The following is a 72,089-nucleotide window of genomic DNA, read 5'->3' as shown; positions in this document are numbered from 1 at the left end:
GAATTCAGTAAAGTTGCAGGATACAAAATTAACATACAGAAAACTGTTGCATTTCTATACACTAATAAAGAAATAGCAGAAAGGGAAATGAAGGAAACAATTCCATTTACCATTGCTCAAAAAAAAATAAATAAATAAAATACTTAGGATAAACCTACCTAAGGTGGTGAAAGACCAGTACTCAGAAAACTGTAAGACACTGATGAGAGAAATTGAAGACAAAATAAACAGCTGGAAAGATAAACCATGTTCTTGGATTGGAAGAATTAATATTGTTAAAATGACCATACCCAAGGCAATCTTCAGTCTATCAAAATACCAATGGCATTTTTCCCAGAACTATAATAAATAGTTTAAAAATTTTTATGGAAACACAAAAGACCCCAAATAGCCAAAACAATCTTGAGAAAAGAAGAGTAGAGCTGGAGGAATCATGATTCCTGACTTCAGACTATTCTACAAAGCTATGGTGATAAAACAGTATAGTACTCTCACAAAACTAGACCCATAGATCAATGGAACAGAATAAAAAACACCATAAGCACTTATGGTCAATTAATCTATGACAAATGAGGCAAAAATATACAATGAAGAAAAAGTCTCTTTGGTAAGGTGTGCTGGGAAAACTGGACAGCTACATGTAAAAGGATGAAATTAGAACATTCTCTAACTCCATGTACAAAAATAAAATGGATGAAACACCTAAATGTGAGACCAGAAACCATAAAACTTTTACAGGAAAAAATAGGCAGAACACTCTTTGACATAAATTACAGCAATATTTTTTTGGATCTGTCTCCTAAAGCAAAGTAAATAAAAGCAAAAATAAACAAATTGGATCTAATTAAACTTAAAAGCTTTTGTACAGCAAGGAAAACACTCGACAAAATGAAAAAAGAGCCTACTGAATGCGAGAAAATATTTGTGAATTTGTGACGGGTTTAGATGCTTTAAAAATCATAAAGATAAATGTTGGACACCGTTATAGGAAGCATCAACAGAAATAAAATGAATAATAATCCTTCAAGAAATATGAATTTTAATAAAACTTCCATTTTAGCACCACAATCCATATCAAGTCAGGTTCACAATTAACATATTGACCAGGAGATTTTTGCAGAAACTAAATAATGCCTGTGACCATAATATGTCTCCGGTCAAAAACATGTTAATAGTCAAATTTGTTTCCTTGTCCATTCAAAATATATTTGTATGTTTATCATGACAGATATTTATTTAACACTTAGGCCACTCTAACTGTTGTCCACATGTCTTCTCTTTTATAACTGTGGTTTGTTTTAACCATGTGCCACATGAAAGGAAGGAAAAATATAAGTGGTCAACCCAATTTTAAAAATTCACTGTTGCTTTTTTTTTTTTTTTGGTCTTCGTGCAAATTGTAACTTGATTGTATATGAGATTTTATTTGAGCACATTACTTTGAATATAATAAATAATAATGAAATCAGGAACAATTCCCATTTGGGTGAAATGTTGTTGTTGTTACTTTTGCCATATATTTAAAGTACTAACTTAAAAACAGACATTTCTTATCATAGAATATAAGATGTTATAAATAAATGAGAGATAAAAATAAAAATAAAGTATGTAAAGTAGTGAAAATAAAATACCTGGAAGTAATCTCCTATCACTTCCAAAGGCAAAAGTCAGAAACCACATAAGTAATATTATAGAATGTTTGTCACAAACCTACTCAAAAGTCAAAGTTAAAAATAACCACAATCTGTAGTCTTAATGTAATCATTGTTACATAATATATAGTTCAGTAAAAGTAATTTTAAAACATATAATTTAATTACAGAGCATCCCTGGTCCCAAATTAAGACAAGCAAAATCTATGTGTGAGGTCATAATAGGTTCCAGATGGCCTTATTAACTGAAAAAAATATTAACCGAATGAAGGATAATAACTGTAATAAGGAGCTAGATTCTAACTTCAGATTAAATTTCTCTTGGATGTTCAATCTTCCCTGTGGTTTTCTACTTGGAAGTCACAATTAGTTTATTATTGCTTAACAGCAGGAAGCCTTCTGAAGTGTTTTGTGAAAGGTCTGAAATTTTGTGAAGGTCTGAAATTCTTTGATTCTCCTCTAGGATTATTTTATAAAACTTTGAGTTTTAATATTTTTAACTCATGTAGCTTTACAAATTAAACTACATATTAAGTGTACTAAGAAAGTGCTATATTTAAGCAACTCTTCACAAGACACTTTTGGATGATATGTATTTTTCCATAACAATTTACCTGGTTCCATGACAAACTGCAGGTGATCAATATGTTCTCCTTTTTAAATCTCTATATCAGATAGTGTTTAAAATGGTACACAATCCATATCCAAAGTTTGAATTGCAAGCACTAACAGTGCTTGCTGTTACTACCCCTAACATAAAATGTAAATAATTTGCTTTAACAGGAGTCAAAATATTACCTATGAGTCATATTAGACTATTCTGTGTTAGGACTCATGCACTATATCCTCATGTTATAGTATTATGTGTCAACTTGGGTAGTTCACAGTACTTTATTTAATGTATTTGGTAGATTTGCTACAATCAGTGACTTGAGGTAAAGATTACCCTTGATAGTGTAAGCCTCACAGAATCAATTGAAAACCTTAAGAGCAAAACCTGAAATTTCCAAGAGAAGAAGTCCTACCTGAGCTTCCAGCCTACCTGCTGGCCCTATAATTTTAAATTCAATACTGGAACATCAACCCCAACTGGATTTTAGGCTTGCCAGCCTGCCCTATAGAATTTGGACTTGCCATCCCTACAACTCATGAGCCAATTCCTTAAAATTAATCTCTCTTGATTCTCTCAGTGGGCTGTCTCCCTCAATATATCTATATATAGATATAGATATAGATCTCCTATTTTATATACATATATTATACATTATGGTTATTTATATATAGTTATAATAATATATATATATGATATAATATGTAATCTATAATATACATACATTTTATATATCCCATTATATATTTATACATAATTTCATATATATCAATATATATATCATATACAATATATGTTTTGGGGGGAACCATAACATACTCTGGCAACCATTAATCTGTTCTCCATCTCAATAGTTTTATAATTTTATAATTTCAAAAATGTTATATGAATGGAGTCATACAGTATGTAATCTTTGAGATTTTCTTTTTACTCAACATAATTCTGGAGATTCATCTAGCATTTGTGACTATCAATAATTTCCTTTTTACTGCTGAGTAGTATTCCATGGTATAGATGTACCACATTTTGTTTATTAATTTATACAGTTAAGGACATGTGGGTTGTTTCAAGTTTAGGGCTATGATGAATAAAGTAGCTGTGGAAAATACTGTACAATTATTTATGTGAGTATAAATCATTATGTCTCTGAGATAAATGCTTAGAAGACCAATTCCTGGTTCTTAAGGTAGCTGCATGTTTAAGTGAGTAATAAGCTGCCTACCTGTTACCCAGAGTAGCTTTGTTGCACTACGTGACCATGATTAATTTAAAAGTGATCCAGGTCCTCATATATACACTACCATATCTAAAATAGATAGCTAGTGGGAAGCAGCCACATAGCACAGGGAGATCAACTCGGTGCTTTGTGTCTACCTAGAGGGGTGGGATAGGGAGGGTGGGAGGGAGACGCAAGAGGGAGGAGATATGGGGATGTATGTGTATATATATAGCTGATTCAGTTTGTTATACAGCAGAAACTAACACAACATTGTAAAGTAATTATGCTCCAATAAAGATGTTAAATAAATTAATTTAATTAAATTAAAGTGATCCAGGTCCTCAATATTTTCATGAGTGCTTGGTTTGTCACTATCTTTTAGAATTTTATTTTAGCCTTTCTGATTGGTTTGTCATCTCTCTGCCTCTCAAAATGAAGTAGACAGATTCCATCCACTTTATTTTTCTTTTTCAAAATTGTTTTAGCTATTCTACTTCCTTTATTCTCCTTATAAATTTTAGAATGATCTTGTCTATATTTACAAAGTATCTGGCTGGTATTCTAACAGTAATTATAGGAAACTTATACGTGAATTTGGAGAGGGGTGACATATTTACTCTTTTGAACATTCCAACCCTTGAGCATAGTCTATGTCTCCATTTACTAGATTTCCTTTGATTTCTTTCATCAGAATGTTCTGGCTCAGCATGCAAGTCCTACATATATTTTCTTAGATTTACAACTAAGCATTTCTTTTTTTTTCTTGAATGATAGTAATGTTTGAATGAATGTCTGTGGATCTTGTTCCCTGAGACCTTGCTAAACACATTATTGTATGATTTTTAAAATAGATAACTTGAGATTTTCTACATAAATCATTCAACAGCAAATATACAAATTAAATATAAAAGTTTATTTCTTCTTTTCTAATCTGTACACCTCTTATATCATTTTCCCCTTTTCCTGCATTCTAGAACTATGTGGAATAAGAGTGATGAGAGTGGACACTCTTGTCTTGTTTCTTGTCAGCAGGGAACACCTCAGTCTTTCACCCTAAGTATAAAGTTAGTTGTAGACATTTTCGTGGATGTTCTTCATAAAGTTGAGGAAGTTCTCTCTGTTCCTAACTTGCTTATGATTTTATCATGAGTGGATGTTGAATTCTGCCAAATGCCTTTTCCTCATCAATTGATATGATGGTGTGTTTTTTTTTCTTTTGACTATTAATTTGGATTACATTGATTTTAAAATATTTGACCAGCCTCACAGACCTGGAAAAAAGCCCACTTTGTATGCTGTATAATTACTTTTAGATATTGCTGAATTATATTCGCTAATATTTGTTAAGGATTTTTCTATGTTCAAAAGGCATACTGATCTGTAGTGTTGTTTTTTGTTTTGTTTTGTTTTGTTTTCGTGTCTTCGTCAGGTTTTTGCATCAGGATAATACTAGCTTCATAAAAAGGATTGAAACATATTCCCTCCACTTCCTCTGACTAAAAAACTTTGTGAGCAATTACTTAAAACTTAAAATACCTGAGAACTGTTCATTCATTTTTCCCTATTTACATTTCTAATAAATTTTAATTATCCCTCCTTGAAGAATACCTCTTAAAAAAAGGAATTTACTTAGACCTTAATCCAATATTTGCCCCCAAATCTAGTTCCTATAAGATATATGGCAATTTACTCCATATTAAATATACAAAGTGATATTTCTATTTTTATATAAATGGAAACTTACATAGGATTAATGCAACTCTAAACAACTTTGAAACTGATAAATATGATAAAATTCTGGAATCTTTGGGAAAATAAGCTATATGTAAAATAAGTTATTTGAAAAGAGTCGATCTGGAACTTGAGCTGCATTTCTTAATATTAGAATTTTTGAAGACTATATTAATGTAAAATGGATGAAGGAGGTAGCAAATAAAATATTTTAAGAAGAATGAGTAGCACATTCAGAGGTACAGAGCCTTGAGAGAAAGCCAGGAACTTGCAATCATTGGGTTAAGCTGGTTATCAATGATTTTACTGAGTGCGGGTGGGAAGGGGGTATAGTTAGGAACTTCACAGAATTCTGTTCTCTATGCTCTGCCTAGGTCTGATTTATATTCTCTCAATAAATAACTTTTTTTTAAAATGTCAAAACCTTTGCACTTTTTGTTTTGTCTGTTTCAACCAGTATTAATTTCTCTAGAATTTGGGATTCATTTATTTTCATCATTCAAGTCTCAGTTACCAGTTACTGAGAGGGGTCTTCCCTGACCAACTTATCTAAAGGAATTTTCATTCATATCATTTTGTCTTAATGTACTACTTTTAGAACACTTCCACCCATTTTAAATTAACTTAGTCATTTATTAATAGGTTTGTCTCTCATCACTTATAAAAGGTGCTTAATATGGGAGGAGGGCCCTTGTCTAATTTAAGTTCTAGATCCCTAATCACCTAAAAAAATTTCCACCACAGTAGAGTCTATGGGAAAAAAAGGATAAAATGAATGTAATACAAATAAATAAACAAATTATGAGGTGCCCTGCCTATTGTATTAAGGAGTCTTGAATATTCCTTTTTGTTCAATGACAAATGACCAAAATAACTGAAATAATGTTGTTAAAATATAAAATTGTTTGGGAGATAATGATTTTAGCAGTGTGGAGCATGTAATAGAAGGAGAAAGTATATGGTCAGGGAGATATAATTGATGTTGCTTACATATATTTTGCACAACACCTGATGCGTAGTTAGTCCTCTATAACTATTAGCTTTTTTTATTGCTATTTCCAGGCAGCATAAGGGACTTTGCTTAAGCATTTATGTGGATAGAATTTTCTCTGGAGACATAGCAACATTTTTAATAGCTAATTATTTGTCTTTAATTAAAGTGCCTTTAAGCATGATACCTAAAATGATGTGCCTTGAGACACTGAAGCTGGTGAACAAAAACAGAATTTAAATCAATTTTTTTTACTTCCTGTAATTGAAAATATATCTAAAATTTGGTTGCAACAAAAATAAGTTGCTTTCTTAAAGCTGGTCGACTATCAGTACTTTATATGCTAATGTTTATTGTATATCATCAGAATGTGGTATTTTATGGAGAATTTCTTGAATTCATTTGGCCATTAACACTTCCTCTACCACTGTCCTGTTATAAGATTATCATTCTGAGGGACATCAGTAGTAGTTTGGGAAATGCTGCTTCAGAATTTTAAGTGTTTATATTGTTAACATAAATCTTGGTTTCATCTTTCAGGGGAAAATCGTGCCCTCTGAAATATTGGAAATTTTGATTTCAGGTTTATTTGATCTTTTTCATTCTTGAGATGATTTCATCAGTGTTTTACAGACTTTTTTTTTTACTCAAATAACAAACATAATGTTTGTTATTATAATAGTATACTAGAGCACTTCATACAATGTGATGTAAAAACTGATTTGTTTGGCTTTTGAAAACATTGACGTGAAATGTCTACAGTATTTTTTAATTTTTTTTTTCCTGTGGTATTAGATTATTTTTTGAATTTCATTTATTTATTTATTTATTTATTTTTTTCTTTTTTTTTTGCGGTATGCGGGCCTCTCACTGTTGTGGCCTCTCCCGTTGTGGAGCACAGGCTCCGGACACGCAGGCTCAGTGGCCATGACTCATGGGCCCAGCCACTCCACCGCATGTGGGATCTTCCCAGACTGGGGCACGAACTCATGTCCCCTGCATTGGCAGGTGGACTCTCAACCACTGTGCCACCAGGGAAGCCCTCATTTATTTTTTTATATAGCAGGTTCTTATTACCTATACATTTTATACATATTAGTGTATACATGTCAATCCTAATCTCCCAATTCATCACACCACAACCCAACACCACTTTCCCCCTTGGTTTCCATACGTTTGTTCTCTACATCTGTGTCTAAATTTCTGCCCTGCAAACCAGTTCATCCAAACCATTTTTCTAGGTTCCACATATATGTGTTAATATACGATATTTGTTTTTCTCTTTCTAGCTTACTTGATTCTACATGACAGTCTCTAGATTCACCCACGTATCTACAAATGACACACTTTCGTTCCTTTTTATGGCTGAGTAATATTCCATTGTATATATGTACCACTTCTTTATCCATTCATCTGTCATTGGGCATATAGTTTGCTTCCATGACCTGGCTATTGTAAATAGTGCTGCAATGAACATTGGGGTGCATGTGACTTTTTGAATTATGGTTTTCTCTGTGTATATGCCCAGTAGTGGGATTGCTGGGTCATACGGTAATTCTACTTTTAGTATTTTTAAGGAACCTCCATACTGTTCTCCATAGGGGCTGTATCAACTTACATTCCCACCAACACTGCAAGACAGTTCCCTTTTCTCCACACCCTCTCCAGCATTTGTTGTTTGTATAAATTCTGATGATTCACATTCAAACTGGTGTGAGGTAATAGCTGACTGTAGTTTTGATTTGCATTTCTCTAATAATTAGTGATACTGAGTGGTTTTTCATGTGCTTCTTGGCCACTGGTATGTCTTCTTTGGAGAAAGGTCTACTTAGCTCTTTTGCCCATTTCTGAATTGGGTTGTCTTATTTTTTAACATTGAGCTGCATGAGATGTTTATATATTTTGGAGATTAATCCTTTGTCTGTTGATTCATTTGCAAATATTTTCTCGCATTGTGAAGGTTGTCTTTTCGTCTTGTTTGTAGCTTCCTTTGCTATACAAAAGCTTTTAAGTTTCAGTAGGTTCCATTTGTTTATTTTTGTTTTTATTTCCATTACTCTAGGAGGTGTATCAAAAAAAAGATCTTGCTGGGCTTCCCTGGTGGTGCAGTGGTTGAGAGTCCGCCTGCTGATGCAGGGGACACGGGTTCGTGCCCCTGTCTGGAGGATCCCACATACCATGGAGTGGCTGGGCCCTTGAGCCATGGCCACTGAGCCTGCGTGTCCGAAGCCTGTGCTCTGCAATGGGAGAGGCCACAACAGTAAGAGGCCCACGTACCGCAAAAAAAAAAAAAAAATCTTGCTGTGATTTATGCCAAAGAGTGTTCTTCCTATTTTCTCCTATAAGATTTTATAGTGTCTGGTCTGACATTTACATCTCTAATCCATTTTGAGTTTATTTTTGTGTATGGTGTTAGGGAGTGTTCTAATTTCATTCTTTTACATGTAGCTCTCTAGTTTTCCCAGCACCACTTATTGAAGAGACTCTCTTTTCACCATTGTATATCCTTGCCTCCTTCCTTATACATTAGTTGCCCATAGGTTTGCGAGTTTATCTCTGGTCTTTCTATCCTCTTCCATTGATCCCTATCTCTGTTTTTGTGCCAGTACCATATTGTCTTGATTACTGTAGCTTTGTAGTATAGTCTGAAGTCAGGGAGTCTGATTCCTCCAGCTCCATTTTATTCCCTCAAGACTGCTTTAACTTTTCAGTGTCTTTTGTGTCTCCATACAAATTTTAAGATTTTTTTGTTCTAGTTCCATAAAAATTGCCATTAGTAATTTAATAGGGATTGCATTGAATCTGTAGATTGCTTTGGGTAGTATACTCATTTTCACAATATTGATTCTTCCAATCCAAGAACATGGTATATCTCACCATCTGCTGGTATCATCTGTAAGTTTCTTCATCAGTGTCTTATAGTTTTCTGCATACAGGTCTTTTGTCTCCCTGGGTAGGTTTATTCCTAGTTATTTTTTTATTTTTGTTGCAATGGTAAATGCGAGTGTTTCCTTAATTTCTCTTTCAGATATTTCATCATTAGTGTATAGGAATGCCAGAGATTTCTGTTCATTAATTTTGTATCCTGCAACTTTACCAAGTTCATTGATTAGCTCTAGTAGTTTTCTGGTGGCATCTTTAGGATTCTCTATATATAGTATCATGTCATCTGCAAAAAGTGATGGTTTTACTTCTTCTTTTCCAATATGCATTCCTTTTATTTCTTTTTCTTCTCTGATTGCCATGGCTAGGACTTCCAAAACTATGTTGAATAATAGTGGTGACAGTGGACATCCTTGTCTTGTTCCTGATCTTAGAGGAAATGCTTTCAGGTTTTCACCATTGAGAATGATGTTTGCTGTGGGTTTGTCATATATGGCCTTTATTATGTTGAGGTAGGTTCCCTCTATGTCCACTTTCTGGAGAGTTTTTATCATAAATGGGTGTTGAATTTTGTCAAAAGCTTTTTCTGAATCTATTGAGATGATCATATGGTTTTTATTCTTCAAGCTGTTAATATGGTGTATCACATTTACTGATTTGCATATATTGAAGAATCCTTGCATCCCTGGGATAAATCCCAGTTGATCGTGGTGTATGATCCTTTTAATGTGTTGTTGGATTCTGTTTGCTAGTATTTTGTTGAGGATTTTTATATCTATATTCATGAGTGATATTGGTCTGTAATTTTCTTTTTTTGTAGTCTCTTTTTCTGGTTTTGATATCAGGGTCATGGTGGCCTCATAGAATGAGTTTGGGAGTTTTCCTTCCTCTGTAATTTTTTGGAAGAGTTTGAGAAGGATGGGTGTTAGCTCTTCTCTAAATGTTTGATAGAATTCACCTGTGAAGTCCTCTGGTCCTGGACTTTTGTTTTTTGGAAGATTTTAATCACAGTATCCATTACATTATTTGTGATTGGTCTGTTCATATTTTCTATTTCTTCCTGGTTCAGCCTTGGAAGGTTATACCTCTCTATGAATTTGTCCATTTCTTCCAGGTTGTCCATTTTATTGGCTTAGAGTTGCTTATAGTAATCTCTTATGATGCTTTGTATTTCTGCTGTGTCTGTTGTAACTTCTCCTTTTTCATTTCTAATTTTATTGATTTGAGTCCTCTTCCTCTTTTTCTTGATGAGTCTGGCTACTGGTTTATCAATTTTATTTATCTTCTCAAAGAACCATCTTTTAGTTTTACTGATCTTTGCTAATGTTTTCTGTGTTTCTATTTCATTTATTTCTGCTCTGATCTTTATGATTTCTTTTCTTCTACTAACTTTGGGTTTTCTTTGTTCTTCTTTCTCTAGTTCCTTTAGGTGTAAGGTTAGATAGTTAATTTGAGATTTTTCTTGTTTCTTGAGGTAGGCTTGTTTTGCTATAAACTTCCCTCTTACAACTGCTTTTGGTGCATCCCATATGTTTTGGATCATCATGTTTTCATTGTCATTTGTCTCTAGCTATTTTTTTTTAATTTCCTCTTTGATTTCTTCAGTGATCTCTTGGTTATTTAGTACCGTATTATTTAGCTTCCATGTATTTGTGTTTTTTTACATTTTTTCCCTGTAATTGATTTCTAATCTCATAGCATTGTGCTCTGAAAAGATGCTTGACATGATTTCAAGTTTCCTAAATTTACTGAGCCTTGATTTGTGACCCAAGATGTGATCTATCTTGGAAAATGTTCTGTGCACACTTGAGAAGAAAGTATAATCTTCTGTTTTTGGATGGAATATCCTATAAATATCAATTAAATCTATCTGGTCTATTGTGTCATTTGAAGCTTGTGTTTCCTTAGTAATTTTCTGTTTGGATGATCTGTCCATTGGTATAAGTGAGGTGTTAATGTCCCCCACTATTATTGTGTTACTGTTGATTTCCTCTGTTATAGCTGTTAGCAGTTGCCTTATGTATTGAGGTGCTCCTATGCTGGGAACATATATGTTTATAATTGTTATATCTTCCTCTTGGATTGATACCTTCATCATTATGTAGTGTCCTTCCTTGTCTCTTGTAATATTCTTTATTTTAAAGTCTATTTTATCTGATATGAGTATTGCTATTCCAGCTTTCTTTTGATTTCCATTTACATGGAATATCATTTTCCATCCCCTCACTTTCAGTGTGTATGTATCACTAGGTCTGAAGTGGGTCTCTTGTAGACAGCTTATATATGGGTCTTGTTTTTGTATTCATTCATTGAGCCTGTGTCTTTTGGTTGGAGCATTTAATCCATTCACATTTAAGGTAATTGTCAATATGTATATTCCTGTTACCATTTTCTGAATTGACTTGAGTTTGTTTTTGTAGGTCTTTTTCTTCTCTTATGTTTCCCACTTAGAGAAGTTCCTTTAGCATTTGTTGTAAAGCTGGTTTGGTGGTGCTGAATTCTCTTAGCTTTTGCTTATCTGTAAAAGTTTTAATTTCTCCATCAAATCTAAATGAGATCCTTTCTGGGTAGTGTAATCTTGGTTGTAGGTTCATCCTTTTCATCACTTTAAATATGTCATGCCACTCCCTTCTGGCTTATAGAGTTTCTGCTGAGAAATCAGCTGTTAACCTTATGGGAGTTCCTTTGTATGTTATTTTTTGTTTGTCCCTTGCTGCTTTCAATATTTTTTCTTTGCCTTATTTTTTGCCAATTTGATTACTATGTGTCTTAGCATGTTTCTCCTTGGGTTTATCCTGTATGGGATTCTCTGGGCTTCCTGGACTTTGGTGGCTATTTCCTTTCCCATGTTAGGGAAGTTTTCGACTATAATATCTTCACTTATTTTGTCAGGTCCTTTCTCTCTCTCTTCTCCTTCTGGGACCCCTATAATGTGAATTTCATTGAGTTTAATGTTGTCCCTGAGGTCTCTTAGTCTGTCTTCATTTCTTTTCTTTTTTTTTTTTTATTATTCTGTTCTGAAGCAGTGGATTCCACCATTCTGTCTTCCAGGTCACTTATCCATTCTTCTGCCTCAGTTATTCTGCTATTGACTCCTTCTAGTATAATTTTCATTTCAGTTATTTTTTTTGTTCATCTCTGTTTGTTTGTTCTTTAATTCTTCTAGGTCTTTGTTAAGCATTTCTTGCATCTTCTCGATCTTTACCTCCATTATTTTTCCGAGGTCCTGGATAATCTTCCCTATCATTATTATGAATTCTTTTTCTGGAAGGTTGCTTATCTCCACTTCATTTAGTTTTATTTCTGGGGTTTTATCTTGTTCCCTCCTCTGGTACATAGCCCTCTGCCTTTTCATCTTGTCTATCTTTCTGTGAGTGTGTTTTTTGTTCCACAGAAGGCCGGATTGTCAGTATTTTTTATTTTAATTACATGGCCCTTTGTTTTATTGCTAAGCAACATGACCCAATATTTCTTCTCCTTTTACAACTGCTTCTTAATCTATGAAATATACTTTAATATTCATCATTGAAACCATACTGATTTATATTGAAAATATAAATTTTAATGCCAAGAAAATCAAGTATACAACTAGTTCAGTTAATTTAAAACTTTTACTCAACTGTATTAACTATCATTGTAGAAACTCCTCTATAAATAAAATGGAATAATTAATAATCTATTCATGATAATATAATAAAATGTTGCAATGATGTTTTGTTTCTCCCATTTCCAAGCAGTAAAGAAGTACTAAAACAGATGCAAGTGAATTCAGTTATGTAACTTTAAAGATATCTTTGTGATCAGTCCTTAGTGAGAAAGATTTTCAATAATGACAGTTAATCTCTCTAGTGAACATTTGTTCCAAGAGCAGATTTATTCATTTATACTCTTTACAAAACAATTTGGATAAGTTAGGCTATAACAGATTGGAACTCTTTAAATATCAAGCTCAATGCTTCCTCTCTCTTTGTGAGATAATACTGAGAACATTAAAAATAAAGGGTAAACTCTTGCATATTTAATACAACTAAATGTACATCATTCAGTTATTAACATACATAAATAACTAAAATATAAATTAGAAATATTTTATTATGGCAAATTATTGTTAATGAAGTGTAAGATAATTCAGAGGGTGAATAAATTACTATTTTCTCACAAGATCTCATAAGACAACATGGAGGAAATTATGTGTATGTAGTTAACATTACAAAAGAAAAATAATTTAGCCTTTTAATCTTCTCTCTACCTACTTCCCTACTTACCTAGTGAGATGCAAGGTTTAAATGTAGAATTGTACATTATAACCACTAAAAACTTAGTAAAAGAGTGTGATACATTTGTTAAACTGTCAAGGCTCAAGTGATTTTGTTAAAAATCTTTTGATTGGAAACCAAAAGCCAATGTTTTAGACCCAGATCTGCCTTTATCACTAATATTTTTGAGAGCATATTTCTTTCAGGTACATTTTTAAGTGAAAATGATATGTTTGGGGAAGATAGTATCCATCTTCTCAACTGACAATTTGAGTTTTTAAGTAGCCTAGAATACACTGTAAGCTCAAATCTTGTAATATGAAAATGAAATAGCTATACAATATATCTTTCACCAAATGGCATTGATCAGGGAAACTTAGCTTAAGCATGATTTTTATCAAGAATGGTTTTTCTCTATGTGGGAATAATATCCTTTTGACAAAGTAGACATTTTTCAGAAAGCACAGTTGGGTATTAAGGAAAGAAAAAGACAAAATAAGTCAAACACCAGATCTAAAGATGTAAACTTACTGATTAATAGAGCCAAATAGTGACAATTTTATTTTCTACAGATATTAATAACACATTTACCCTATGTGTTAAATACATAACTTGACATAATTGAATATTCATCACCTCTTTGTTTCATGTTTGATTATCAGGTAGGAGCTATGCTAAAGTGTTAATTTTGTACTATATGTTAAATATCTGTTGAAGAAATTAATAGTTTAATGTTACAAAGCTATAGTAATCAGAACAGTATTGTACTGACATGAAAACAGAAATATAGAGCAACAGAACAGGATAGAAAGTCCAGAGATAAACCCACACTCCTACAGTCAATTAATCTATGACAAAGGAGGCAAGAATATATAATGGAGAAAAGAGAGTCTCTTTAAGAAGTGATGCTGGGAAAACTGGACTGCTACATGTAAAAGAATAAAATTAGAACCTCTCTAACGCCATACAAAAACTAAATTCGAAATGGATTAAAGACCTGAATGAAAGACCAGACACTATAAAACTCCTAGAGGAAAACATAGGCATAACCCTCTTTGACATAAATTGGACCAAGATCTTTTTTGATCCACCTCCTAGAGTAATGAAAATAAAAACAAAAATAAATAAATGGGACCTAATTAAACTTAAAACCTTTTGTACAGCAAAGAAAACCACAAACAAAATGAAAAGACAACCCACAGAATGGGAGAAAATATTTGCAAATGAAGTGACTGACAGGGATTAATCTACAAAATATACAAACAACTCATGCAGCTCAAGAGCAAAAAAACAAACAACCCAATCAAGAAATGGTCAGAAGACCTAAATAGATATTTCTCCAAAGAAGACATACAGATTGCCAACAAACACATGAAAAGATACTCAACATCACTAATCATTAGAGAAATGCAAATCAAAACTACAATGAGGTATCACCTCATACTGGTCAGAATGGCCATCATCAAAAAATCTACAAATACATGTTGGAGAGGGCGTGGAGAAAAGTGAACCATCTTGCACTGTTGGTGGGAATGTAAATTGTTATGGCCACTATGAAGAAATGGAGAACAGCATAGAGGTTCCTTAAAAATATTAAATATAGAACTATTATACCATATGATCCAGCAATCCCATCTCTGGGCATATACACAGAGAAAATCATAATTTGAAAATATACATGCACCCCCATGTTCATTGCAGCATTATTTCAATAGCCAAGACATGGAAGCAACCTAAATGTCCATAGACATAGAAGTGGATAAAGAAGATGTGGTACATATATATACAATGGAATATTACTCAGCCATAAAAAAATGAAATAATGCCATTTGCATTATGGATGGACCTATAGATTGTCATATGAGTGAAGTAAGTCAGACAGAGAAATACAAATATCACATGATGTCACTTATATGTGGAATCTAAAAAAATGATACAAATGAACTTATTTACAAAATAGAAATAGAGTCACAGATTTAGAAAACAAACCTATGGTTACCAGGAGGGAAAGGTGGGAGGAAGGATAAATTGGGAGATTGGGATTGACATATACATACTACTATATATAAAATAGATAACTAATAAGGACCTACTGTATAACACAGGGAAGTCTACTCAATACTCTGTAATGACTTATATGGGAAAAGAATCTTTAAAAAAAAGTGAATATATGTATATGTATAACTGATTCACTTTGCTATATACCTGAAACTAACACAACATTGTAAATCAACTATATTCCAATAAAAAAAGAAATTAATAGTTTAAATACAACTGATAGAGAACTATATTATAGCATGGGTTAATGTTTTTAATCTGAGTTATAAAAAATTCGTCCTTGTTTGCTTAGTAAAAGTAGTTTAAATTTATTGAAATGTATTTAAATAATGATTTACACAGATCATAATTCAGATCTTGCAGTAAATCTAATTGATTTCCTGCATCATTTATTCTATATTTATTTTCTCCCTGTATTGTGTTAAAGATTAGTATGGTTATCTTAAGATTAACTAGGACATATGAATACCTATTTATGCTTATTTTCTTGACTTTTCTTATAAAATGTCCATGTTAAATAACTATATTATGCTATACATTTCCCTACACACATTCCTTTTAAATTACAGAAACTATTCATAGGGACAAATTTGCATGTCCGAAAACAATGCTTTCCCCAAAATAGTAACTAAGAAGAAACTGTAAAGAAGAAAGTTTAAGGAACTGAATTCTTCAAGAGCGATACATTAAAAAACTGCCTGAACCAATATGCAAATATTTCTGAGAAAGCAAGGGTTGTTTATGATGTCTTGAGCTCCGTTTTATCCTGACTAATAAAGGGGTTTGGGTTATTAAAATATCTGAATGTTAATTTAAGATTCTTTAGAAGACTGAAAATATTTTGCATATTAGGTCAGTTAGATAGTTATTTCAAACTGTGCTTACTAAGGGACTGATAGACATAATTTTATTCCATTATGTTGTACTCTATGTATTTTGGAAATGTCTGCCATAAATTAGTGACTCTGGTGAAATTCCATAATTTACAAAATCCATGGAGGTAATAGTATCTTTTTTGCTTGTTTAAGATATAAATTTACCTTTCAGCTGAAGCTGTCTAGCAGTAGGAGAGGCTGGAATAACAATTATAATTTTATGAATTTATTTCAAGCTATAGTATATGCATGTGTAAAATATGCACAAAATATATATAACATATATGCATACATTCATATATACATAGATTGTACATGCATACATATACATGTTTGTGTGTTCAATTTATTATTTATATATTGGGTAATATGTTAGGCACTATAGGTATAAAAGTAAAAGTTTTTAAGATTGCAGATAAAGATTTTATCTCCCTGCAGAAAGCATAATTCTGTAAATTTTGTGATTGACATGATTAACATATGATTGAAAACCCAGATCTCATCAAAGAGTGTTTTTTTTCCTTGTAAACCTTTTAAATAAGACTTAAAGTTGTTTTCTATGTATTATTCAATTTTCATGCAAATTCCCTCATATGAAAACTTCTCTACTTGAAATTAAATGACCATGAGATTCAGGACAGTTTATTATTATAAAGGCAAAACTGGCTTCAATGTCATTTCCCTAATTTTACAAATGCACAAATGAATAACAGATGGTTATATATTTTTCTACTTGTAGATAAAAATAAAAGAAAATTCAACTCCAAATGGTCTTTTTATCATCATATATTAATATTTATAATTGCACATGTAGTGATGGCTCCCAGATTGTCTGATTTAACAGATCAACAATGTTATCCAGGACCCAGTTGCATTCTTTCTCTCCATTTTGCTATCTTAAGTTCTGGCTTTATATCAATATGGGTACTGCAGTTTCAGAAATCATAACATACTTGACACTATCCAGAGGAAGGATAGAAAATGTCTCTTTCTCTGAGACTCTCTTCCATCTCATTGGTCAGAACTTGATTATCTGCCCATCTCTGAACCAATTACTGTCATGACAAATGAAAATATTATTGGACAAATGAAACACTGCTGAAACTGGGTTAGAACTTCCCCTGAGGCACAAGGCTTAAGAGTGGAAGGTGAGATATCTGAACAAAATCGGTTTCTATTGTGGGAAAGGGGAGAATGGATGCTGTGTAGACAACCTCCAGAATCCACCAATGAAAGATATTTGAAGGGCAGTGCACAGTAAATTAAAGTGATCCAATTGCTAATGGGTTCATTTTCATAAATGAGTACTGTATTTTATTTTATTTTATTTTTTTCTGTGATACGCAGGCCTCTCACTGTTGTGGCCTCTCCCATAGTGGAGCACAGGCTCCGGACGCACAGGCTCAGGGGCCATGGCTCACGGACCTAACCGCTCCGTGGCATGTGGGAATCTTTCCCGGACCGGGGCACGAACCCGTGTCCCCTGCATCGGCAGGCGGACTCTCAACCACTGCGCCACCAGGGAAGCCCAGTACTGTATTTTAGAAAGGCCATCAGATAACTAAAAATCTGAAGTAGAGTTATAAGGATGTTATAAAAAATTTTAGTAACAAATCATTTGATATTTTTATCCTGTGTGAAAGGATACTTGATACTTTCTTTCAGTTAGTACACATCCCCAAGAATAAATATACCATAATCTTAATGCATTGCAGACACTTGAAACTGGAATTTGTCTTTAAATCAAGTAGCATAATAGTAAAATATTCTATGATCCTAAGAATTGTGAAGCCTCTGGAAGGAGGAATAAATATGGAGGTAGGGAAAAGTCACCCACAGGTACATAATTTTTTTTAGGAAATAAATTAATAACCTAAATTTTCAACAAATTTACTCACTCTCTTGTATTCCTTTCCTATGCACACGGTTCATATTTACTATGGATTCCAAATTACTGGATCTTGTAGGTCAACTGTCCTGGTTTTATTTTCTATTGAATGACCTCTAAAAGTGCCATGTAATGTCTTTAATATAAAGTCCAATGATTTCCATAAATCTGCCACTAAATGCATAAATTTCTCTATAATTTTAATGTTTCCTTTGAGTGACTGTTTTGAATTTTCTGACCATGTTACAATTCATTCATGGTGATACAATTATCATGATTGACTCTTCAGATGTCTTATCAGTTACTACCATTAGATGTAAGGGCATAACTTATCTGTTGATATCTTGCTGTTTCTGGTTGTATCTAGAACTGATAAAATTATGCAAGGCATTCTTGTAAAAGAATGTACTTTCTACACTAATTAGTTGAAATATTTCTTTGAATAGTCTTAGTCTAGCAATTTTTAAAATATATACTCTTCCTCATCCAGATTCTCATTTTTTAATTGAAATATAAAATAATGACCATTTTGTAAATTACTGTGTTTGTGCACAAACAAAAAAATTTTAAATCATATAATAAAATGTAATTATTAAGATAGCATGTAGTTCGTTCTCTTAAGAGTTGATATCAATATAGTATTTTTCTTCACTGACCAGAAATTGAGATTTACCTAAATCCTCAACAAATCATTACCACAAATAAGATTCCAGAGCCATATATTTTCAGAAAGCAGTCAAAGAAAAATCACATAAAACTTCATCATAAGGTGGAAATTTAACTTCAAACACTAATGCAAAATTCTGTTAAGTTATATTAGGCCTTATAGTAGAAATATATGCTCCTACATAAAATGGACCTAAACATCAAGGGAAAATGTAAGGCATCAGATTATACTCTCTGTTCACCTAAAATGCTTAAATTTCGCCATTAATCGAACCCAATGCCATACTTATTGAGCTCCAAGAAAAAAAAATGCAGACATTAACTTAAAGTACTTGGCAAAAGAAAGAATCAGGCAAGGTAAACTTAAGCCCTGCTACTTGAGTGAGCAGAGACAGTCCTCTCCTGTGAAAAGTAAACATTTAGGTCATTTACAGGCATACCTCATTTTATCACACTTTATTGTGCTTCACAGCTATTGTGTTTTTACAAATTGAAGGTTTGGGGCAACTCTGCATTGTCAGATGATGGTTAGCATTTTTTAGCAATAAAGTATTTTTTAAATTAAAGTATATATAATACATTGCTTTTTTAGTCATAATGCCATTGCACATTTAACAGACTAAAGTATACTGTAAACATAACTTTTATATGCACTGGGAAACCAAAAAAAATTGTGTGACTTGCTTTATTTTGATATTCCCTTTACTGCAGTGGCCTGGAACCAAACCCAAAATATCTCTGAGGTATTCCTCTATTAGTTTCATTTTTCAGGTGATGATTAGATCTAACTAATTCAAAAGGAAAGAACAACTACCCACATTCAAAATCATATTTAAAGTTGAAATATTAAACATGTCCCACCTAAGGTCAGGAATGAAGCAAGGATGTCTGCTCTCAACTCCATTATTTCACTATGGTACTGGAGATCCCAGAGATTGCAATAAAATGAGGAGAAGGAGGGGGAGAAGAAAGAAAGGGAAAATAAAGGGGAGGGCGGGGAGGGGGAAGGGGAAGGAAAAAAATAGGAGAGGAGAGGAAAGGGAAGAATGGAAGTGAAGAATTAAAAATTTCCCTGTTTGTAGATGACATCATTGTTTACCAAAAATCCAAAGGAATCTAAAAAATGTGAAGTATAATTTATCAATGAATTTAATCAGGTTGAAGAATACAAGTTTATTGTGGAAAAAACAAATTATGTGGTTATATACCAGCAATCACTGTGAAATAAAATTTTAAAAATCCCATTTACAGTAACATCAAAAGTATCAATAAATACACTTAAAATTGTGCAACATGTTTGCAGGACATTTCTGGGGTAAACTTTGGACAGGGACTGGAACAAAACATTGACTCTCCAGCTTACTGACTAAGATCTTGGGACTTCTCAGCTTCCATAATTGCATGAACCAATTCTTTATAATTAATTCATTATACACAGATGATTTATATTATATATATATATGTCATATACATATACAAACATACATATTTATGGATACATACACACATATGTGTATATATATAAACACATATGCATATATACACATATCTACATATATTCTATTGGGTGTATTTCTCTGGGGAACCCTGACTAATATGTTGAAATAAAGCAGATCAGTGGGCAAAGGAAGAAATAGATGGAGATACAAGGAATTTTTAGCGGATGGTGAATATCTTGAATGTGCTGTTGGTTTCACAGATGTATTCAACTGTAAAAACTCATTGTACACTTTAAATAGACAGTGTAGTTATGTAAATTATTTCTCAGTAAAGTTGATCAAGGAAATAATGGAGTAACTACCCATAATGTCTTCCTGAGAAAGTGTTTCTACCATGCCAGCACTAGGACATAAGTCATATACCAATCCTTAAATTTTGATTAACCTTAGAAGTAGAAGTAGGAGAAAGCTGAGAAAAAAAGAGTAATTATTTCCTGCTTATTTTTGCCAACATTACTGAAATAAAAATAATTTCTAGAATTTATATGTGCCCTCCTCTACTGCAGTGGCACTGACCTTGATAAATACAGAGGAAATGCTCTGATCAACAAATACTCTTAAGAAACCAATAATAATGAATTAAGGTCTCAGCAAACAATTCATCTCAATTTTCCATTATCCACACAAATTGCCAATTCTTATTTGGTTATTTGCTTGATTTTTAGTGATTTTTTTTCCCTCAGGAGACCCAATAATTCCCCATTGCTTTAGTTTTTCATGTCATAGTGTCCTACAGCATGCTCCAAATACACCACAAAGCTAAAAGATGGCTCACATTGCATCAATTACATTAGGATATTCCCTCAATCACAGTGGTTGCATCATTCATGACCATTTAGAGTCCACCTGTGAAATCTGATATGTGAACTTTGGGACTGAAAGGGAATTTCTTTCTTGTTGATATTGACACAAAATTTTGCAGGCTTTTGGTTGCCAGAGACCATCTTATGGTGAAGCTAGTTGTAGAGACTGGCAGTAAAGCTAATTATAGAGAAATGGGGGAGAGGAGGAGAAGGAGAGGTGGAGAGAAAGAGAAAGAGAGAAAACTCAGATGTTCTGATATTTTCGTTTGACCTCATAGAACTTTCTGTGCCCCGAGCTCAGGGACATTTTGGTTATGAGAGCCAAATATTCTTTATTTTTTAAGCTGATTTTAATTAGTTTTCTGTCATTTACAAACAAGTATATCTTAATACACCAAACCATATTAGATAACCTAACATCATGTATTTTTAAAAGCATAAATTTAATATAAAATAGCAACAGCATGTTCATTCTGCTAATTTTTCATAATTGTTCCAAAATCAAAGAAAGGTTAGCTTAAATTTTGAATTTTCATCTTCTAATATCTTTTGTCTCACAAGATAAAATAAGAATAATTTTAACACTTTACATAAGTGTTTTGTAAATAGTTTGAGGACACAAGCAAAATGAATGTATTTAAAAGGCATAACTCAGTTATGAAAAATTGACATGTGAAATTGTCTTGCATACTGATTAGCATAGATTATTAGAGAAGAGAAAAAAAAGGAGACTATTTTAATAAATATATCATTAAAATGCCATATATTAAAGCAATGACAATTTTAATAGCAATAACATCTTGAAATAATTTAACTTTAATTTGCATGTATTCTTTACATGTTTCTATGAAATGAGCTTAGATCTTTGTATCTGTAGCATGTAGAATAAAGCCTGATATATGCAGATTGCTCTGGAAGCAATAAATCAATGTCCAAAATAGATTACTTACTATTAGAAAAAGAAAAAAAGGCTGTCATATTACCAGTATTTATATTTACTAGGGAATTCTTTCTTTACTGTTTTTTGGGGATTTTTTGTTTGTTTGTTTTGTTTTTTTTGTGGTACGCGGGCCTCTCACTGTTGTGGCCTCTCCCGTTGTGGAGCACAGGCTCCGGACGCGCAGGCTTAGTGGCCATGGCTCATGGGCCCAGCCGCCCCGCGGCATATGGGATCCTCCCGGACCGGGGCACGAACCCGTATCCCCTGTATCGGCAGGCGGACTTCTCAACCACTGTACCACCAGGGAGGCCCTTTACTGTTTTTATTTTTTGATAGTCACATGGGTAGAATCTTGGGTAACACATTCTGCTTCAATGTATAGTCACTCTCTCTTACTCTATTGAGTATAAATTAAAGACAAACAAGAGTATAGCACTTAAATGGGCCACGATTCTTGTAAGAAGCACAGAGATTCTCATAATTTTTCCACTCTCAAAGGAGTACATTCCAAGAAGTCCCAGTATGTCTCTGGAACACTTGAATTATATTTCTGGAATCCATCCCATACTTACTACAGCAGTTAATAGATAAAGCAACAAACAGACCATATATATAAGCCTCCAATATAACTTAGCTGTCTGTTAAATACCAAAAATAGTTTTGGCTTTATATATTCATCCATAAATATGTTTACCAGCATGATTACTTAAATAAAATAGAATGTTCCATAAAGGAATTACTGTCCAAAATTCCATCAGCATAATTCATTACAATATATGCTTGATATTTTCACTGGAATAACAAATATGTATTTTCTAGACATCAGGTTTTCAAGTGAGTTGAGTGTATTGGTAGCAATCAAGATAATTTGTATATAACATCCATAAGTGTACCATCTAGAGACTTGATTTTATATGGTTTAAATTTCATTAATTAAAACATTCATTGGCTTTAAGAAGTTTTTGCTTATTACATTATTCATCTACTAAATTTTCAGACAGGTTAATGGATTCTTAATCAATAAATTCATCAATCAGGGTTTCTGCCTCTGGTATGTCAGTTTAAGCCCACTACAGTCAAGCACATCCACTGATAACAACTATATGCTCAAAATAAAATGCAGAAAATGGTCATATGAGAACTCAGACTAGTAAACAAATATAGGCAGATTGTTGGAGTGAGTCAAAACTTGGAATTTTTCATCTTTTCATGGTTTTTTCCTAATGATCATTCACAGCCTCAAGTCAGCAAGTTGCAAGTGGCTAAAACTCTGAACACTTGCCATCTATCTGGTTAGAGGAATCAGGGGAAGGAGTCTGTGCAAGTCCAATTACAGAGACAGAAGGAGGCATTACACAGGGCAGAGATGAGAGTAGGGGTGTTCTTAATTCTGTGTATAAGCTTTACTTAAATCTCTGGCAGACTGATGAACTATGAACTCATAGGAGAAACCTAAAGCAGCACAGTAAATTCCTAAGGAATTATGCTAATATCTCAGCATGCACATACACCATGTGAGAGAGCTTATAGTCTGAATCTAACCAGATTAATTGCTTATTCAAAATGAAAATATTAACATTTTTCTGAGAAATATAACAGGACCCAGAGTCTATACAATATAATATTCCAACATCCAGGCAACATCCCAACTTCATTCAGCATTCAAAGAACTAAGAAACATAAGATGTTTTCATTGAAAAAAATTCATCAACAGATGCCAACACCAAAGGAACTTAGATGTTGAAATTAAAGAACTTTAAAGCAATGATTATACTTCATGATGTAAATGACAATGCATTTAAAATAAATGAAAACAGGAAATATCACCAAAGAACGTGAAGATATAAAAATAAATCAAATTGAAATTTTAGGACTGATATAAAACAAACTGATAGGGAAAAAAAACAGTGGAGAGGTTTAGTCACAGATTGAATTTAAAGAAGCAAATATTAAGGAAACGAACATTTATTGGTATAAATTAACAAATGAAAACAAGGGGAAGTGAAGAAAGTAAACAGAACTTAAGGAACATCTTAGAAAACAAAAAATCTAGTACAAAAATATATTGAAAGTGGTAATAACTCATGAAGAAGTAGGTTTATTTCAGAAATAAAAGAACAAAAGAGTGAATTTGCATTTGAAAATCAATCAAGGTAATTTGCCACATTAACATATTAAAGGAGAATCCAGAGCTAGGAAAACTGCACAGGTTAAGGACACAGTTCCCCACAAGACTTCACTCCAAATAGCAGCTGCAAGTTTGGGGGTCCCAGGCTACCCTCACTTCTGACTAGCTAACTACAAATTTGATACTTCTCTCCACGCCCTCAGTTCTGATAAATCACTACAATTACTTACAGAACTCAGGAAAGTGCCAGATTTTGACTAGTTTTATTACAGCAAAAGAATACAAACTAAAGGCAGCCAAATGGAGATATACATACACTGAGCTCTGGGCGGGTTCCAAATCATTTTGGGAAATTCTAAGAATTTGGAAGTTACCTCGCAGAAATTGGGGGCAAAGGCTAGTAAAATTCATTATTACACATGAAGGAAAATAAAGAGATCATTTCAATAGAGGCAGTAAAAGTATTTGACAAAATTTAACATTAATCGATTATTAATCCCTCTTCCCACCCCTATCCTCCCAGCAAAGTAGAGATATAATGGACTATCCTCAATCTAATGTAGTTAAATCACACATAATGATGAAAGACATAAATTTCCTGATAAGGATGACCACTCTCACAACTGTTGTTCTACATTATACTCAAAGTTTTGGTCACTGCAGAAAGGAAAGAAAAAAAAATTAAGATTAGAAACTAAAATCTAAAACTGTCCCTATTATCAGATTATGCAATTAATCCAAGACAATTCAATGGGGTAAAAGAAAGTATTTTTGAAAACTGAATTTCCAGATGGAAAAAATAAAGAATATCAACTTCAATCACATACCACACACAAAGTTGACTAAAAGATTTCTTAGAAAAACAAAAAAAGCATAGACTCTAAAAAATTGGTAAATTGGAATTTATAAAAATTAAAGCTTCATGTTGTGTAAAACATTGCTGCAAAAACTAAAAATCTTTCCAACTTTTGGCTGTTATGAATAATGCTGCTATACGCATTTATGTACAGATTCTTGTGTGGGCACATATTTTCATTTCAGAATGTTTGTCTCTTTTAATAGTTCATGATGGAACATATAGCTGATAATGTATCAAGTAGTCATTAAATCCCATTATGCTTCGATCTTTGGGAAAGTTATAGTTACCAGGGTTTGTAACTAAGCAGAATTACTTGACTTGTAGAGTCAGTGAATTTGAGTGTGAAATACGAGAACACAATTTAGAAGCATGAAATTTTAGCTCTTTTCACTGATTGGGGAAATTGTAATTTGATTTAAGTATCCACAGCTATTCATTTTAAAATGTATATGTGGAGTACCTCCTATGACCACGTACTATTGTAGGAGTTCGAGATTTAAAGATGAAAATTCATTATTCTTATGCTCACCAAGTTTGCATTCCTAAGAAAACAAAATTAAAAATTCAAATACAATAAAAGAATTGTTTAACAGATGTTTCTAAAAACTGCAGTGGGAGCATAAGAGAAAGAATAAGTGAGTTTGTTTAGAGGAGTTAACATTTTTCTGAGACTTAAACAACAAACATGAACTTGCTAAGCCAGCAATCAACTGGAGAGTTTTTCTGATAGATTAAATAACATAAAGCAACAAGGCAAAAAAAGAATAATGTTCTTAAGACCACTAGCAGTTTCTTATTGTTGAAGTATAACAAAGGGTCTAAATCATGAAGGTTCTAGAAAATGATGCAGAGATACGTAAATTTTATTTTGTAGGTGATGAGGAATATGCAGACAGCCACATACAGATCTTTACATTTTATTCCCTATTTACAGACACTGACTATATCTAAAACTATCCTTCTGACAACAGTGTGTTAATCAGAGGAAAGGAGCTGGGACTAGATGCGATGAGAATAAAAAGGTCATCATTTAGTTGAGGAAGGTGATTGTAAGACAACAGCTGTGTGTGTGGGTATACTGGAAGGGATGAATATAAAATATATTCAAAATCTAAATTAAAATGAGTTAAGAATCAGTCGTATCTTGGAAATAAGGAATACAGTACCATATGCAAGAATCTTTTGGTAGTGCCTTTCACTATCATAGAAAATACAGAAAAGCAATTTTGCAAAAAGAAGATGGTATATTTGAACATATTTAATTTATCCTTTGTTAGTGTCATCAGGGATTTGAATGCACTTTAGCTAATGAAATTTATGGAGTTGGAGTCAGGGGTAGTCTAGTTTAGAAATATACAAATGAAAGTCATAATCATATAGGTGACTGCAGAAATACTACAATCAGTGTAGAAATTGTTTCAAGCTTCCTTCAAGCCATATCCCTGCCTCTTTAATTCAAAGTAAGTTTCAAGTCCTATGAGAATAGTAGAAAGTCTAGAAACAGATTGATTTACACTAAACAATATAACTTTAAAATATATTTTATAGTTCAAAATATTAGAAAAATAATAAATTTTTCAATAAGAAGATTATTTGGAAAAGTTATTTTTTAAATGATTTGGAATTTTACCTTAACAGAAAAATGTAATTTAAAAAAAAAAAAAAAAAAACTAGAGATAATAATGGTGGTATAGGTGACTTTCTATTTTTGGAGCTTATTTAATCCTACAAACAAAAGAGTAAGTCATAAAATGTTTTTATACATTAAAGAAAATTCTAGAGATCAAAATCATCATAAACAAAATTTAAAATGAAATATGGGCCTGGTTAAAAATAAATGAAATAATGATTAACAGAATTTAGTAATCGATAAAAGAAATAAGGAAAAGACTGACATTCTAATAGGAAATTTATATGTATTAAGAAAAATAAATGAATACCACAGATGTAAAAAATAATTGACTCTCACCAATAATTTAAATAAATATTAGAATAGCAATAATATGCTTATAAATCTTTAGATACAATGACACCATTTCATTATTACAATAAAATAAACTCTGGAAACATAAATGACCAGTATTGAGAACACTTAAATTATAGTATATTCAATGCAGGGAACTTGGGTTCAATCCCTTGTCTGGGAAGATCCCACATGCTGCGGAGCAACTAAATTATAGTCTATTCATAAAATGTAATATTATGCAGAGAATACGGTAAATATATAATGCTTTATTGGCAGTAAAAAATTCATGATATATTGTTAAGAGGAAAAAAAGCAAAACAACATGGACATTTTGGTCCTAATAAATGTATACGTAGTGAAAATATTTTCTTTTTCATACTTTATTTTTAACTTATTTCTACAAGAATATGTATAGATTTTACTATCAAAATATACTAAAATAATATTAAAAATCAAAGAAAGCGTTATCTCTATGATGGAAAAGCACCAGGAGAAAGTGGATATTATAAAATTAAAGAAAGCACAGTAATAATTGCAAATATTATATAACCTGTTAAGATGTGAGTAATATATGAACATTTTATTTGTCAAATATGAAGGATCTATAAAATGTACTGGGTGCTGTATGTAAGTGACCGAGATGTATATAAGGTTAAGATGGTAGATCTAGTGGCAGCAAGTTTGTCTGGTTCACTGATGAAGTCTCAGAGCCTAAAACAAGTCTAGCATAAAATAGGTCTACAACAAATATTGGTAAAATTAATGAAATGATTGAACAAAGAAATTAATATATAGTTAGAAACTTTCCTGGAAAAATAATAAATGAGAATAGCACAAAGTTACTATACTCAAAATTGAATATATTGTCTTAGTTTGAATTTCCTGAAAAGCAGACTCTGACACAAGGATGTAAATATAGAAGTTTATCTGGGAAGTCTTCCCAGGAAATATAAAAAGAGGTTTTATGGAAAATGAGACAGGGACTAGTAGGCAAATATATTTGATGGCCTTTTGATCTCTGTACCCTAGTGCTATACCCTATATAATACCTTCTGTTGAGTGTATGAGTGGCACTTGCAACTTGCTTCTGACCAATAGAATATGGCAAAGGGAAAAGGATATCACACCCATAATTACATAGTTATACAGCAAAATAAACTAACCCCCATTAATCTATTCATTCATTCAGTCTCCCAATTGCTATTAAGTGTTCACTATGAGCCAGGAAGAGTAAACTGTGAGAGGCCTTAAATGAGGGTGCATACACCATTATAAAAACTCAGGGAGCTCTAGCCCAAGCTCCATCTCACAGCTCTCACAGACAACAGGAACCTGTTTCTTCTTGGAAGGGAAAAGAATGACTTTCAAATCCTCATAAGAGAAATGATATTTCTCGTCCCCTAACTCACAGCTATCCTACACAATCATCCCCTGTTCCCATCCATCTCATATCTTTCATTCTTCTTTTAATGCAGGCCTGGATCTCAAAGAGATATCTGTACTCCTGTGTTCATTGCAGCTTTACTCACAATAGGTGAGATATGGAAACAACCAAACAACCTAATGTCTGTTGATAGATTAATGATAAAGAAAATGTAGATAGATAGGTAGGTAGGTAGGTAGGTAGGTATGTAGGTAGGTAGATAGATAGAAAATCCTTTAAAAATCCACAAATGTATTGCAGTTAAAAAACTAATTCAGCAAGGTTGTAAGATATGAGATCAATATACAGTGAGCTGTATTTCAATGTCCTTGCAATAAATAATCTGAAAAGAAAATTAAGAAAACAATTCCATTCACAGTAGCTATAAAAAGAATAAGATATGTAGCAATAAATATAACCAAGGAGATGCAAGACGTGCACTTACTGCTGCAAGTACCTAAAGTATTTAGTAAAGTCCTAAGTAAATGGAGAGATATTTGTGTACCAAGATGTTAAGGTAACAGTATTTCCCAGAGAAATCTACAAATTCATTGTAATCTATCAAAATCCCAACAGCCTTTTTTGTAGAAATGGAAAGCTGATTCTGATATTCATATAGAGTTGCAAGTGACACCAAATAGCAAAAATATCCTTGAAAAAAAGAACGAAGTCAGAAAGCTCACACTTCCCAATTTCAAAACTTACTACAAAGCTGCAGTAATCAAAAGAGTGTGGTACTGTCATAAAGATAGACATAAATAGATTAATGGAATATAATTGAGAGTCTAGAAGTAAACCGATAGATCTATGAGCAATTGGCTTTCTACAGTGGAACCAATACCATTCTGTGATGGAAAGAATAGTCTCTTCAACAAGTGGTGCTGGAACACCTGAATATCGATTTGCAAAAGAATGAAGTTGCACTTTAACTTACACCATCTACAAAAGTTAACCCAAAATTGACCAAAGGCCTAAATGTAATAGTTAAAAGCATAAAAGTATTAGAAGAAAACATAAACCTTTATGACCTTGGATTTGGAAATGGTTTTTTAGATTATGATACCAAAAACACAATCAAGAACAACAAATACATAAAGTGGACTTTATACAAATTAAAGATGTATGTGCATCAAATGACACAATTGGTAGAGTAAAAAAATAACCTACAAATGAGACAAATATTTGTAAATCATGTATGTGATAAGGGTCTAATATCTAGAATATACATAGAACTCATGCAGTTTAACAACACAAAGACAAACTACCCAATCAAAAAATGAACAAAGGATGCTTTTCCCCAAAGAATATAAACAAATGGTCAAAAGACACCTGAAAATATACTCAACACAATTGGTTATTTGTGAACTATAAATCAAATCATAATGAGATACACTTCACAACCACTAGGATAGCTATAACCAATGTAACGAGTGTTGGTGAAGATATGAAGAAATAGAAGCCCTTGTACATTGCTAGGAAATGTAAAATGGTCCAGCCACTGTGAGAACAGTTTGGCAGCTTCACAGTAAATTAAAACCAGAATTGCCATATGTCTCAGCAATTACACTTGTAGGTATATACATAAGATATTTGAAGACAGGAGTTTAAACAAAAATGTGCACGTAAATGTTCATGGCAACACTAATCATAAAAGCTATAACCAACTCAAGCATCCATCAACTGATGAATAGGTAAATAAAATGTGGTATACGCATACAATTAAATATTTTTCAGCCAAAAAGGAATTAAGTACTCACACATGCCCAGCATTGATGAACTTTGAAAAACAGGAAAAAAAAAAAAAACAGACGTAAAAGGGCACATATTGTATGATTACTTTTATATGGTATTTACACAATAGGAAAATACATAGAAACAGAAAATAGGTTAATGGGTACAGGGTTTCCTTTTGTGGTAATGAAAATGTTCTGGAATTATAAAGTGGTGGCGATTACACAATACTGTGAATATACTAAATGCCATAGAATTATACACTTTAAAATGGTTAAAAAGTTTAATTTTATGTTTATTTTACCATCATAAATACAACTATGTCTTACCAAAAACAAAAAATCACAGATTTTGCATTCTTAAAAAATGTGTAACATCTAGTAAAGAAGACAGTTTATGAAGAGAGAAATTTCCTAAAAGAATGTTATAAGTAATAAAAGAATAAAAAACAATCAGATCATGTGGTATGACAGAACAATTGAGAAGGTATTTTGGATTTTGCACTGGACCACTCTTGTACATATGGTTTGAACATGTAAATAAGTGGGTACACACAGTCAATCCATAGAGAATAGCATGTTGTTTGAATAAATAAAAAGTATTGCATCTCACAGAGCCCCAAGCTTAGCACATCCAAAAGTTGAACTCATTATCTTATCCAAATCATTTCTGCTACTGTATTCTTGGGTTCATTTAGGGGCACAATCCAGAGATTTTAAAATAGAAACTCAGCCTTATCTTCCATGTACACTCTTATCTGATTTCTATCTTTACAAAGTCTTGTCAGTTTTATGTTTGACTCTGGTTCTAAGAGCACTGTGGTTCAGAGTTAACATGTGACAAGCTAAGAGATACATGAAATCTTCACTTACATAAAGAGACTTTTTTGTTATCAGATATCTTCGTATACCACATTAATTACATGGTTTTCATGTTTCTCAATGATCCCTACTCCATAACTATATAAATTGCAGATTTATTTATAATGAGTCCCCCAATCAGACTAAACACACCTTTGTAAATGCATTCTCTACACAGGGCTCTCCACCTAATAAATGTCATTAGTGTTTTTGTCAGTAAGCCTTTCAAATCACCAGGTTTACAAGGGTATTTGGCCTGATAATATCCTCCTTTTTCCCTTTCTTTTTTAGGTGCCCCTGGTAACAGAAGGAAATAGATTACAGGCATACTGTTAAACAAGTCTTCCCCACAACCATTTAAATATTTTTCATCCATTGCTCTTTGTTTTATATTATTTGTGAAGACTTCCTCCATTATCTGAAGCAAAACTGTGCTCTCTCCTTTCACTCTCATTTAATACATACACATATATTTTAAGCATTCTAAGTCTAGATTGTAAGCCCCTCATGATATGGGCTATGTATTATTTTTCTACATACACAGAACTGGGTTAGCTTACCATATTGCCTGGCACTTAGTAATCAATCTATGAACGTTTGTGAAACGGCAGGGGAAAGAAATTATTTCATGAGAAACATTGTCTAATCAGGATTTATTGTAACTTCATTAAAAATTAAAATCATGTTATAAAAATAGTAGGCTTGGATGAGAGCACCTGAGCAGTAGCAAATTAAGAATTGTTTCTCTTTACAAGTCATTTTTTCTTCAATGTGAATAAAGAGAATTTATGAGTAGAAAATAACTACATTTTAATTGAAATCTTTATAGCAATAATTGTAGATTTACATGTAATTGTAAAACAAAATATGAAGAGAGTCTATATGCCCCTTACCCAATTTCCCTCAATGACAATTCCTTGTAAAACCATAGAACAGTATCACACCAGATTTGACATTTATACAATACACTGACCTTAAGCAGATTTCTCTAGTCTTACTCGTAATAATTTGCGTGTGACTGCGTATATTTAGTTCTATACAATTTTATCACATGTGTAGATTTGTGTATCCACCACCACAGTCAACCACAGAACATTTCCATCACTACAAGAATTCTTTTTGGAAAATAGCTACTCTTTTTTGAAACATAGTAGCTAAAGAAGGATTCATAACAATGGAACGTATAAAGAAGCCATTTTAACTCTTAGTCACCTATTACATATTTCATTTTTGTTGGTATCAAGTATGTGCTGAAAAGAAACACCACGCTACTTAAGAGAGTTTATTTGTGTATACACACACACACATTAAAGTAATCTAAAGAAAGCATCCTGCAAATTATTCACTGCCTTTAACTCTAGTATGAGAAATGTAACAAGTATCTTGGGAGAAATATGCTTGAATAATAAATACAGTTGTAATACAAAGTACATACTGCTTTCTCTTTGATTCTCTGACTGAGAACATCAACTTAAAATGTGATAAAATAAAATCGCCTACTTTGCTCTGAAGCTGAGCTTATGTAATTTCAACATCTTTCAGGCCTGGTGTTTTCAGCAATAACTTTCATTAGAATAACACACTAAAAGCTGGGAGGAGAGCTGAGCTGCCATTCAATGTAAAATATGCCTTATGACCAGGTTTCCATAATTGTTATTCACACATTACATGAGACAAGATGCAGGTTTATGAAGTGATTGGGGAAATGAAATAAAGAAAACAGAAAAGAATATATCTGTCAAACATATTCACTTTTTGTTTTATTGCTTAATATACCCTCCTAGAAAAAGACAATGTATTGTAACCTTAGAAAGACAGCTTTAAGGATTATAAAAGAAAACTAACTGCTGGAGTTTCCTAATGGAGCTGTGAAAACTCTTAGTCAATATTATTTTCAATAAATAAGATTATAAAGAGATATGAGAATGTTTGTCAGATGTTATGCTTTTTATTACCGATTTATGATTTCTCAAGTATACTGAGAAGATAGATTTATTTGCTCAAAATTAAAATAAGATATAATTCCTGGTATTTTATAGTTACTTTCAACTTTGTCACTCAAAAATCCCTTTTCTATGCATTATATATCTAGGATGTAGCTGAATCCTTGCTATGGTTGTTGTTAAAATAGCTGAGAAATAAAGAAACCATGAAAAGTTATCCACTTAGTAACAGTGATAGGAAAGATCAGAAGTGCTGATAACTGAAATATTGAATATATTTTAAATTATTTTAAAAGTACTATCGGGCACATAGTAAATGCTTGAAAGAAGCATTCACACTTTAATTATTAATTATTTTTTGGGAACTAACAGTCATTTTGGACTTTTCCACTGAAAATAAAATTAGTTTATATAAATAATATAACTTCCTAATTCTCCAATACATAATAAAATCCATGGTTTGTATTAGTATGGGGCCATGTCAACATTTTCTTGGTGATAGTTTTGGTTATCACTGCATACAAACCAAACCCCAAACTTACTTCAGTGAGTAACTGGGCTCATCTATGTGCTTGTTGCTTGGGGTTTTTCATAAGGTTGCAATTTGCTGCCAGCTAAAGATGCATTCATCTTAAGATTTTATAGAAATAGATGACTAGTTCATCCACAGGTTTATATTTAATGTTAGCTGAGGGCTTTGAGCTCAGCTGTCAATGTTGATCAGATTTCCTCCATTTGGGCTTCTTACAGCATGATGGATGGGTTTCAACAGGAATGTCGAGAGAGAATTGTCCAAGAGTGAGCCTACATGCACTGGAAAGGGAAGAAAGCCTAGGATGGAGCTCTAATGAATATCAATATTTTTTTAAGGGCATTAAAAGGGAGTCCGAGAAAGAGAGGTAAATGAGAGGTATAGGAAGTAGACAAGAACATTACTTTGCCATGGAAGAACTTTGACAAATACTATTAAGAGGTCATGTGAGATAAGCATTAAATTCTGTGTCTAGTGTTTAGCAACAGGCAGGTAATTGCAGACTTGTGAAAGCAATTATATCATATTCAGAAGAGTGAGGAGTAAATGGGAAAGTGTAGAAAAGCACAGATGACTTTAAAACAGAGGAGAGGGATGAGATAGCAGTGAAGGAAGACATATGATATGGAATTCCTTCAATGTTCCATTTTGTTTTGTTCCTGAATGTCACTGATAGTGAATATCATGAAAACATTTAGTTTATTAAAATAAACATAAGGAGTAGTAGTAAGATGTATTCTATATCAAAGATATAAATTATAAATAATTTATATTAAATAATAATTAGCTTATATGACCTCTTATTTTAAGAATACTTATGAACATTAATCAAAGTGACACTTTATATTCTGCTCATACTGTTGAGACAGTTGATGGTGTTGAACTGTTCCCATTTATTAGTCTATATTTAGTCATTAACATTTATACAAATTTTCACTGACTCTTACTAGAATCAGGCAATAGGCACATTTTTATTAATCAAACAAAAGTAAATGATTTATAAATTGAGATTTCCACTACAAAATGGGGACATCAGAGTCAATGAATTTTTAGTTGAACTTTTTAACATTACCCCTGTTTTACTTCTAAAGCTACTGTCAGTAGATTATAAATACTTTGCCTATATTATTTGTCTACATTGAAGGATTGTGATCTCAATGACCTTCCTCCAAGGATGAGTTAACAAGACTGATTTAAAGATCTGTCATACAGGAGCTATAAACTTTTGTCAAAATGCATTCATGATTATGAAAAATTTATTAATATAAACATTTCACATCAGAGTTCATATTTTCTCATTTTAATACTGTGCTGTAAAATAATTAGTAATTATTGGATCACCTATTTTATAATATGAATATTTCACTTTAATTGTACCCAAAAAAATAGTTTACTTAAAAAAAATAAAATGGCATAAAACTAAAACTGCATAAACATTAATTATAATAATGGAACAAATGTGGTAATAAATACAGTTCAATTTCTAAGTTAAAGTAGTACTGCTAAATAATAGGACAAAATATATGAAGAGAATTAACATCCATTTTACATTTCCTGTAAACATAATTTATTGATGTCAAGATTTGGATCATTATATTCGATAGAAAGATAGATATATACACACAAGCTCTAAAATCTTATCTCAAAATATATACACACACACACATTTTTTTCTCATGTTGTTCATAGATTTCTGCCAAAATATAATAATATGAGAAAACTATTGAGCAAAACTATCTTCTTGTTCTTTCATATTTATTCCCTAAATATCTTTCTCCCCTTATGATTTACTATGTCATACATTTTGGATCTTTGCATAATTTGTGTGCATTTCTTTTTCCTTTTTCATTTCTTTCTTTCTGTTACAAATCATTCATAAAAGTATATTTTTACCCAAAAGTTTTATAAATACCATCATTCTCCTTAATACTCTGATAAAATCACTTTGATGATATATTATAGCAATACATCATAAGGTTGCTGTTACACTACTATTGTATTACTATAATACATCAAAACACCAATATTCTGACTTACAGTACAATAATTAATTATAAGTGTAGTTCCAGTTTAACTGTAATAAAGGTTCTATGCTTTTTAAGTGTTCTATTAGAATTGAAGCCATAGAATTAACTTAAAACGTGGACAAAATAAAAGTTGGCAACATATGCTACCGGTTCAGCAACAATTTACATAGTTACCTTCATGTCACAATGAAATGGGATTTTCATAGTGGAGTTTAATCATGTATGTTGGGGTGACTGAGCTCTCATAAATTAAGAAATGTGACCCTTTATTGGGGTAATTTTCCATTTCTTAAACAATACCCCACAACCAAAGGAAATATAGAAGGAAGACACTGAAAGCTACTATTGTACTTCCAAGAAAAAGCTACTCTTGCTCTTGCAAACTCTTCATTTATTTGTGCAGTTTTCCTGATATATTGTCATTAAGAGAAAACAATAAAATTATATTGATATAATTACAATTTGAATGCAAGCCTAAATTTTAATATTAATTTACTTGTGCTCTTCATTTGGATGGATGTTACTTAAGTTAATAATTTGAAAGATGAAGATAAGTTATAAGTTGAGGCAGGGTATTATAAAATGTAAAATTGAAATGTGAAATAGATGCTTTAATCCCAGCAAATAAACTGGACCCTTGCAACCATACTGTAATGGAATTTAACAAAAAAAATGGCAGGTGATTGCATTCTTTAAAGTCACTTATTTTATGTAACTGTTAGGAAAGATTCTGACATTTTTCTAAGTATAGCCAGAAAGTTTCTGATAGTGAGATCTAGAGAGATATATGAATGTAAAGGAAAGGAATCATGATGTTACAACTAATGTGACAAAATTTTAAAAAAAGTAAATGATTTCAGTTTATGTTTTAATTTTGCCTTTCTATTTTTATGTGGCCTAGATTTTTGCAGAACTGACCCCCAGTGATTTATTCTTCCATATATCCATACCCACAAGGCCACTGAGCTTGGCCATATGGCTAGCTTCAGCCAGTGGAACTAAAGGTAATATGAGCAGAAGTTTAATACTGCTTGTGCACTGGGTTGGTCCTCTCTTGCTTAGATCTCTGGTGCCATCACGTGAACAAGTCTGGATTTATCTTGTTAGAATCAGAGGTCATGTGTAGAGAGACCTCAATAGTACAAACCATACTGTTATCAGAGTTGATGTTTGAGACATGTGAATTAGGCTATCCTAGACCACAGAGCTGCAGTTAATCCAGCTCCAACTGAATGAATCAACCAGGGAATCAGTAGAATAGCAAGGCATAATAACAGTTGGTTGTTTAATCAACAAGTTTTAGGGTGGTTTGTCATGAAGCAAAAGCCAGCTGGTACTCTGGAAAGAGGTACATTGGACTACATACATGTACTAATAATAACTTCAATTTGAATTACTTGAAAGTTTGATTGCAATACATGTTTATTTCTGATAACTTGTATTAACTGATTTAATTTTATATTATTATATTTATTTTCATTGCAACTTGGGGGAGAGTCCAGATGTCACTGCTGAAAGTTTAGCTGAACTAAATATGTTAATAATGTTCCAACTTTTTCCTTTTTATAAAGCACATTCACATTTTTTTCTCTCCCTCCGACTTTAGTAACTACACAAATAAACATGAAAATCTAACACTAAGAAAGACATAGAAAGATAGTTTTATTAAAAGCTTTGATAGTCATTGTCTGGAGTTAAGCAAAGTAGGTTCATTTAATTCAAGTACTGGTTTAATGAGAATGAGAAATACAGAGGGAAACAGTAAGTAATACAGTGATATAGAGGGAAATATAGCAACATGGGTGGCTGACTAAACATTAAATGTCTCCTCTCTCTCTCTCTCTCTGAGTGAACATATATATGTACATACCTATTTAATATTATATATGTAATTACTCCTACTATTTAATATAAATATCCTTATAAAATAACTGATCCCTTATCTGAAATGCTTGTTATGGCCTATTCAACATGCTCAATGTCATTTTGCATGAAGCCATGAATTATAGGAGTAGACACTTAAATAAACCTAAAGCAACAGATACTATGTATGATAAGAGTGACATTGAAGTAAAATAGTAAAGACGAAGCTTTATAAGTTTTATGTTAATAGAAAAAAAAGCAAGTATGAAACAATATACATTGAGATGTTAATTTTAATAAAATGCAAAATATGGGTCATGGAAAATATTACTTCTTAAATCTTATATAATAGAATTGGATCATGTCTTTAATGGAGAAAACTATGCCAGAAGAGTAAAAAGAGAGAAAATAGACATTTTATGATTGTGTGTATTTGCTAGAAAATATAAGAATGTAATAACAGAGAGTGGCCAAAATAGCAGAGTAGAAATACCCTGAGCTCTCCTCCTCCCATGGGCACACCAAAATTATGACTATTTACAGAGTGACTATGGTTGAGAAAAACCAGAAGACCAGTAGAAAAGATCTTCTACAGTTAAAGATATAAAGAAGGAACCACAGTGAGACATGTAGAAGGGGAGAAATGTGGTTATAGTCAAGACACACACCCAGGGTGGGTGACCCACAAATGGAAGGATAATTACAATTGCAGAGGTTCTCCCCAAGGAGTGAAAGGTCAGAGCCTCACATGGGGTGTCCAGCCCAGAGGTCCTGCACCAGAAAGATGATCACCCAGAATGTTTTGCCTTTGAAGGCCAGTAGGGTTTATTTGGGGGAGAGTCAGAGGCTGTGGGAAATAGAGACTCCACTCTTGAAGGTTGCACACAAAATCTCACATGCTTGGGACCCAGGTCACAAGTGGTAATTTGAAAGGAGCCTGGGTCAGACCTACCCGCTGATCATGGAGAAACTCGCACAGAGGCAGGAGGAAATGGAGCTCACCCTGGGACATAGACACTGGCAGCAGCAATTTTGGGGAGCTCATTCTACCATGAAGACACTGGTGCTGGCAGCACCATTGTGGAATCCTCCTTCCAGCATATTAGTACAATAACTCAGTGCTGCCTACAACTCTGGGCACCAGTATCATGACAACTCAGGCCAAGGAGCTTACAGAGATGGGACACATTCCTACTGACCAGTAGGCCAGCTACCTTAAGACACCCTGAGCCCAGAGCTACCCTGGGACTGGGCTCTGTCCACCAGAGTGCCAGCACTAGCCCCAGGACTTCTGTGTCCCACAGGCAAGCATCAGGAAAAGGCCCCACCAACCAGCAGGCTGATACCAACTCCAAGACCCACAAGCCCTGCAATCAGAACCCCCAGTACCCAGCTTTACTCACCAGTGGGCAGGCACTAGCTGAGGGACCTGCCTCACACCAGTGGGTAGGCAACCAGCCCCAGGACCCCCTGGGCCCTGGGGCCACCCACCAACAGGTGAACACCAGCCTGATGGCCACAACTGCCCTGGAGCCTGCCATGTCAGGACACAGTCCACCCACCAGCAGGCCTTCACCAGCCCCAAGACCAAATGGGCTCTAGCCCTGCCCACAAGCAGGCCAACACCAGCTCTGGGACACTTTGAACCCCTCACCCAGCTGACCTGGTATTTGGTCCCATGTACCAGTGGGCTGACACCAGCTATAGGACACCCCGGACTCCACAGCCAGCCATGTCATGAAACGGACCTGTCCACCAACAGGCTGACCCTGGCTCTGGGACCCCCAAGGTCCTGCAGCCAGAGACACCAGATCTGGCTTCACCCATTGGTTGGCCAACACTAATGCAAGGAACTTCTGGGCCCTGGCCCTATCCACCAGCAGGCTGACACATGCTCTGAGACACCTTGGACACCTCAAACAGCACCCTGACTAGTGGGCCAACACCAGCTTTGGGACACGTCAAACTGTGCAGAACTGTGCAAAAATTGACCCTATACAACAGCAGGCTGATAAAGATATGGGACCCCCTGGCCTCACAACCACTCATCCTACCTAGAACAGGGCCCACAACTCCATGGGTCAACACTATTCCCAGAATTCCCCAGGGCTCTGCACAGAGCTACCTCATAACATGGTCTCACCCACCAGCAGGGCTTTGCAACCAAAAAGAATGGGGGTTAGCCATGCCTACCAGAAATCCCACAGTAGTCAGCCTGCCACAATAGAAGGAGTACACAGTCCAAATAGGGGGCAGCCCTAAAGTATATAGCTCTGGTGACCAAAAAGGAGAGTACTACTGGGACACATCTTCTACAAAAGACGTCTTCTTCAAGGTTGGAAAATGTAACCAACTTATTAAATACATAAAAATAAAAACAGAAAATTAGGCAAAATGATGCAAAAAAGGAATATGTTCCAAAAGAAGGATCAAGATAATACCCCAGAAGAACTAATTGGAGTGGAAATAAGCAATCTACCCTTAAAGAGTTCAAGGTAATGATTATAAAGATGTTCAAAGGACTCAAGAGGAGATTAGATAAGTAGAATAAGAAGTTAGAATTTTTTAAATACAATTAGAAAATATAAAGAAGAATGAAACAGAGATGAAGCGTACAGTAACTGAAAATGAAAAATACACTAGAAGGAATCAATACTAGATTAAATGATACAGAGTACTGGGTCAGCAAACCAGAAGAAAGAGTAGTGGAAATCACTGAAGATAAATAGCAAAAGAAAAAAGAATAAAAAGAAATGAGGACAGTTAAAGGGAACTCTGAGATAATATCAAGCATAGCAATACTCACAGTATATGGGTCACAGAAAAAAGAGAAAGAATGGAGCAGAGAAGATATTTGAAGACATAATAGCAGAGGACATTATCACCCCACTTACATCAATGGACAAATCAGCCATACAGAAAATCAATAAAGAAACACTTTCCTTAATATTATGCTAAGTGAAATAAGTCAGACAGAGAAAGACAAATACTGTACAATATCACTTATATGTGGAACATAAAAACTACAACAAACTAGTGAATATGATGAAAAAGAAGCAGACTCACAGATACAGAGAACAAAGTAGTGGTTACCAGTGGGGAGGGAGGGGCAATAAAGGGGTGTGGAGTGGGATGTATAAATTACTGAGTGTAATATAGACTACAAGGATGTGAGGGAATATAGCCAAAATTTTGTAACAACTCTAAATGGAATATAACCTTTTAAAATCATAAAATTTTTAAAAATAGTTAAAAAAAGAAAAGAAACACTGCTCTTAAATGATACATTACACCAGAGGTACTTTATATATTTATATATAAATATATATATATAACACTCCATCCAAAAGTAGCAGCAAAATGCCCGTTCTTTTCAAGTGTGTATGGAACCTTCTCCAGGATAGATCACATTCTAGGCCACAAAACAAGTCTCAGTACATTTAAAAATACTGAAATCATTTAAAGCATCTTTGCCAACCACAATGTTATGAAAATAGAAATCAAACACAAGAAAGAAACTATAAAAAGCATAAACATGTGGAGGCTTAACAATATGTTACTGAGCAACCAATGGATCACTGAAGAAATCAAAGAAGAAATCAAAAAATACCTGGAGACAAATAAAAATGAAAACACAATGATCCAAAATCTATGGGAAGCAGCAAAAGCAGTTCTAAGAGGGTAGTTTATAGCAATACAAACCTCCCACAGGAAACAAGAAAAATCTCAAATAAACAACCAACCTTAAACCTAAAGGAATCAGAAAAATAACAAACAAAACCCAAAGTTAGTAAATATAAATAAGCCATAAAGATCAGACCAGAAATAAATGAAATAGAGACAAAAAAAAAACAATACAAAAGTTCAATGAAACTAAGAGCTGGTTCTTTGCAAAAATAAAAAAAATGGATAAACCTTTAGCCAGACTCATGAAGAAAAAAGAGAGAGCACAAATCAATAAAGTCCAAAATGTAAAAGGAATATTTACAACCAACACCACAAAGGATCATAAAAGACACAAAGGATCATAAGAGATTACTAAGGATCATAAGAGATTACTATGAACAATTATGTACCAATAAAATGGATAATTTTGAAGAAATGGACAATCTACCAAGACTGAACCAGGAAGAAATTGAAAATATAAACAAGCCAATTACCAGTACTGGAATTGAATAAATAATAAAACAATTCCCAACAAAACCAAAGTCCAGGACCAGATGACTTCACAAGTAAATTTTACCAAATATTTGAAGAAGAGTTAACACCTATCCTTCTATAATTGTTCCAAGAATTACAGAAGAGGAACACTTCTGGACTCATCCAAGGAGGCCAGCATCACCCTGATACCAATTCCAGACAAAGATATCACAAAAAAGAAAATTACAGGCCAAGATCACTGATGAATAAAACTGAAAAATTCTCAACAAAATATTAGCAAATGAAATTCAACAACATTTTTAAAGGATCATACACAATAATCAACTGTCACTTATCCCAGGAATGCAAAGATGGTTCAATATCTGCAAATTAATCACGGTGATACACCACATTCACTAATTGAAGTTCAAAAATCATATGATCATCTCAATGATCAGAAAAGCTTTTGACAAAATTCAACCTGCATTTATGATTAAAAACTCTCCATAAAGTAGGTATAGAGGGAACATACCTTGTTCTAAGATCAGGAACAAGACAAGGATGCTCACTATCAACAGTTTTATTCTACATACTCCCAGTTACAAAATTGAGATGAGAAAAAGAAATAAAAGGAATCCAAATTGAAAGGAAGAAGTAAAACTGTCATTGTTTGCAGATGACATGATTCTATACATAGAATATCCTAAGGATGCCACAAAAAACTACTAGAATTCACCAATGAATCTGTTGAATTTATGCACACTCACAACAAACTATCAGAAAGAGAAATTAAGAAAACATTCTTAACAATTCTTAACAATTCTTAACAATTCTTACAATCACATCAAAAAGAATAAAATCCCTAGAAATAAACCTACCTAAGGAGGTAAAAGTCCTGTACTTGGAAAACTACCAGACACTGATGAAAGAAATTAAAGATGACACAAGAGATGGAAAGATATACCATGTTCAAGATTGGAAGAATTAATATTTTTAGAATGATCATAATACCCGAGGCAATCTACAGATTCAGTGTAATCCCTATCAAAATATCAATAGCATTTTTCACAGAACTAGAACAAATAATTCTAAAATAGATATGGATACACAAAATACCCTGATAGCCAAAACAATCTTGAGAAAGAACAAAGCTGGAGGTATCACACTCTCTGATTTCAAACTGTAAGACGAAGTGACAGTAATCAAAACAGTATGGTACTGGCACAAAAAACAGACACACTGATCAATGGAACAAATAGAGAGCCCAGAAATGAACCCACACTTACATGGTCAATTAATCTACAACAAGGGAGGTAAGAATATACAATAAGGAAAAGACAGCCCTTTCAATAAATGGTGTTGGAAAAACTGGATAGTTACATGCAAAAGAATCAAACTTGACTATTCTGTCACAACATGGATAAAAAGTAAATTAAAAATGGATTCAAGACTGCAATGTGGGCTTCCCTGGTGGCGCAGTGGTTGAGAGTCCACCTGCCAATGCAGGGGACACAGGTTCATGCCCTGGTCCGGGAGGATCCCACATGCCGTGGAGCAGCTGGGCCCATGGGCCGTGACCGCTGAGCCTACGCATCCTGGGCCTGTGCTCCACAACGGGAGAGGCCACAGCAGTGAGAGGCCCGCATACCACCCCCCCGCAAAAAAGGACTGCAATGTAAGACCTCAAACCATAAAACATCTTGAAGAAAACAAAGGCAGTAAGCTCTTTGACACTGTTCTTCATAATTATTATTTTTATATGTCGCCTCAAGCAAGGAAAACAAAAGCAAAAATAAACAAGTGTGACTACATCAAACTAAAAAGCTTTTACAAAGTCAAAGCAACTATCAATAAAACAAAAAGGCCAACTACTGCATGAGAGAATATATTTGCAAACCACATATCTGATAAGGGATAATATTCAAAATACACAAATAATTCATACAACTCAGCATCAAGAAAAACCAAACAACCCAATTAAAAAATGGCAGAGGAATGGAATAGACATTTTTCCAAAGTCATACAAATGGACACTAGGTATATGAAAAAGCACTCAACAACACTAATCATCAGGAAAACACAAATAAAAAACACAGTGAGATATCACTTTACACCTGTCAGAATGGCTATTATCAGAAAAACAACAAATAACAAGTTTTGGTGAGGATATGGAGAAAAGTGAACACTTGGTTGGAATGTAAATTGGTATAACCACTATGGCAAACAGTATGGAGATTCCTCAAAAATTTAAAAATAGAACTACCATATGATCTAGCAATATTACTTCTGGGATTTTACTCAAAGAAAACAAAACCACTAATTAGAAAAGATATATGCACCCCTATGTTCATTGCAGCATTATCTACAATAGCTCGGATATGGAAACAACCTAAGTGCCCATCAGTAGACGAATGGATAAAGAAGATGCGGTTAATATATACAATGGAATATCACTCGGTCATAAAAAAAAGAATGAAATCTTGCCTTTTGCAACAACATGGATAGACCTAGAGAGTATTATGCTAACTGAAATAAGTCAGAAAAGAGAAAGACAAATACTGCATGATTTCACTCATATGTGGAATCTTAAAAAAAAAATGAACAAACATAACAAAACAGATACAGTTACAGACACAGAGAAGAAACATGGGAGAGGGGCAGGGGGAGGAAAGAAATAGGTAAGGGAGATTAAGAGCTATAAACTTTTAATTGCAAAATAAATGAGTCAGGGTATGAAATGTACAGTGTGGGGAATATAGTCAATAACTGTTAATAACTATGTAATATCTTTGTACAGTGACAGACGACAGACTTTTATCATGGTGATCATTTTGAAATGCATAGAAATACCAAGTCACTATGTTGTGTAACAGGAACTAACGTATTCTAGGTCAAATATACTTCAAAAACAAAAAACAAACAAACTTATAGAAAAGGAGATCAGATTTGTGGTTACCAGAGTCGGGGGGTGGGGGGAGGGGGAATTTGATGAAGGCAGTAAAATGGTACTAACTTCCAGTTATGAGATAAATAAGTTCTAGGGATGTAATGTACAGCATGATAAATACAATTAACACTGTTGTATATTATAGATGAAAGTTTTTATGAGAATAAATCCTACCAGTTCTCATCATACACACACACAAAAAATTTCTGTTTCTTTAGTTTTGTATCTATGTGATATAATGGATGGTCATTAAACTTATTGTGATAATCATTTCATAATATATGTAAGTCAAATCATAATGCTGTATACCTTAAACTTATACAGTGCTGTATGTCAATTATATGTCAGTAAACTGGAAGAAAAAAGAATGTAATAATAAAATTGTAGTAGAAAGCATTTAGGTATGGAAAAAAATAGTAAGGAAAAATATCTATACTATAAGACTATACTATATTCTACACAAGAATAGTGTATAAATTTTTTAAAAAGTTATGTAAATTTGCTTATCTAATTGCAGATTATACAATTCAAAAATCAAAACAAAATATAATATTGATTGGGGTATTACAATATTTATATATATGTGGGTATTCCATATGTTAAAATAAGTTATTTGATAATACTTAAATGGTTTTAAAATAAATTTTCCCTTCATTATCTAGAATAGGCTATAAATAAGCAATCTTTCTGTATAATGCTGTACCATATGCTGCTACATTTGTCTTAGGACAATTATATGTAAAGTATTAGGTCAATATCATCTCAATTTTATATATAGGAACTGAAGTTAAGCAAAGCAAAACAATTGCAACCTTGTCGAAATGGTAAAGCTCTGAATTCACTGTTGAATTGAACAAATATATCCTTCCACCATATCCAGTAATTTTACAACATACTATGAAGTTGTGGGTATGGGAATATTTTTCTAGATACAGTTTTAAATTCCTAAGCTATTTAAGGATACAAAGTCATATGATCATTAGGTCAAATCATGTTATCTTGTCATGAATAATAGTAAGAGAATGGCAGACAGAGCATAGTCAGATTCTATGATTGGAAAAACAAAATTTCAAATGAATATTTGTTATAATATCAGACTTATGAATAGGCAGAATATATTTTTTGATTCTTTAGGCTAATAAGGAATAACCCACAAAAATAAATAACTCTTTCACATCCGTTTAATGAGATTAAAAAAAATCTTCCATAACTGAACATTTCAAGTACTATACTGGAGAAATAGAATATAAATTATTTTATTCCTTTTTTAACAGATGAAGAAAATGATATTCCAAGAGAATAAAGTTCTCAAACCATCTCAATAGTATGTTACAAGGATATAATGCATAGTGTAGTTTCCAGGACATCAAATGTTCAGCATATCATGATGTCAAGGGAAAGTGGAAGTCCTGGTAGTTATACCTTAAATAGCAACCTCAATATATATTCTAGGTTTATTTTGTCATTGCTGTGTTGGCAGTGGCATTGAGATATATTTTGAGAAGAGGCTGAAATAATTAAATGTGCTATTTTTCTGGGTGATCAATTTTATACATTAAGTTTAGATTGTGAATTTTGGCATGTTGTTTTGAGAATAACTTTAAAAAATGGTGAAACTACACTATAAAACAATTCACAGCTTGGAAGTTTAAAAAAATTACCTATAACATAAGACCCAGTGTAATATTGCACCTCTCTTACTGTGGATAGGAATAGGAGATCTGAGATGAAGAAACATTATTCACATAGTCTGAATTTGAAGATGTACTGTGCTATGTTGCTCTGCTTTATTGTGAGTTAAGAAAGACAAGGATATGAATGTGAATAATGATATACATTTGTGTGCAGTTTGTGTGAACTCTGTTATTTTTTTGATGTGCTGACTTTAAGAAGTATGTAGCACAACAATGTAGCACATAGCAAGGGAGGATTGGCCTTTGTGGGTGGGACTTCTCCGAAAGGCAGGCAGAAGGAAGAAAATGACCAAGAGAAGAAAAGATAGACAATTATTTGACTGGACCATATTAGATCTGAAGTTGTATTTGACTCCTAAATATAATTATCATTATTATATGAGGACCTAGGCACTAAGTAATTATGTTGACACAGTATGTTCTTAAAACCCTTAGACATATACAAAAAACAAATTAAAAATATTATTCATGTAATTTTAATTGATATCCATTTGTGCATTTCCTATCATAACCAGAGACCAAGGTCATCCCTAGTTCTTTTTACATTCAACATAAATGATTTTTCGGCTGTACCTCTGTTCTATATTGTGTTCAAAATCACTCTTAAATGTTCTTTAATTTTCCAGAATTTTAAGATTATATTGAAGCCTTTACATGAATAAACTAATTTATATACATAATAAACAGTGTCAAATCCTTTGAATAAACAATGCCACAGCTGTTATAACATTTATCAACTAAGAAGGATAATATGATAACTAGGTGGGAAATCAGTAGTTCATCATTTGTAAGCATCTTCCATGAGCATGAAATAAATAGAATTCTGTTGACAAATTTAAAAATTAAAGGATGGCTATTTCTATGAAAGATTATCTGCTTAGACTGAACATTCAATCACAAAGTAAGTGTTAACGCTTTGAGTTATAACTGATATCCTTGGTGGCATCTATTACATTGTCTTGAGTAAAGAGAAAAAGAACAAGAGAAAAAGAAAGAAATCCAATCAGACCACGTTAGTAATTTCTCCTTAGGTTGCCACTTTTCTTGGTAATTCTATTAGTGTCAGAGGCTACTATTATTCGTGTATTACTGTTTGCCTGTAACTACGATGAATATGTTTAATCATATTAGATGGAGCTTATACCAAATAAAGACAAATATTAATGTTATATCAAGTAGATTTAAAATATTATAGCACTTCCATAATGTTAATAAGGTTATTTTCAAATTCATTCTTCTGAATTATAGTCAGATACTTAAAACTTTTTCTTTTTTCTACTTACACACAGTAGCTTATTTTTAAGGTAATTTTGAAACTGTAATAATGTTTTATTTCTTAGTATAGTCTTAATAAATGTTACATGTATTTATGATTATGAAAGTAACCCTATCATGAACAATTGAATATTTTTACCTCTCTCTGGGCTTCATTTCTTGATACTGGGTCAATAATTTTAATTGAATCCATGAATCAAGAACATGTAAAATACAGAAATATACATGCTCTATTTGATATGTTTATTAATATATCTGTAAAACACATGTGTTGAGGTATTTTGTATATCATACAGACATGTTGAGGTAGTGTTGAGTTGTCTCACATGTTATATAGGTATGTTTGGGTATATGTTTGAGTATTGAAGCACTCTTTATGATAGAAGTTTCCAGTGATGAAAAGAAAAAAATTAAAAATTCAGCATTATGGTTTTGTCAACAAAAAAGGACTTCTTGACTCTATCAAATTTCAAAACCAAGTGTTAGAAACTTTAAGAATAAAATAGTTATCTCTCATATGTTTCCTTATCTTTAAATTTAGAAATGTCTCATGGAGTTAGTTTACTTCTATATTTATTATTTACATCTTCAGTTTTCCTATGCAAGAGACCATAGTCATAGCATATTTAACATCAAAGATTTTAACCAATCTATAATTCCATTAAAGTTTCATAGCAAAAGAGTTTTACATTTGCTGAAGCAGAAAATCCAGTTCACATACTTAGAAGTTGGAAAGTTTGTCATGTAGTGATTGAGCCTAACAAGCTATTCAACATTTGCACTGCAATGAGGCTTTGTTAGTCTGCTGCACTTCCAGCAATTTTAGAAAGTCATAAAAATGTTTCTTTCAAAAAATAAAATTACCCTGAAAAGAAATCAACTATTTGTTTGGCTGATGAAACTGATGATGAAACGAAGAGCCCAGTGCTAATAACTTTTTGCCCATAAATTAAGGGCAGGATTATATAAATGGGTGACTATCCAATTTAGTAGTTGCATGGATATTGTTGTGAACAAGTGACTGTATGTCTTTACAGATTTTTTTAAAAAGGAATTATGAAACTATTACACTCAGTATTCTTGTCAATGCATAAATCCCTCACTTAGTAAGAATAACATTTGAATAAGAATTAAGTTAATAAGAGTTATGCACAAGTGCACTTAACTTCGGGAGAAAAAAAATTCTCAGGAGATACATTGTTCTTGATGGAAACTTTCTATGAATTAACAGATTGTAGGAAAGCTAATTTGATCAACAATCTAAACTTCAAAAAAAGCAAATATTGCTTGAAATATTTTTTAAAACTCTTCTCTTTATAATTGTATATTAACTGGAGAGGAAGGTGTCTAAATTACTATATAGTAGTGTTCTCACAGTGGAGAATCATCTAAAAATAATAGATTTTAGTCTAATTTTAGAAGAAATTGCCTTAAAAACCTATAAACCCAGGGAGGAAAAAAAAGAAATGTGTCTAATTTAAGAAAAAAAGATGATCACCTGATCACTTGAAGTCAGATATCATAATTCATGATCATACTATGTTTGTTCTATCATTATGAATCATTTATGTAAGGGTCAAAAATTAATAACCTCTTTTCATGCATTTCAGGTTATTTAAAAAATTCCTACTTCTGATGCAACACTTTGGGAAATGATTTTGTATATGTTGAAAATAAACACGTTTCTTTATAGGCATTTAGGTAAGTCTCTATTCATCACATAACTAACTGGACAACCCCCAAAAGCTGCCACTGTAATGATTATTACATAAATCTTGCTTATTTCTATTAATCCCATGGAGTTTGGTTATCTTGACACAAAAATTTAAGATACTTTTGAATTTAAACAGATGGTGCTTGGCAAAATTTTCATGAAATGGTTGAAAGCAATATTAAAGAACTAACTGGTGAGTATATAATATAAAAAAAGAAGGATTATTTTTTTAAATTCCACTGAAATCTTAGTGAAATTTATGGAGACTGAATTTTTATAAATGTGAAAAAAAATAATGGTAGTATAACTGATATTTATTGGGTTTTTATTGTTTGCAAGATACTTAACATAAAGTATGTCAATGAATCTTACACCTATGCTTAGACTTAGTCATGATGTCAAAACTTTTCAAAAATTGTGTTGGGTAGAACTTGGAATATTTTCAAGGTTTTTATAAACTTTTTCATATTTATTCTGCTTATTTTGAAATAAATGAATAAACACTTGTAAGCAGTAAATATGCATATAAATATATAACTTAAATATTTAGAATTTTTTAAACAAATTTCTTAAATGATATGTAAAATTTTTAATTTATTAGGAAAGTATACCCTTAAATTTTCTCTGCTGCTTTGGCTTTTTTTTTTTTTTTCTTCCTAAGAATCTCAAGTCTCAAAAGATCCCGAGAATATTATCTCATTAATCTGTGAAACTTTTTGGTGACCTTAGTGACAAATGTTTTAGTCTCCATTTCACAGATGGAGAAACTTGGATCAGAAAGGTTAGTTTGTTTGTGCAAGTTGACATATCATGTCAATTCCTATGTTCTTAGAAGAACTTATGGTTCTTGCCTTGTTGACTACTATATTATCCACTATATCATTTTTGTAACATTGAGAGACAAAGTAACTCAGAACTGAATAAAATACCTAAAATTACTGGCCTCAACCATACTTTAGGCCTGTGGCTAGTTCACCCCAACATATTCTATTGCTGATCTAATATTATTTTATTCCACTCATCTTTAAAACCACACAACAGAAGGAGGGAAGGAACCAAAGAAAGAAACCATGATAAAGAAATATTGCCATAGCAATTGTCTTAGTTTGCATAATCAATTTCTCGGCGGGGAAGGTAGGGTGGGAGTGGGGAGGCTAAATGAGAAGGTCAGGGACTCAAAAACAATTACCTCTCTTAAGAAAGAGTAACAAAATTGAATGGAATTAATTCCATTCTCTTTTGAAACAAGACTAAGTGGATCACAGTGAATAAAATATTGCTGCTTTTCTGTGGACCAGATACCCATACAGAGGTCCACATAAACAAACAAAAATATTATTTTTATATACCTAAACTATTTGGGAATAAAATTTAAATTAAATTTTTCAAAATTTTCAAAACATTCTGTTCATCTCTGACAAAGCAGAGTAAAGGGAAGGTTCAATGTTGTCAAATGTGACAAATGCAAAATATTAAAATATGCTTTCCATCTAGAAAATCTAAGATCAGTTTTATAAAACTTGTCATAAACTCAATTATCAATCCCTAATCTAACTGACATATCAAATAAAATTACCAATAATTACATTTCTAAAGTAATCAATTTTTCCTGTTTGGCAAAAATATTTATTCATGTTATATTAAAAGAAGCCAGGTCACATAAATTTCCTCTGGGAATCTACTTGGGAATCAGGACTAAATGTCATTAAGAAACTGACATGTTTACTTATTTACAAGTTAGTTGTTTGTGTTTTAAGTCTTGTTTTCCACATATTTTATGTGAAATGAAAATGGAGATAGTATGAAGAGCTGGCTACCAAATATCTTACTATCTTTAGCATAGCTTCAGTGTTAAAGTGGAGGAGAGTGAGGCAACAAAACTCAAGTAATGTATTGATTCATGAGACTAGGGCCAGGGCAAGATAAAAAAGATGGAAGTCAGCTAATACACAGGGATCACTGTCAAAGACTGTGCCCTAATTTCTCCACTACCATCCAAGACCCTCTAGTCACTTTGCATAATTTTACTTGTACTTTTGCCATCACCATATTGAAGATATGTGCCTGAACAGAGAAAAGGATGAACAGGCAGCACACAGAGGATTTTTAGGGCAGTGAAAATACTCTGTATGATACCATAATGATAAACGCAGGTTATGATGCATTTGTCTAAACCCATAGAATGTACAATACCAAGAGTGAGTCATAATGTAAACTATGGACCTTGGATGATCAAAATGTGTCAATGTAGGTTCACCCATTGAAACAAATGTACTACTCTAGTGGAAGATGTTGATAATAGGGGAGCCTATGCATGTGTGGTGACAAGGGGTATATGGGAAATCTATGTACCTTCCCGTCATATTTGCTGTGAATCTTAAACTGTTCTGAAAAGATTTTAATGAAAATATTGAAAGAAAGAAAGAGGTATAGAGAGGAAGGAAGGAAGGAAGGAAGGAAGGAAGGAAGGAAGGAAGGAAGGAAAGAAGGGAGTGAAGGAGGGAGGAAGAGAGGGAGAGAGGGAGAGATGGAGAGAGGAAGAGAGGGAGAGAGGGAGGATATACCTGAGATAAATTTCACTGCTCTCAAAAGGAGGATGAGAAATACATACAGAAGAACTCTTAGCTTCCGGTCATATGCATGAGAAAGAAGAGCCAAAATCACCAAGTCCAGCCTACATCAGCTGATAACCAGCCAACTCATAAATGCATAAACTATGATGACAAATTTGGAATATTATTTAGAATAATTAAATTATCCCATTCTTTGTTCTGCAATTCTTTGTGATGTGTTTGCAACTCCTTTTATTAAGAAGAGCTGTATTTCCAAACTCTTTAAGCATTTGCTTTGAGTAACAGTATGTGGTGGTGGAAACTTGTACCTGTTATTTGCCTAGGGCACTTTTTTTTTTTCCCAGTATGCTGGCCTCTCACTGTTGTGGCCTCTCCCGTTGCGGAGCACAGGCTCCGGACGCTCAGGCTCAGCGGCCATGGCTCACGGGCCCAGCCGCTCCGCGGCATGTGGGATCTTCCCAGACTGGGGCACGAACCCATGTCCCCTGCATCGGCAGGCGGACTCTCAACCACTGCGCCACAAGGGAAACCCCTAGGCCACTTTTTATTCTCTTGGAATCGTGCCACATTATGTGGCAAGAAAAAGATAGCCTGCTAGAGCAAAAGAAACCATATGCTCCTATATATAGTTAGTGGATTCTTTGCAGCACAGGCCCTAGAGATATAAGAAAGCCCAACATCCATGCATTCAACCTCAGACTCCTGCGGAAGCCCAGATGAAACCAGAAGAACTACCCCAAGAGAACAGCCTAAATCACTGACCCAGATATACATAACATATGATTCTACATCACTAAGTTCTGGGATGGGATGGTTTGTTACAATTGCTACCTGATGTAATAAATACTTGTTTTAAGTGCTTGAGTTTGGGTTAGTTTGTTTTGCTTCAAAGACAACTATTATGGCATATTTGTTAATGAGTTTTCATGTTGATTTAGAATAGAGAAAAATTTTATACATCTGTATGAAAATACTTGTCTGGGAAAAGAACGTCACACTTGTAAAATCCAGAGAAAGGAAATACCTCTTAATATCTGCAATGGGACACAAAAGAAAATTCCAAGAAATGATGGCATCCTCAGTAAGACATAGAAAAGCATAATCTATGGGAAACAAGTTTTAAAAGATTTTTAAAAATAAGTAGAGATTAGACTAAACAATAAATGGCAAAATAATGAGGTTAAAGAAAGAGATGGATAAACTCAGTTAAGATAATCAAGGTAAAACTGCCATGAAAACAACATTAAAATTGTAGTGTCTAATAAAAGGAAAGTTTTGTTTCTTCCTCTCAATTCAGGTCCATTTCAGGTTAGTTTGAGAAGAGGCATCTTTTCTGTATCTACTATATAGAACAAAAATAATAATGGGAGTAGGGAATTGGGGAAAATCATGCACTCTCCATGGAGGTGTGGAGCATATGAAATATATATACTTGTATATTACTATATATTTTATATACATGCTTACAGATGGGAGGAGAGAAATAGAATTAATACAATGTTGACTGCATTCTGGGATCTGAACTTTTCTGTTTTTTTTTTCTGCTCTGCAAAACATTAATTACATGAATCACTAACATGTACACATGTACTTTCTTCATTTCCCTCAAAAGAAAATGTCAGAGCTGAGGACCAGATGAAATATGGTAGGTAAATATACTGAACTTCCACTAAAGTCCAATGTTTATTGAAGTTAGGATGGAAAGAAAGTTGATGGTGGTCAGAGAGGAGTGTTTGAAATTAAGATTGTTGGAGGCATTGGACATTATGATAACGGCAAATCTGAGTATTCGACCACAAGCAGGGGGCCTCAGGTCAGATAAAAGAATCACAGGAGAAGAGGAGGTGATGGAAGTGAGAGGCCAGTTTCTGGAAGGATCATTCTCATGGGTGTTGAACCACAAAGTATAACGCCAGGAGTAACATGGACAAGAATGGCAGTAGTTCAACAGCTAAAAACTTCAAGTTTCAAGGGATGAGAGTGTGTCTTAAGGAGAGATGGATGACTGTAAAAAGGCATATTGCATGATATAATCTGATTTTATGGTATAAAAATCTGGAAGAAATGGAAATAGAATGGAAGCAGCAATGAAGACAAAGAGTATGTTTGACCTTCTCCATGCTGCTTGTATGAATATTATGGCAGGACAGAAAAAAAAAAAAAAGACTTACTTAAAAGTCTCCAAAGAGGACTTAGTCTCATTACGATAAAGTGGATTTAATTTAGAATAACAAAGAGAACTCAGCATTCAGACAAGAATGAAAGAATATAAGGATTTGTTGAAGACTGAAATCTTAGTTCTGGAGGGTAAAGTGAGGAACTTTAAGGAGTGCTGACAAAAGTAAATGTTAAAAAAATGTGTAAATATTAGAGTTGGGTAAAGAGAGATGCCTTGGGAGTTCTGGAAGTTTTCTTATGATTTATTTGAAAGAAATGTATGGAATAAAAATAAAAGAAATGTATGTCATAGATTCAAACAGAGGCTCACAAGGCAGATCTAGTACAGGGGAGCCTGTGATTATTGGTGTGGAAGAGGATAGGAGAATCTTGCCAGAAAAATCCAGGGATGTGAGATTTCAACTTGACCCTCGCTATTGGAAGGAAGTCTTTCTTCATGACAGAGTTAGTCCTACCCTTTCTTCCATTCTAGAGATATTTTTGAAGACCTATATTGTGTCTCACATGATGTTAGGTGATGGGTAGAGAGTGGTAAATGAACCATTTTTGTTCTTCTCCTTTATAAATGGTGAAAGAGAACAGGATTGAGAATAATTTTAATATATATTTAAGAAAGCCATCACTAAATAGTTTTTCTTAATATTAGATTTTTTAAAGTGAACTCAAAGCGGGCTTCCCTGGTGGCGCAGTGGTTGAGAGTCCGCCTGCTGATGCAGGGGACACGGGTTCGTGCCCCGGTCCGGGAAGATCCCACATGCCGTGGAGCTGCTGGACCCGTGAGCCATGGCCGCTGAGCCTGAGCGTGAGAGGCCACAGCAGTGAGAGGCCCGCATACCGCAAAATAAATAAATAAATAAATAAAACAAATAAATAAACTCAAAGTAAGGAGGGTATTGTCAGGATAAAGAATATTTTGATCTTAAATGCTAGGTTCAACAATTCCAGCTTCATCTTTTAGATAGTGTGTAAGTTTTAAATTGGGAATCATCTGACAAAAGCATCGATTTCAGAAAGTTCAAACTGACAGTGATATATAGAATGGATTGAAGGGGGAAGAGACCAATAGCAGGATGGAAGCTGCAGATAGCCTATGTATGAAATAAATTAATTTGGTTGCGTTGGGAATGGAAAGAGAAATCACTAGAAAAATATTGTAAAGAACTGATAATACGTGGTAAAAAAATTTCGTATGGACATAAAATTATGAGAGCTGTGAAGCTGAAATGTGTTACATTTCCAGTCATCTGGAATATAGTTATCAATAATGAAAAATTTGTATGTATATTCAGAAGAGACTAGATAATTTTTTAATTGACTAAAGTTTTGCCTTTGGTTTTTAAAACTTGGGAAACATTTATTTTATTAAAAATAAAAGTTGCAGAAAGGTTTGGTGAGACATAAGACAGTTTTATGAAGTATGTTATTATTGCTGCCATTTAGCAGTTTATTAGATGATAATGCTCAAAACAAAACAAAATTCAGGTTTAGAGTGCATTACTCAGTTCTTAAGGATATTTTACTGAGAAAAATATGGTATTGTGCTGTTCAGATAGAACTTTTTAATGAGCTCTTTATTTTACATCAGTTTTTACAGATACTGAAAGCACTGATTTTATGGGTGTTTCAAAAATTATTATTCCTACTGCTACATTATATATAGAAAGTGCATTAGTCTGTCACAGAGCTAACTTTGTTAAATTGGTTAATTGTGATCTAGTATGCATAGCTTGAATGTGAAAATAATTATAATTTGTATTTATACATTTTACAGAAAATAAACCCAACAATTTGTGGTAGCCAAAGAAAAATACATGTATTATAGTGTATGTATACAAGATTTATTCTAACATAGAAATTAGTAATCCTACATATACAATATTTAACCCATTTTTCCTGTGAATTATGGGCTTGGTAAATGTATTTCTAAACTAATACTTGCTAAGCAAAACATAAAGAGTTTAAGTCAAACTTGGGGAGGTTATTGAAAAGAAGTTTGAAATTAGGACCATCTCAGCTAACCTCTAGATATATTTCTAGTACAGCAGAAAATATTTTAAAAGGGGGTGGTTTTGTAAGTCAGTTCAAAATCTGGTTCCACTGCTTTCTAATTACTAGACCTCTTGAAAGTTATTTTTTTATTCTAGTCTCCTCATTTGTAAAATAAAGATAAGCTACATGTCTCACAAGGTCGTTTTGAAAATTAGTAGTGACAGTTATAAAAGAGATCACAGAGCCTGGGAGACTGTAAGTGATTGAGGATGATAATATTAGTGGTACAATTGATAATATTTATGGAGCATTTATGTGTCAGTAACGACAAAACCTTTTTTATATACATTTTGTCAAAATTTTCTTGAAACAACTCTATGTTGAAAGTATTATTTAAGTTTTCACATCACGGATGAGGAAATTGAGGCTTAAAAACTTACATAGGGGGCTTGCCTGGTGGCGCAGTTGTTGAGAAACTGCCTGCTAATGCAGGGGACACGGGTTCAAGCCCTGGGCTGGGAGGATCCCACATGCCGCGGAGCAACTGGGCACGTGAGCCACAACTACTGAGCCTGCGTATCTGGAGCCTGTGCTCCACAATGAGAGGCCGTGATAGTGAGAGGCCCGCGCACTGCGATGAAGAGTGGCTCCCGCTTGCCACAACTAGAGAAAGCCCTCACACAGAAACGAAGACCCAACACAGCAAAAATAAATTAATTAATTAATAAACTCCTACCCTCAACAACTAAAAAAAAAAAAAAAAAACTTGCATGATAAGTTTAAAGTTACACTAACTAGATAAAAAAGTGAAGCTAGGATACAAAGTCATGCCTGAATCAATCAAATAAAGTTGATAGGTTGCCATGCCCATAAAATACATCCTCTCCATTTTCCATCTCTGTAAACTTTATATTCGAATTTTAGATAGGGCATATATTCCACTTACCATACTTAGGCATAAATATATTCTGAAAGTCACTTAGAAGTGGCAGAGTTGGGATCTTACTCAAGGAGTTTTAAATGCTAAGAAATAGGGTGAGTATCCATGGAACTTTTAGTTTCATTTTGTCCATACTTTTAAGTAACTTGTTAATGTTCCACTGTTTTCAGTATTTTAGCTTCTGACTTTTCCCCTTTTGCGTTCTATATTTCCTTTAATTAAAATTCATATTCCTGGGACTTCCCTGGTGGCACAATGGTTAAGAATCCATCTGTCAATGCAGGGGATGCAGGTTTGAGCCCTGGTCCGGAAGATCCCACATGCCGCAGAGCAACTAAGCCCATGCGCCACAACTACTGAGCCTGCATGCCACAACTACTGAAGCCTGCACACCTAGAGCCCATGCTCCACAACAAAGAGAAGCCACTACAATGAGAAGCCCATGCACCGCAAAGAAGAGTAGCCCCCACTCGCCGCAACTAGAGAAAAGCCTGTGCGCAGCAACAAAAACCCAAAGCAGCCAATAAATAAATAAATCCAGAATCCTTTTTATAAAATGCAAATACCATCAATCACCTTCTAGTTTCCACCTCAAAAGTCCAATGTCGAAATTGCAACTATGATGGAGTCATTATTAAACTACCTGTAATTTCTTTAATATGTTTGCTGTTTTATGTTTCTATGTTTGTATATATTATCTTGTCACTTGTTAAATACTTCTTAAATGAACTGAAAGAGTAAAAATTAGAACATTATATAAAATTCTTGACACCATGCCTCGTACATATTAACTGTTTATTATGCATTCCTATTTTAACTTGTACCAAATTAAGGCCAAAATTTTGGTGTCATCTTTGCCTCCTTGCTTTCTCTAATTTGAAAATATGTCCAGAATCTGGTCACTAATCACCATCTCCATTGCTACCACATTAGTCCAAGCCAAGATGTCATCATCTTTCATCTGGATTAAAGTAGTTGTCTCTAACCTAATCTCACATATGTTATATTTACTGTCTTTCAGTCTTTTTTCAAACAATTGCAAGAATGATTCTGTTAAAATTAATAAATATGTAACTACCTTACTGAAAACACTAACATTCCCATGACTTCCCATCTCATCTAGTATCATATTCTCTCTCTCTCTCACTCTGTTCCTACTAAACCTATACTGACCTTCCTTATTGTTACTTGCATATACAAGGCATGATTTTAATTCAGGATGAGTGTACAGGCAGCTCTATCTTCCTGAAACACTCTCCCCCTGATCTGTGTGGCTCACTTGCCCATATCTCTTAAATCATTTTCAAAAATTGTTTTTCAATGATGTTTTTGTTGTTACTGTGGTTTACTCTATTTAAAATTAAAACTCTCAACGTCCTCTTCTATTTCATTTCTAATTTATATTTCTCCATAAAGCTTACCATCTAACATACTACAATACTCACTTATTCATTTTGTGTATTATCTAACTTCCCCTAGCAGAACGTGAAGGGCTGGAATTTGGTTTATTTTTATATCAACACCTAGAACAGAGCTGGGCACATAAAAAGTACTCAATAATATTTACTGAATGAAATATATTAACTTACTTACTAATTTCACTGAAGATTAAATCATGAGCAATTCCCCAGATTACTGTAAATTCTTCCCAGACATAATGTGTAATGACAGCAAGTGATATTCAAATTATTTTGGTGGCAATTAACAGAAGTCCAATTTACACTATCTTAGGTAAAAACAAATGTATTTCCTTAAATAACTTGAAAAACCAAGGGTTCTATAATTAGGTCATCCATAGTCAGGGACTCTGAACCACCAAGACTCTCTACTGCTCTTTGTAGATTAGTTACATTCTTTCCCATTGTCAGCGTCTATCTCCAAATGGGAGAAACAGGGTCAGCTCCATGGGCATAAAAGCTGTGCACAGGGCTCTTTGCTCAGAAGGGCGCTTGCTTAGTTTAATACCTTCCTGCTGCTGTCTTGAAATTTGAAAAATGAGCCCTCCATTTTCATCATGCCCTAGTCCCTCAACATTATGTAGCTGGTCTTGGGTAGAGGCCATAGTCCAATAAGCTTTGAACTCTTTATACACAATTTAACTACTCCCAAGAAAGGTGTTTCCTCTTCCTCTTTTGCCTACCACTAATGCCAGTTCAAGATATATTGAGGACTCTATAGGCCCACACTGAGTCCTTTTCCATTGCTCTACACAGTACTGTGTTTAGAAAGAGAGAGACATTTAAGTAGATGAAAGTTTCTCCTGGACAAGGGGAAATCCCAGAGATGAATAAGAATATGTTCACAATAATAAAATTGGGGAAGTGATACTAATCAAATAAAAACAGTGGATGTTCATCACTTTGTATAATTGGAATTTGGGGATGTATCATAATTTTGTCAATAATTTCTCTGTTGTTTACTTTGCTTTTATTTTCAACATTATGAATATCACCACTATGAAATCGTATTACATAAATATTTCCCCTATTTCTGAACTTTTTTCTTAAATAAGTCCTAGAAATTGAATTTATAGCTTACACAATATGAATAAATTTAGACTTTTGATTCATATTTTCAAATTGATTCCAAGAAATTTTATGACGATTTTTGTTCTCATCAGTCAGGAAGGTGCCACACTCAGCATATTTACCAGAATTCAATATTACCTTAACATGGACTAATAATTTGATAGGTTAAAAATAGAATCTATGATTGAAGTACATTGATTTGCCTTTCTTTGATTCCTAGTAAGGTGGAAAATATTTATATATTACCACTCATATATTTATTAATGGTGCTCCTTTCATATATTTTAAATTGTCCACTTATGTTTTTGCTCATCTCTCTTTTCTTTTTCTTATCTTTTTATAGGGACCGTTTCAGTCTTCTTGCTTTCATAATTGTGACAAATAGTTTTTAACTGTGATTTATGTTTACTTCCCTCATGTTTAATTTACAATGAATCTTTGATGTGTCACTTTTGGAGGGAGAAGTGAAAATGTGGTTGTCTGTGTTATACTGTGACTTTTTTAATACACCAAATGCATAACTTCAAACTTGAGTATATAAAATAATTCTAATAAATCAGTTTCATTAAAAAACGTTAACTATTGACTCAAGTCCTCACTGCCAACTCCATAAAGTTATATAACAATCTCATGAATTGGTAAAGCAATGGATTGAATATGTCATGATTCTAACCCAGTGTTTCCATGCACAAGGCACACAATAATCATTTGTCTTCTCTTTCAGGTAATGTTATTTAGGCACATCTTCTTGTCGCTCCATAACAATCCAGGGAATGTTTATCAAAGTATCGCTATTAGAGACCTATTTTTTCCCTATTAAGGTGTTCCCCAAAGGACTGCAAATATTGCTTGAGATGTGGCATCTTCATTTATTAAAACAAATGCCTTAGCAAGTTGTTATCTGTGGTTGAAGTGAAGACAGTCAGACCTATGCTGAAAACTATTAAGTGTGAAGGGATGGGAATTCTTTTACACTCATACTCTTTGAACTTTAATGTAAATTGAAAAAAAAAAAAGTACCCTATCTATTATTTTCTACTGAGTGAAGGGAATAAAATATATTTCTAACATTTCCAAATTATTTTTATAATCCTCTCCAACTTGGGAGGTGGTGGAGTTATTTATTATTAATAGCATGTCATTTGCTATATGCCTTGCAATATTCTAAGTACTTCATATATATTTACACATTTAATCCAAACAACAAACCTGTGAAGTAGGTACTGTTATTAATCCCATCTTTCAGATTTGAAAAATTCAGGTCCAAAACATTACATAATGAAAACAGAGGTTGGAGCTTGATACAAAGTGACTTGAATTTGAGAGCAAACTCCCAGAGAGGAAAAAAACACAGATAGGTAAGCTCCAAGAGACAACAAGAAAAAAAAGCTCACTGAGACAACAAGAAATCCCCCAAAGACAGCAAATCAGAAACAGAAATAATATCTACTATCACTGTATTTAACATTTATTTATTTAACATCCTGGCTGATTCAAGACAGAGGAATAGCATAATAAAGAGAAATAGGTGGAATAAGTTTAGAGAAGAAGAAATAAAATATTCGTTATTTGCAGGTAATGACTATATAACTAGAAAATACCAAAGTTTTACAAATTATCAGAAATAATAAGTGAATTTATCAAGGTTATTGCAATAAAAGTAAATATGCAAAAATCAATTGTACATTACATATACTAGCAATAAATAAATGGAAAATAATTTTTTTAAAAACTTCAGAGAAATGCAAATTAAAGTCTAATAAGAAACAATTAAACCCTCACCAGAATGGCTAAAATTAAGAAGAATTTCAAAGCCAAGTGTTGATGATGATGTACAGCAATTGGAATTCTCTTATGTTTCTGATGGAAGTCTAAAATGGTATAATTGCTTTGGAATATTGATTGACTTTATTAAAACTAAGTATATGTATATACAGTGACTCAACATTTCCTTATCTGAATCACAAATGAGTACTTATGTCCACCAAAAACACTCAAGAATATTTATAATGGCTTTATTTGTAACAGTCACAGTTTAGAAAAACTACTCATCAATAAGAGAAGAGATAAATACATTGTGAAATGTTTGTACACAGGACTATTATAGAACAATGGAAAATAATGAAATCCTGACATATTGCTTGGATAAATCTCATAGACATAACTTTTAAGGAAAAAACTCAAAAGATTTTGTAATATGTAATTTCAATTATATTAATTTCAAAAACAGACTAAAGTAACCTGTGGTAGAAGCCAGAAAAATGATTACCCTTGTGGGATTTACCATTTGGTAGGCTTCTGGTGCTGGAATGACTCTATATCTTATCTGGGTGGTAGTTACACATGTACATACATATGTAAAAATTTTCCGCTTGCACTTAAGATTTATAAAATCTATTCTTTTAAGTCTTATCACAATAAAAATAATGTTTATCCAAAAGAAAGTTTATGTGACATTTCTTTCTTTTTTCCTTAAGCAATATAATTACTTACATTCTCATTTGGGGAAACACCCTGGAAAGCAGAATGCCCTTATGTCATTATAATGCCATACTGGTTTTATCAAGGATATGAAGGAAAAAATGGTGGTTGGCTCAAACTAACAAATAGATATACACATTTACTAAAACAATCTTATTGGAATCCTTGAACTTCAGCCTGCTCATAGGTCACTGAAGATTTTCAATACAGAACTGATTCCCTGGACTCTTCAGTTTGACTCCTCAAGAAGATATCTTTATGACCCTCTCTCCCTCCAGATAATGGAGCATCCAAGGGCTTTTCCAAAGATCCTCCCAAAAGGGGACAAGTGAATTATGTTATAAATATCAAATTATGAATACAAACAGCTCATTTTGTTGTATTCTTCTCTAAAAGTAGTGAAGGAATAAAGCTACATAAATTTTCCTTTAACTCTGAAAAGGACATTGTATTCTTATAGTCCCCCCACAAATTTTAACTGAAATAGAACTGTTCAACTGAATAAAATATATGCATATTAAATAGAAAAAATATGATTATTGTTCCAAACAGATTTATATTAGAAAGAAACAGACAAAGATTGCTAGTGATCAAAAAAGATAATCAAAAGTGATAAAAAAAAACAAGAAACTATAAACGATCTTACCCACGCACCAAGAATTTGCACTCTATATCTTTGCATTTGTTTTCCATAGTATAGATTTTCTTGGTAAGTTCTCCTCTCTCTCTCTCTCCCACATTTTAAAAAATAAACTAAAACATTTATCCTGCCATTGTCTTAGCTGGTGTTGATGGTGATGTCTGTGGCTATGGCAAAAAGCATTTGACTAAAGCTTGAACACATTTTAAACCAACCTCATTACCACTGCACTGTCATTCACCAAACAACTCACAGCCAACAAGATGATACAAACTTCAGCCAAAAGGTATTCACAATATAAGTTCTTATTATTGGAGAACTAGAACTCTCAGTTTTTATAGATGGAAGATACTACATGGAGTCATATTATTCATTTGATTGAGAAAGAAACTGAGACTCCTATAGATTAAGTATGTAAAAGAAGGAATGAAGTAAAACACTGATGTGATTATAAAATAAAGATCTACCTAAATGGGATTAGTCTAATTTTTTTCCCTTGGGGAAAAAATGAGACTTATGTGGAATCCTGAAAACTATAAATAATAGATTTGGCAGTAAGAGGTAAGGAGGATTTTTCAAAGCAGCCTCAAAGTCATATAGCATGACTGATGGTTAGGGGGAAATAAATTTACATTTATTGGCCACCTTCTATGGGATAAATATGATAAAAACATTAAGAAAGTAGAGGGGAGTATTTTATACAAAAATTGACAAAGTTCTTTACTTCACTGGAATAAAAATATAAAACTCTAATGTCAAGACAGAAATTTTTCTTGATAGAATTATTAATTTACTAATGAGTTGACAATATTTCATTCACAGCACAATTTACTTACTTTTCTTTCTTGAGAATAACCCCTACTATATTATTCACTTGCTTTCATTTCTTATGAAAATACCAAAATTCAATCAGAAAATTTAAATTTAGAATAGGAAAGCATCTAAATCAAATAATAAATGACTAAAGATACAGCCAGTTTCTCTATACTTAAAAATAACATATTCCTTAAACAAAAGCTATGAGTTACTTTTTGGTTACTAAAAATACAATAACAATTGGGAGAGGTAATGATTGAGAGTGTTTTACGAGATAAGGTGGTATACGTAATTAACATGCATTATTCTTTACAATTCTTTGAGGTAAGTACTTGTCACAGATGTGTTTCCCAGGACAACAGCATGTAGGAAGTTCTCTTGGGAAAAAACACCTGTAGGAGGAGAGGAAGGAAGTGGGAATGAGTAAAGGGAGATTGAGCTGAGGTGATCAGTATTTTCTCTGGAGAGCTCTAATGTTGCAATGGTATTTCAAAATTGTCTCCTTTGGATGAGGGAGTGTGGGGTCTTTGTACCCCCATAGGGACACATAATTCGAAGTCTCTAGAGGGGCATGACTTGGGCAAAGTGGTTGCCTTCAACCAAGAAAATTTCCAGTAACTGAGAGAAATGAAAGAGAGAAGTACGCTAAATTCACACTGACCCTTTGTCTACAAACATTTCCTGACAGTGTTAAATGGAGGTAGATCCCAATCTGAATACTGAGTGAAGGAGGAAACAATCATGGATTTGCTGAAGCAACTGAAACTTGCAGGGTAGCATTCCAAAGAAAAGAGAGCAGCTCAGAAGAGGAGTTCAGTTTGGGGGGCAGGTTTCCAATGATTTACCTGGTTGAGATTTGAATTGCACCATAAGCAGGGTAAAACTCCATTAGGCTTCTAAAATGATGGGCATGGAAATGCATACTTAATATCACATAGTGCTGGAATTCTGGCCCAACCAGAGTGGAGAAACTTATTCATCTCCAAGACACTAAGAAGAGACACCAGAAATACCACACCTTAGGAATAAGAATACTATTTAAAAAAAAAGAAAAAAAATAAAAATAAAAAACTAAATCAAGACATGGAAAGAAGAAAAACTGTCTGTAAATTAAAAGCTTGCAAGAAAAAAGTCAACGTTATTAAAAGAAAGATAACATAGTCCAGACCCCTAATATAATCAGATTGGAATTTTAAAAAGAGAAATTTAAATAAATTTAAATAAATCTTTCTGATGTAATTTTAAAAATTAATGAACACAGTTTCAGTGATATGTAGGAATATGTTGAGTGATCTGATGTGCTTGCCTGAAAATAAGTGGATGGAAAAAACGGGAAGAGAAATATACGAAGACATAATTGCTGAAAAATTCTCCTCTTATGAAGAAAACCAACATACAGATAGCAGAAGCTCAGTGAATTCAAATAAGCCCAACATGATGAAACAAAAATAGACAATCCAAAAAAAGAAAAAGAAAAAAGAGAGGAAAGATGGAAGGAAGGAAGGAAGGCCAACCCAGGATCCTATACCCAGGAAAAATTTCCTCCAAGAGTGAGAATGAAAATAAAGCCATTTTCAGATAAATAAAAAGTGAACACTAATAAAAATTCCTGAGGCTGAACACTAATGAAAATGTTTTCGATAAAAAACTTACTCTAAAAGAAATACCAAAGAGAATTAGAAACTACAAATAGGTGGGTAAATATAAAAGACTGAATTTCCCCTTAATTTGCTCAAATATCAATACCTGATTAAAGTAAAAATTATATGTGATTTATAAGTATAGACAAGTAAAATATATGTTAATAATGTTAAATGATAGCAGAAAAAATGAAATTACATTCTTGTAATACTCATATTTGTGGTGTGACTTGTGAAGAAGAGTGTGAACTAGTAACAAAGTAATTCTAATTCCTAAGAATGAACACTTTAATACCTATTTCAACCCCCAAAAAAATGAAATTAAAAGGAAATTTAGCTAAAAAGCCAATTGTGGTTATAAAATGGAAGAAAAAACCAATTTAGAAAATGAGATGGAATAAAATAAAAATAATAAAAATAATGTGGAACAGGGAAATAAACTAATTTGAGCAAAAAAGAAAAAAATAGCAAGATGGTACATTAAAATCTAAACATATCAAAAACCAAATTAAATTATATAGAGCAAGTAACTCAATTAAAATGCAATTAAAATAACTCAATATAAAATGCAGTACAATCATTTTGTAAACCTGTAGGCAGTTTCTAAACACTTCAAACACAGACCTATCACATCACCCAGAAATTCTACTCCTATGTGTATACTCAAGATAATTGAATACATGTCCACAAAATGATTTAAAAAATAATGTTCACAGCAGCTTTATTCATAATAGCGTAAGACGGGAAACAGTCTGAATGCCTCTCAGTAAACAAAATTGTGTGATATTCATATCATGAATTGGTTCAGAGCAATAAATAAAAACAATGAACTGCTGACATATACATGCTAACATGGATGGATTTTAGAGCACTATACTGAATGAAAGAAGTGAGAAACAAAAGAGTACATAACTTATGATTCCATTTACATGAATTTCAGTAGTGGACATGTAATCTATGGTGATAAAATTAAGAAGAATAGTTATTTCTGGGGAGGGTATGTTCATTAATTAGGAAGTAGCATGGAACACTCTGGAGTTAACTGGGTAGTGGCATATATGTAATTTTTTGGTTGAATTTTTCCTATCAAATTGTAAATGATTTATATTTAGTCATTAGCAGTTAGTGTTATTAGCCCTTTCCCTGTTATAGGTGTTATGTTTATTTTCCATCCTAACATTTGTTTTTCTACTCTGTTATTCTGGTTTTTTGTTTTTTTGTTTTTTTGGAAAAAAGAAATAACATATTGTTATTAAATTAAACCTGCTATTTCCTACCCTATTTCTATATTGCATAATATTTCTTAAACTTTTGTTGTACAAAGTATTCTAAATATTTTAAATTTAATTTAGATTTTTAATACATTTAAGTTTTTAAATATGGTAGTATTAGATCACAATATGATGTTTATGTCTTTTCTACTCACTAGTTTGATGGCTTACTTCTTGGTTTGTCATGATATTATGAGGCAGGTGGCCTTATCTGGAGTGATCAATATTATATTGCCAGGGCTACCCGAGTAGCTATAGATACTCAACATTATCCTGAATAAAAAGAAGGAACTGATAATTTATTATGGCCCAATGTTTAATAGCGTGATTAATGTCTTAGAGAAAAATCATATTTCTTATACTTCCAAGTAACTATGAACAAAATATTGAACAACCATGTCTTTAAACAATGAACGCATGTTTACCTGTAGCTTTTCCCCTTGTATGCAGTAACTAGGTTGAGAAATGACAGGCACAAGGAATTGTTTTTCAATTAGATCTTTACAATTGAAATAAGTGGGATTATTTCAGGAAAATATTTCAGGAAAAAAAACAACAACAGGCCTTTGCAATTTTCTTGTAAGGGAACAATTGTTTTTAACGGTGGAGATTTCCTGCTGTGGTTATTTGCCTGCCTGCAGAGTTCCTGTGACACTTATGTGCTGCATTCACTGTGAAGAAGATGTGGAGCCTGAAGCTATGGAGAAACCATTTCCAAATTTCCATTTCACTTTTCTTCAATAAAACAACAGTGGGGCTTTAAAGTACTGTAATGCAGTTTTATAAAATTGAATTGTCATGAAATAATTTTTTTTTTGCGGTTTGCGGGCCTCTCACTGTTGTGGCCTCTCCCATTGTGGAGCACAGGCTCTGAACGTGCAGGCTCAGCTGCCATGGCTCACGGGCCCAGCCGCTCCACAGCATGTGGGATCTTTCTGGACCGGGGCATGAACCTGTGTCCCCTGCATCAGCAGGCGGACTCTCAACCACTGCGTCACCAGAGAGGCCCATGAAATAAATTTTTAAGAATTATGAAACATGCTTTTCTTTAAACTCTACCCCAAAACTACATTTTTAAAGATTCATGGTATTGAAGTTTAGAGCCCAACATGAGGCAGCCAGCACATTCATAGTGTGATCCCTGTGGTAGTGCACTCTGAACATTTGTTGTTTAAACTCCATTAACATGCGCTTAATGTACCAGCTCTGATACTGGTTTGTGAACATAAATATCCTATATTATTAATACTTAATTCTGTAACACATTTGTATAAAACTTTGCAAATAGGTATCATCAAATGGAGGATTATTTCTCTAATTTCAAAAACAAAATACTCGATTGTACTCCCACATTAAATTGATGATTGGAAAATATGTATATGCATATGATTCATGAAACTAGAAAAATAATTCTTTGAATGTAGATAACATATAAATATTAATCTTTTTCTCTATATGTTTACTGTGAAATATTTTGGAAGTATGAGAAAATTCTATGGAGTAGAATTAAAAAGTTGAATAATTAGAAAAGACTCAGGTTAAATATTTCATTGTATTAACTTTACAATAAATAAAAATGAACATTATTTTTTAAATGCTCATGGTTGTAGAATGATAGTCACTTATGGCAGTTAAATGAAAGAAGACTACTTGAGGTACTTTAGAGTTTACATGGCATGCATATTTGCACAACCAACTGTACCATCCCCCAAAACTTGAGCCAAATCATTTTCAGACAATGGCCATGACTGAAAAATCATATGAAGAGATAAGGCTGGCACTCAGAAGATTATGATGAATCAGAGATTACCACTGGACTTGGGGTAAGATATTAAGAGGGCAGGAAAAGGAAGGAATAAAAGGCAAAATCAATCTTGTTAAAATTCACTGGTGATATTGATCCTGAAATTATTTCCAGAAAAATGCATAGAAAAAAGACTGAGATAAAAGGTGATTTTTAAAGCCCCATCTCAGACTCAAAAATTCCATAAAATGAAACATCTTTCTGGAATTGAAAGAACAGCTTTCAGTAACTCTTATCATTAGGCAAATAGAGACTTACAGCAATTAAAAACCTTACATGATAGATCTCTTATATAGTAGCCTCTTAGAATGTGGATTGAAAACAAAAAGGCAATCTTCTATGAGAAAACTATTATAAGCATAATATTTGAAAAGTAGAAGTAAAATTATCTCTATTTGCATATCATATTATAGTTTATCTAGAAAATTTGAGATCAATAATGTAAGTGAATACTATAGCAGATTATAAGGCATATAAAAAATCAATTACTGTTATTAATGCAAATGAGAATCAAAATAATTAATGTATGATAAAATTAAATTTGTAATAGTAACAAAAGATAAACTCCTAAGAAATAAACTTAAGAAATGTGAAAAAAAACTATTGGAGAAAACTTTGAATCAATCTTTACAGGTACAAAAGTAGACTAACATACCCTTTATACATTGATACAAATAACCTCAAGAAATATTAATTCTACTTATTAATTTCATGCTATCTTTATAAAATATGATTTTTAAGCCTGAAATTAAATTTTTTGATTCAAATTTTACATGGAAAAATAAATATTCAAAGAGAACAAGAAAAAAACATGAAAATAGCAATTGAAGTGATTCATACCACATGTAATCAGAATTATGACTATGATGTACAAATATTTATTTTACAACTATAATAATAATAATGATAAAAATGAAAATAATTACAATAAAAACATCAACAAAAATAATAATAACTTCAGGAATAATTAAGATAGCACAATAAAGATTCTTCTGACCAAAACCCAATATTTTCAAAGAATAATATATGGGTAGCTGAAATTATGATAGTCACTGCTGTGATCTAAATTTGTTTTATCAAAGATCCAAAGGAAGAACTATCTCAAAATACAAATCAAATGTTAAGCTAAAGACAAGGTATCTAAAAAGCAAATATTAAAATTTTCAGAAAGAGAAAATAAGGCCAAAAGGATAGAAATAAACTAATAATAGAAGGAATGTTTTCTGAGTTGAAGAAAGACTTAATTCTTCAAAAGAGAAGAGAATACTCCTTTCTATGAAGAACTGATGAATAAAGACATATGACAAATATATATTTAAAATTCTGAATGTCAAGTCTAAAGAGAAAAAAAATCTCAGCCGGAAAAGAGCAAGTTATCCTCCATGAACCTAGGATCATTCAGACTAACTTCTTCTTGGCACATCTGGAACCTGGAAGGTGGGACTATTTTTCTCATAAAATGTGCCTGACTGTGCAAAAGTATTTATAGTCATAAATAATATAAACATTTATACTCTTTATTTTTTAGTTGCCACCTGTAAAAATCTTAATGAACAGAAACCTTGACTAAACAGAGTCAGGAGACCTGAGCGGGGAGCTCTGTCACTCTGCAAAGATAGCAGAACAACAGGAAGAAGAAAGACTCCTCCTTTCACCTGACAAGGACTCAGCCAATGAAAAGGTATGGACTCTGTTTATTATAGCCCTTCCAACTCCCTTTTCCCCTCTATAAAACTGTTCTCCTTCCCTTGCTGTGCAGAAGACTTGCACCTGATTCATCATGGTTGCAGACCCTGAATTGTAATTCTCTGCTGATCCCCAGTGAATTCATCTTTGCTGGAGGAATATCTGGTAGTCTATTTGCTTTAGGTCAACATGCCTTTAGACAAAGGAAATTATTTTATTGATATTAAGAAAAAACAATCAATAGAATAGATTCCCATCCCCCCATACAAAAACAAAAATATTCAGAAACTAGAAAGGATAAAAACATACAATTTATGATACAAACATAAACAATAACATTCTAATGAAAAATCAAATGTATAAAATATGAAGAAATGTATAAAATGGGAAGGATATAAAATAATGTTATTTTGCTTTTCATGGATAGGAGATAAAGTATTTTTCATATGTTAATTCTTCTTTGAATATTCTATAAAATTAAAGATATAATAATAAATGCCAGCAGCCTATTTAGAGTAAACTTGGCAAATAATATTGACATATATATTATAAATATATAATAATAGTCAGAATATATATATATTTATATACACATACATATATATATAAGACAGGGGAAGGTTGCTAATTTATCAATTATTTTAAGTTATAGTGATCAAAGTTAGACTATATAAATGGAAAAACAGGATTTTATTCAAAAGCATTCAGTATATCATCAAAGAACTTCCTGAAAAATTGGTGGATTTTCTGTAGGTATTGGAGTATGAAAGAACCATTTAGAAAATAGCAAATCTGGAGTTCAAATTTAATTCTCAGAACAAAAGACATTACAAATAAACATTTAAGTTAAAAAAATCATAAAAGTCAATGTAAAATTCAAAATTGTACAGTGTGAAAGACTTTTCTTAGAAGGCATAAATACAAAACAAAGCAAAATTTACTAATAACAGTCCTATATACTGAGGATGAAATCTGGAAAAAGTCAAGCTTATTTGCCCCAGGACATAGAGATAAGTATTAGCATGGCTTGGATCCTAATCCATTCTTTGAATTTATTTACTACATGCTTGTGGTATTATCATGATTAAAATGATACCCTATTAGTATTGGCTAAATGAAGGTCTCCAAATAGCATTACAGTTATTAAATAGTCCTTAATCAAGGAAATGGTTTTGATTTGTTTAGGTTCATTAGGTGATTGTAAATACTTTAATTCAGTTTGCTAGTGAACCAAGCTAAATGGCACAATGACCATGGATCTTCTATATTCAGTATTAATTGATTTCTCTTCTACATTCACATATTATTCTGACTGAACTTTCATCAGAAGATTAAGTTTTTCATACTTTGTATTTTGGGGACTTGAGAACACAAGTGAGTCAGTCTATGGTAAGCCTGCTGAGAGCAAAGATTGTAGCTTATTCATGATTGTATGCCCATAGTAGATGAAGAATAAGTTGAATTATTTTATACAAAAATATATATTATACAAGTATTCTATTTACTATGCTGGGCGTATATGATTTAAATCAAGGGGAAATTTTAGCATAGGTATACACAATAAAGTGTATATAGGGTTTACTTTTGTCAACGAATATACTTTGTATGTAGAATATGAAAGTCTTCCTATGTAGAAAAGTTTACACAATAAGTACAAATAGGTTACACAATTATGAGTTAATAGAAAGTAATTAAGAAATGAATAAATATAATTACTAGACTAGGGGCATTTATACTGTTTCTTAATAACAAACAGAAACTTGTATACTGCCACTGGTCTTGTAAATAACTTAACCAAGATCTAAAGTGGTAATTTCTACTTCTATGTATCTAGACTCCATTGGGTAAAATTTTAAAATATACATAAAAATAATGCTTTTAATGCATGTTGACCCCAAAAGAGCAACATTTAAAAGATGCCCTTCACATATTAATACAGGACCTTTGTACAAAAGTTTCACTAAACACCATTACCACTTGGATGTATTTTCTTTTATCCATTTTCTTCTCTTCTATTTCATTTTTAACCTTTGATTATGATGCACTAAATTGATTTCTAAACTTATTAGTGGGTCACTGTTCACAGGATGGAAAACACTCTAATATATAAAACAACAAATATTTTAAGCACATACAATATGCACAGATTTTGTTCAGCTGTTTGTTTCAGGTTCTTTAAGTTGTGAAGCCTATTCAAGATGAAAAAATTTTGGATATGGAAAAAATATTTAGAAGTATATGTGAAAAAGTAGTGTTCAGTTGGTATAATTTGAGTGGACTTAGTAATTTTACTTTTATATGAATCCATTAGTTTTCCAGTTTTAAAGGAATTTAACAATTGAAATATTTAATTCTTTCCTGCACTACCTA

This window comes from Mesoplodon bidens (genome assembly GCF_964165515.1).
Source record: "Mesoplodon bidens genome assembly, chromosome: 16".
Taxonomy (NCBI): domain Eukaryota; kingdom Metazoa; phylum Chordata; class Mammalia; order Artiodactyla; family Ziphiidae; genus Mesoplodon; species Mesoplodon bidens.
The sequence above is the reverse complement of the archived record's forward strand: the minus strand, read 5'-3'. Positions refer to the sequence as shown.